The following is a 72,089-nucleotide window of genomic DNA, read 5'->3' on the forward strand; positions in this document are numbered from 1 at the left end:
ATAACAGTCATCACAACACAAGTCAAGAAATTCGATTTTCTAACTCATATAGGCAATTTACCAAACACTTGACATGCAACAAGCACATGCCCACATTCACACGTCAAAGCCATTCAAATGCAAAGGAAACACTTTGGAATCAACTCATGCAACAACAAAGCCCATATAGTTGCTCTAGGAAACCAAACCTCAAATACCCATTAGTAAAATAGACAACCAAAATATCCCATCAAAGCAAACAGCCCCAAATAGTTTGAAATTTTCGGATTTAATAAAACTCTTGCTGCCCAAATCCTCATAACTCTTTAATCTTCCAGTACTCACCAAACCCATCAAGTATATACCATAAACATCATAAAATAACAAAACCCAAAGTATTTCTTGGAAGAAATAGAGAGAAGATTCATATTTTTACCTGGGGTTTGATCCACTTCAAAATCTCATGGAGTTTGGTTACTAGGAGGACTAATGGAGAGAACTCCTCACTTTCTTGGAGGTCTTGATTTGAGAAAGGAAAAACGATGGAGACATGGGGCTTGAGGATTTAGTCTTGAGGGAGGGAGAAGAAGAGGGAATAAGAGAAAGGAGGGAGAGAGGGGCCGTGAGAATGATGATGGGGGGGTTCATAGTTTTTTTTTTTCTTTTCAAAATAACATTAATTTTTAAACAAATTCATTAATTAGCACGTTTTCAAAAGTATACAGGAAACTAACAACTCGAGTGTAATATACTTGATTTTGGAATGCCAAACTTGAGTCCATCAGACTCATTTTCCATCAAATTGAAATCAAGCCATTCAGACTTGATTTCGGTACTCACAACAAAAACGAAAACAACGAAAGAGAAACGCTGCCAAATAGAAAAGAGAAACAATGAAACAATCTTCTTCTCAAACAATCAAACACAACCCATTTCCAAAAACTCTTCTTCTCCAACAATCAAACACAACAACCAAAGAGAAACAACGACATCAACAAACCCAAGACCCACCTGGGGTTTTGCTCATATCGGATCGCACAGGTTTTGCTGGAGTTGCTGGGATCGGATCAGAGTTGCTGGAGTTGTCTTGTTCCATATCTTTCATTCCTCGCTGAAGCTCACTTAGGTTTTGCTTGGAACTAGACCTAGGTTTTGCTGGAGTGGTTTTGCTGGAGTGGTTTTGCTGGAGTTGAGTTTTGCTTGAGTTTTGTTGAAAGGGAGAATTGAACAATGAAATCGAGTCCAATAGGCTCGAGTTTTATGTTGAAATCGACTCCATCTTGCTCGATTAAGAACACTAAAATCGAGTCCTTTGGTCTCGAGTTGTTAGATACCAAATTTGTTTCAAAATTGTGCTAACTAACAAAATAGTTTGTCTTTTAGTGTTATTTTCAAGAAAAAAAAAAACCGGGGTTCACATGTGTAGATAGATGGGGAACTTATCTACACAACAAATATCTTGTTGGCTAATTTTACAAAAATGCCCTCAGTAAAAAAAATACACACATATAATTAAAGAAAAACTTGGGATGTTACAATGAGAAAGTCAATGTACAAATTATAATAGATAACAACTAATTTGAATGCAAAAAATCCCGCAATTATTTGGCATAAACTCAAATTGAGTTCTATAAAAGTAGTTCAATTTGTTTCCACATAAATATGTCACCAAATTTCCTATTCAAGCATCACTTGCGATTCTCCTACATATCATGGCTGTTAAAGCTCGAAAACCATTCCAAGCAGCTCTTTGGCTTCTATGTTTGTTAATTGTCTTCCTCTTCATTACATTCACTTGTGCTTCACTACCAAGGAGATCGAGGCCCGAGCACTACTATAGAATGAATATTGCTAAAAGGTGACAAAGTCAATGTGCTAATTATAACATATAAGATCATTAGTATTGGTGGTGCTAAAAAGCCATATTGCTATTTTTAGCACCACCAATTACAAAATTGACGCTGCATTGGTGGAGCCAAAGCCAAAAAATTTGGCTTCTTAGCTACAATGCACAACCAAAGATGGTTGTGCAATGTAGCTCAAAGGTAAAATATATATAAATATTATTTTATGTTGCATTCACACTAGTCCAAATATTTTAATATTTTCTTCCTCTCTTTTTCTCCTTTCTACCCGTAGCTCCTCTCTCCTCACTCTTCACTTCTTCACTCTTCATGTCCAGCACTTAGATTTTTTCTCTTCCTCCACCTTGTCTCACTCGTCGATCTTGCCTGCCCAACGCTAACCTCGCCGACCTCGCCAATCTCTCTTCTCTCTTTCATTTTTTTTCTTTCTTCCTCCACTCATCCATTCCAGATCTTTTCTCACCCAAACATCTCTACCTAAACTCAATCACAATCAAAATACAAACTCAAATCACAATCTTAAAACTAATCAAATCAGAAGGATATAAAAAAAAAAAAAAGGAAAAAAAAAGGACCAAATCTAAGAGAAAGGAAGAAAGAAAAAAAGAAAAAAAATCCATGTATGTGAGAAAAAACCTAGCAAATCTGACTCGCCGATCTCTATGTGTGTGTGTGTGAGAGTGAGAGAGAGAGAGAGAGAGAGAGAGAGAGAGAGAGAGAGAGCTAAAGTAGAAAACAAAAATGCAAATGAAGATAGAGTGAAGATAAGGAAGTATATGTGTGTGGAGGAGAGTTAAGAGGAGTATACAGGTGTGGAGGAGAAAAAAAGAGGAAAAAAAAAAAAAAACGTGTATGGATGAAACCAAATAAAGAGATAAAGGGAAAAATAAAATAAAGAATAATAAGAAATTAAAATTAAGAAATCCTACTAAAATATTTTCACAATAAATTTTAAGTGGTAGGTTATTACTAGCTAATATTGGTGAGAATTTTTTTTTTCCTGATGGTGGCGGTTGCGATGTTGGTGGCAATTGCAGTGGCAGTGGTGGCAGTAACATTGGTGGTGGCGGTAGCTATGATTGTTGTTTATTGTAAAGAATATATTATTTTATTGTATTTTTTATATTATTTTATTGTGTTGAAAGCGAAAATAAAACCACTGATGTTGGATAATTTGTAAAGTGTGAAGGCAAAATAGATAAAGTAGTTTTTTATGGTGCCAAATTGTTAAATTTATAGCTCCACCAATGTGGATGCTCTAACAATGAATTTGAATGCAAAAATCCTACAATCATTTTGGGATCAACCCAAATTTAGTTGTATAAAGATAGTTCTTTGTCCACGTAAATATGATACCAAAGGTTTCCCATTCAATTTGTTTCTCACTTATATCATGGCCATTAGAGCTCCTAGATTATTCCAGGAAACTTTATGGCTTTCATGTTTACTTATTCTCATGTTCTTCATTACATTTACTTGTGCTTTACAACCAAGGAAACTGAGACTCAGTGTGCTAGGACACAATAAGGACAGAAATGGTGTGCACAGACCATCTCTAATTGCATCTGACTCAAACAATGATTATCAAACATTCCATTATGACCAAACGCTCAATCACTTCAATTATCAGCTCGTAAGCTACACCACTTTCCGGCAAAGATATGTTGTGAATTTTAAGCATTGGCATGGTGCCCTGGCAGGTGCTCCCATATTTGCATATATGGGAGAGGAGGCTTCCATTGATGATGATGTTGGTCATACAGGATTCATGCTGAAGAATTCTCGCAAGTTTGGTGCTTTGGAGTTGTACATTGAGGTGAGTATAAACGTATTTTTAATTGTAAAAAGTTAACAGATGCCCTAAGGGCAATAATTTAGAAAATATTTTTAGAAACTTTTATGATTACGGTTGCAGAAACTAGAGAAAGTTGGTTACCTTTACTATTGGAAAGGACAAAAATAGAGTCGACGGATCCATTCTCCTAAGGCCAATCGAGATCAACGGATGTGATAGGGTATGACAAACGGATCCTCTGTGGTGGACGGATTCCACCTTAGAAAGCAAGAGGGGATGGATATAGAAGCCACGTGTCGCCTACATGGCTTAGAAAGTCCCCGAGCAACCCTAAATGAAAATATCTTGCGCCCTACGATTAACCCTAGTCAACGAAATCTCTATATGGGAAGAATCTCACAAAATATGTATATTTATGAGGATCTTCACCACAAGGAAAAATCTTCTTGGCCAAGAAACAAATGTTGGTTTTAAACTACTATAAAAACCAAAAGCCCTCAGAAAGCAAAGGTACGCATAATTTACCCAGCTCTGGCACTCTAGAGTTGTGAGAAGTTTTTCTAACTTAACCTTCGGAGGGTCTTTGGTTGGTACCACACCAGTACTCCCCTAAGGTCTTCTTGTTCTATGTTGTGTAGGTATTGTCTCAAGCACATGAGGATTATGTGACTTACTAACGATTTTCAGCATCATCAGTTGGCGCCGTCTGTAGGGAAGAAATTTGCAAGCCATACTATCGCTTCCTGGACAAAGAGTTGTACGGTACTTACTCGATGGCAACCACCAACAATGCTCAAGGAGATGAATCGCGTACCACCGCCCTCGAGAGGCAGGTCTAGACTCTCACAGCGGCAATAGAATGCTTCACCAAACAAAATCATGACCTAAAGGAACAGTTGCGCCAAAAGAACGCAGCACTAAACACTTAGTAGGAAGACCAGGAAGGAACCAGTGTTGAGAGAAGGAATCAAGAAGGGACGGAAGGCAGCAACGCCCCAAGCAGACAAGAGTGACTGGATACAAACCGTCCATCCGCTGCAGATACTGGAGATGCAAATGATGAAAGAGAGGATGGACGTCATGATGAACGCCCTCAGAGGACGGGTGTTAAGCGACCTCGACGAGCTAGTCCATCGGACGGACTCGCCCTTAACGGTACCAGTTACCTCATTCACCCTTCCACCAAAGTTTCGCATACCACAGGTAGAAACTTACGACAGGTCCAAGGATCCCTTAAATCACCTGGAGTCTTTCAAGACCTTAATGCACTTGCAAGGAGTGGCGGACGAGATCATGTGCAGGGCCTTCTCCACTACATTGAAGGGCCCCACAAGGATTTGGTTTAACAGGTTGACACCCAATTCCATTGGTACCTTTAAGGAGTTAAGTGCCCAGTTTACCTCACACTTCATTGGGGGACACAGGTATAAGAAGTCAACTGCATGCTTGATGAGCATTAAGAAACGAGAAGATGAGATGCTGATGTCTAACATAGCCCGCTTTAACAAGGAGGCCTTCTCCATCAATGAAGCTGACAACAAGATACTCATGGCCGCATTCATGAATGGGTTATGGAAGTGTAAGTTTTTGTTCTCTTTATACAAGAATGACCCAAAAACTATGTCAAATGTACTCTACAGGGCTACTAAATACATGAACGCGGAAGACGCACTGCTAACTCGCGAAGAGAAGCCTAGGAAAAGGGAAAAACAGGAGGAATCCCGATAGGACAAGGGGTGAAAGATAGCAAGGACAGGAGATAGAAGGGAGGATAGGAGCTCTAAGCCTCCCATTGGAAGGTTCGCAAGCTTCACTTCTTTGAACACCCCAATTGATTAAGTCTTGATGCAGATCAAGGATGAAAGAGCACTGACATTCCCTGGCAAGCTGAAGGGAGACCCTAGCAAGAGGTCCAGAGACAAATACTGTCATTTCCACCGCAACCACGGTCATGACACATCTGACTGCTATGACTTAAAACAGCAAATAAAAGCTCTTATTAGGCAAGGGAAGTTGCAAAGGTTCATCGGTAAGGGAAGGATGGACCAGCCTAGAAACACCTACATGAAGAGAAAATGAGCATCCCAGGCCACCATTAGGAGACATAAGGAATCGTGGGAGGAACCATGACATTTGGCTCATCCAAGAAGGCACGAAAAACCTACCTACGGATGGTCTACAATGTCCAGTTAACGAGATTTATCCCGAAGATGGCACAGTTTGACAACCCTGTCATTGGTTTTACAGAGGAAGATGCCAGGCGCCTCCACCACCCTCACGATGTTGTGCTTGTGATTAGCGTTCGGGTCGGGGACTACAACACCCATCGAGACCTAGTGGACAATGGGAGCTCTGCCAACATCCTCTACTACTCAGCATTCTAGCAGATGAGGATTGATAGGGAACGGCTGATTCTAGTCAACACCCCGCTTGTCAGATTCGGAGGAACAAGGATGCACCCACTAGGAGTAGTCACTTTGTCCGTGATAGTCGGAGATTATCCGCAGCAGATCACTAGGAATGTCACATTCCTAGTTGTCAACTGTTCATCCACTTACAATGCTATATTGGGTCGTCCAACCCTTAACTCATGGAAGGCGATAACCTCGACTTACCACCTAATGATAAAATTCCCAACCGAATACGGAGTGGGAGAACTACGGGGAGATCAAGTGGCAGCGCGCGAGTGCTACATCACCATGTTGGAGATAGACAACCACTTGCAAACTATGTCTGTAGAGGAACAACAAATAGTGGCGGAACCAATAGAAGTATTGGAAGAGGTAATCTTAGACGATGCTAGGCCCAAACGAACAACCAGGGTCGAAACTCTAGTTAGCCCGCAGATCCGTCAGGCCTTTACAACGTTTCTCAGGGAGAATCAGGACATATTCGCCTAGAGCCATGAGGACATGCTCGGAATTGATCCTTCAATTATAGTCCATAAGTTGAATGTATTGCCTTCTTTCTCTCCAGTCTGTTAGAAGAAGTGGGTGTTCACGCAGGAACAGGACAAAGCCATAGCCGAAGAAGTTCGTAAGTTACGGGAAGCAGACTTCATTCGAGAAGTATACTACCTCGACTGGTTGGCCAACATAGTGATGGTTAAAAAGGCCAATGGAAAGTGGAAGATGTGCGTAGACTTCACGAACCTGAACAGGGCATGCCCCAAGGATAGCTACCCACTTCCGCGGATTGACGTCTTAGTGGATTTGACTGCAAGGCACCGATTACTAAACTTCATGGATGCATTCTTTAGGTACAACTAGATCAAGCTGGATAAGGCCGGCCAAGAGAATACTTCATTCGTCACCAGTTAGGGTCTCTTCTGCTATAATGTGATGCCATTCAGACTCAAGAACGCGGGTGCCACATGTCAAAGACTGATGAACAAAATGTTTCCACATCAGAGTGGGAGGAATGTGCAAGTTTACGTGGACGAAATGCTGGTAAAAAGCTTGCAAGAGAACAATCATTTGAATGACCTCCAAGAGACCTTCGACATCCTTCGGTCTTATAACATGAAGCTGAATCTAAGCAAGTGTGCATTTATGGTAATGGCAAGGAAATTCCTAGCGTTCATGGTGTCCCAAAAAGGCATCGAGGTCAACCTAGACAAGATACAGGCAATGATGGAGATGATGCCGCCAACAAGCATCAAGGAATTACAGAGCCTGAATGGCAGGATTGCTGCACTAAACAGGTTTGTCTCAATAGCAACATATAAGTGCCTACCTTTCTTCCATACGTTGAAGAAATCGTTTGAGTGGACGGTTGAGTGTCAGCAAGCATTTGAAGACCTGAAAGCATACCTCTCCTCCCCTCCATTGCTAAGTCCCTCCAAACCTGAGGAAGAATTATTCCTCTATCTGGTCGTCTCCCCAGCAGCTGTCAATGCAGCCTTAGTCAAGGAAGAAAATAGGGTACAAAAGCCTATGTATTACACTAGCAAGGCACTCAGAGGCTCACAAGAAAGGTACCCACCAACGGAAAAACTCGCCTTTGCATTAGTGACTGTCGCTCATAAACTTAAGCCATACTTCCAAGCACATACTGTGACCGTCCTAGTAGATAAGCCTTTTCGAAGAGCAATGAGTAGCCCTGAAGCCGCTGGACGGATGGCGCTATGGGCAATTAAGTTGAGCGAATTCGACATACAATACTGACCACGTAAGGCCATAAAGGGACAAGTCATTGCTGACTTCATCACAGAATTCACTCTCACGGAAGACCAGGGAGCAGAAGAGAGCCCCCAATAAAGCATCCACATGGACGGATCTTCCAACAGACAAGCAGGTGGAGCAAGTATGGTAATCTACAGACCGAAAGGGGATAAGGTTGAATGCATGATCCATTTGAACTTCCCCACAACCAATAATTACGAAGTTTTGATAGCAGGGCTGGATCTCGCCAAGGCAGTAAGAGCCGAAAGTATGGTCGTATACTGTGATTCCCAAGTAGTAATCAACTAGGTTAACGGCAACTATGAGTGCAAGAACGAACAAATGAAGTAGTACCTTGAGCAAGTAAAGGATCGAGTTAATGACCACCAAGTAAAGCTTGTTCAAATACCAAGGAAGGAGAATAAGCACACCAACCATCTTGCTAAAGCCGCCTCAACAGAACACATGGTCATCCCTAATTAGGTACTATCCTTCGTTCAAATCTCACCATTAATAGATAGTGTCAGCGTGCATGAAATAGGCCTTGGAAACTACTGGACAACTCCAATATCTCATACCTAAAGGATGCCGTGTTGCTTGATGGTAAGGAAGCTACAAGGAAGTTGAAGGTTCAAGCAGCACGCTTCATTCTGATTAAAGGCATTCTATACAAAATGGGCTTCTCTCGACCGTATTTGAGGTGTCTCATCCCAGAGGAGGCAGATTATGTAATGCGAGAAGTCTACGAAGGAGTTTGCGGGAACCATTCTGGGTCACGATCATTAGTACATAAACTCATCCGAGTAGGATACTATTGGCCTACCATGTAGAAGGATGCCACTGCTTACGTTAAAACGTGTGACAAGTGTCAAAGGTTTGTCAACCTCATTCGATAGCCATCAGAAGAACTCACTCCAATGACAGCTCTATGGCCTTTTGCGTAATGGGGGTCAGACATTTTGGGTCCATTCCCAACAGCAATTCGATAGCTAAAATTCCTGGTGGTTGGCATAGACTACTTCACCAAGTGGGTGAAAGCAGAAGCACTGGCCACCATCACGAAGAAGAATGTGCGAAACTTCGTATGGAGGAACATCGTTTGCATGTATGGTATACCCAGAGTGCTGGTCTCAGACAATGAGAAGCCATTCGACAACGACGCATTCAGAGACTTTTGCTTGCAACTTGGGATCAAGAATCACTACTCATCTCTCGCTCACCCTCAGGCCAATGGAAAAGTTGAGGTCATGAACCGGTCCTTACTCAAAATCATCAAGACTCGGCTCGAGGGGGCAAAGGGCATATGGTTGGAGGAATTGCCAAGCATCTTGTATGCATACCGAATGACAGCAAGAACACCTACAGGAGAAACACCATTTCGACTGGCATATGGAAGCGATGCGGTCATTCCAACTAAAGTAGGACCCACAAGCTACCAAGTAGGAAACCATGACGGGGGAAGAAATGACGAAGCGCTACGCCTGCAGCTTAATCTGGTGGACGAGGTAAGAGCAACGACTGAGTAAAGATTAGCACGATACCAAGACCTCATGGCCAAGTATTACAACTTTAGGGTCAGATATAAGGACTTCCAAGTTGTAAATCTTGCCTTAAGAAAGGTGATGGGCGCCACAAAAGACACCTCCCTAGGGAAGCTAGGACCTAACTGGGAAGGACCATACAGAATTGCATCATGGCATAGGAAAGGAACCTACCACCTAGAGACACTGGACGGAGAAAAGTTGCATCACCCATGGAACTCAAACCACCTTAAGAAGTACTACCAGTAGACAGTGGCAAAAGCGACGACACTCCTTATTTCCAGTTTATTTCATTTTAATTTATTATTTATTATCTACAGTTTCTTTTAAGCCCAAAAGGCAGTTTTTTTTCGTTTTTCAAAAGACAATTTTAATTCACAAATTTTTCACAATAAGAGGAGTTATTTAGAAATTCTGTATGTATGCTTATCTACATTATTATTATTATCAAAAGTGGACGGGTTCATCCTAAAGAGATTATTTTTATTTACTCACTCCACAGAGTGGACGAGTTCATCCTAAATGGATGACTTATCTACATTAAAAGTCTAGAATGGTGGACGAGTTCATCTTAGAGGGATGATTTGTATTCACCAAGTCCACAAAGTGGACAAGTTCATCCTAAAGAGATGATTTGTACTTATAAAGTTCAGAATAGTGGACGGGTTCATCCTAAAGAGATATTTGTATTTACCAAGTCTACAAAGTGGACGGGTTCATCTTAAAGGGATGATTTGTATTCACTAAGTCCACATAGTGGACGGGTTCATCCTAAAGGGATGATTTGTATTTACCAAGTCCACATAGTGGACGGGTTCATCCTAAAGGGATGATTTGTATTTACCAAGTCCACAGGAGTGGACGGGTTCATCCTAAAGGGGTGATTTGTATTTACTAAGTCCATAGAGTGGATGGGTTCATCTTGGAGGGATTTTTTGTATTTACAAAGTCCACAAAACAGACAGGCTCATCTTGAAAGGATGACTTATCTCCATTAAAAGTCCAGGATAATGGACGGGTTCATCCTAGAGCAATGACTAAGACTGACGCAGGCTCATCATAAAGAAAACTTACATGTGTGGGTCCAAAATGGACGGATATATATATTGCAAGTATACACTGTCAAGCATATAACCAAAATATTATAAAAGCCCATAGAGGGAAATGTCTACATGTTAAGGTGATAAGCAACAGATAAATTAAACATAAATACTGTTCTTACAAGATATCTTTGTGGGAAAAAAAAAAACTATTGCTAGATGGAAGGGGTCTCTTCATTCTTGTCTTCAACCTACACATCTTCAAGCTGATAGTTACCATCCTCAACGAATTTTTCATGGTCAGCAGGAATGGCTTCCCCATCAATTTGGGGGGTTAGGATTGACATCATCAGTAAAAAGATCTTCAGTTCCTTCTGATTCAACCGGACGAGCTGGAGTTTGGCCTTCGGTGTTAATGCTGATATGAGATAGGTCCAGATCCGGGAAGGAAGCCTTAACTTGACGGAGGCAATCGTCAAAACCATCAGCAAAAGAACCTCCCAGCTTGAATAGAAGGGTGTCGGAATCGCAGTACTCCTTGATTGCATCATCCTTAGCTCGACATAGCAGCTTCTTGGACTTGGTGATTTCATCCTCCTTGTCCTGAAGAAATTTTTTTGGCACCTCCGCCTTTTCTAGGAGCCTCTTTGTTAGGTCAAATTTCTTCTCCTAGACGGCCTTCCAGGCCTTCAACTCCCCGAGCTCGGCCTCTGACGCCTCTACCCTAGCCTTTACATGGTCCACCATTGTCGCTTGGGACATGCAGCGGTCCATCAAGCCCTTTATCATGAGGGCCCCTACCAGCATCCAAAAACAGGATTAGTTTCAACATCATAAATTAATGAACAAACAGCATGATGGAAAGAAAAGGTAAACGAAAACAAACCTAAGCCAAGCTAAAGAGATCTAGGAAAAGGCTCTCAGAGACCTTTTTTCCTTTTGGAAGATACAGGAGTGAAACAATCAACCTATTCATATTGGAAGAGCCAAAAGAGTCTTCCAATGTATCATTTTTGGGTCCAATGAAATTCATAGGTATAGGAAGAAGTGCTGTCAAATAGATATTTTTTCTTTCGACCATCATGGCCTCAATAGAATGGTTTCCCAAGTCCTTATACTCTTCACTTGTGAGGATGGACGAGAGCTGCTTTAGAGCATATTGGGGATCTTCACGAAGAAGGACGGGGCATTTTTCATCACCAGGAACTTGACCCGTCATCAAGCCTTTGCCTTTCCCATGGACGGGCAGGGGAGGAAGCTTCCCTTTAGTAGGAATAGCCACGACGGGCTCTTTCACCATCTTGGGTTTTTTAGGTGGACGATCATTTTTATCAGACGGCTTCCTCTTAGTAGATGGGTTAGATGTACCCATTCCTCCCCTCTTCCTTGCAGCTGCTTGCTGCTTAATGTAGGCTTTCCTCTTCCCATCCTCTATTTCTAAATAAGACGAACCAAAGAAGAGTTAGGTGAAGTTACTACAAACAAAATAAAAGATGTGGCGGACTTACGTTGGCGAGCTAAACGATCGTAGCAACGGGCAGCTTCGATGGGCTTAGGTCCCTCGTAGTACCAATAGAGAGTGTCCAAGGTAATGAGCTTCACCCAAGTTCTCTCCTTCAATTCGATCCTAAAAATCCATTCCAGAAAACTCCACTGCTCAAGGGTAACCTCTGGACGGTCTCGAGCTGCGAAAGGAGACAATCAAAACATTATGTAAAACTAGCAATGATAAAGAAAAATTGAAGGACCGACAGACACATACCAGACGGGGGCATTATTCCCCAAGTCTTATCAACTGGCATAAACTCCTGGTCATCAGGATGGCACATCCAGTTGTCCCCATCAAGGAAAAAGTATCGACTCTTCCAGTTCCTATTGGAGTCAGGGGTCTCACAAACTAGCCTAAGAGACGGCTTCCTTGGTAGGAAGAATTCATCCACCGTCATCCTGCATGCCCCGTTTGAAAGGACTTCGTACAGGACCTCTGTGCCAATGAAAATCCTCTAGGCGTTAGGAGAGATCTGGGTGACGACTAACCCCAGATATTGGAAAAGGCGAAGGTGAAGAGCGCTTAATGGGAACCTTAGTCCCGCTTTAAGCATTTGCTCATACACTCCGACGTTATCCATACCTTTGTAGTAGCATTTTTTGGACTTGTAAGGTAGATGAATTGGTATGTTGATAGGAATCTGGAATTTTTCTCTAAGTGTATCAAATTGTTTTTGCCTAATTGTAGACCTAAAGTCATTTATCGTCCACAATGGAAGGATAATGAATTCCCTAAGGCCATCAAGACCTATGACGGATTGGGTTGGGGGTTCAGCACTAGCCATCTGGTCATTTGAGTCATCCTTTGACTCGTTTACATCTACATCCCCATCCATTTCCGAGGAAAGTGAATTGGATGACGGACTTCGTTCATCAGAAGAGGTGCCAGGGTTGTTTTAACCTGACGGGTACACTCATCGTAGCTTGCCTCATCGCGGACACACGACTGGTCACTCGACACCTCACTAGACATCTGTCACCTACACGTGATGGATAAACCCTAGGACTCTACAAGATTTACATAATGGATGAACAAGCAAAGGGAAACAAAATATAAGTATAAGAGTAGGGCACTTATAAGTTAACGATGAAAGAAAGTCAATGGAGAAAGCCTTGAAGACAGTCACATAAAGTGGATGGCATACGTGCTAGCAATAAGGTGATGGTAGTGCTTTGGTTAGAAATTCACAATGAAAAGTGAAAAATGAGAAGGTAAGATGGCATATATATATAGAGAAAATGGCATGGAAGACGAAGGGGCGCATTGATCTGAGTAGTCAACCATTAATCAATATGACATATGTCCCTAGTGCATTAAATACACTAGGCTAGGCTGTCAATCAAGATGCATTCCCTGAGGGTTGAATCATTCCATCACTCTAAGAGCCTGCTCGCCAAATAAAGCGACAAACTCTTAGAGTGAGGGGACAGCTAGAGAGGATAAAAATAGAGTCGAAGGATCTGTTCTCCTAAGGCCAACTGGGATCGACGGATGTGATAGGGTATGATGGATGGATCCTCTGTGGTGGATGGATTCCACCTTAGCAAGCAAGAGGGGACAGATACAGAAGCCACGTGTTGTTTACATGGCTTAGGAAGTCCCCAAGCAACCCTAAATGGAAATATCTTGCACCCTACAATTAACCCTAGTCAACAAAATCTCTATATGGGAAGAATCTCACAAAATATGTATATTTATAAGGATCTTCCCCACAAGGAAAAATCTTCTTGGCCAAGAAACAAAGGTTGGTTTAGACTACTATAAAAACCAGAAGCCCTCAGAAAGCAAATGTACGCACGATTCACTCAGCTCTAGCACTCTAGAATTGTGAAAAGTTTTTCTAACTTAACCTTCGGAGGGTCTTTGGCTGGTACGACACTGGTACTCCCCTAAGGTCTTCTTGTTTTGTGTTGTATAGGTATTGTCTTGAGCATATGAGGATTGTGTGATTTATTGACGATTTTCGGCATCATCAACTACTAACGCATATCTCAGTTCTCATTTCTTAGTTCTTCTAATCGAAAACTTCAATTCATATCTTATATCCAATTCTCTATTTTCTATTAACTCACTCCCCAAGTGTGTTTGGCATCAGTTATTGGCTTATTTTTCAATTTAAAGGAGAAACTTTAACTCGAAAGTGTAGAGCCCACTAGTCAGTCACACTCATAACTGCTATTACATCTGTTTTTAAGCACCTACATGGAACTCTTCCATTTCTCTCCATTCCATAGAAGAAGAAAAAAATACAAATGCATTTGTATTCCAACCCATATCTCATCTATCTTTTCCAAACCTCAACTATCAAAATACTACTTTTCTTCCACTTTAAACACCTAATCAGTTATCACAGTAGCAAAGATTATAATCACCAATAGCTCCATAAACACACAAAAATGTTAACCAAAGAAAGCCATATAAATATCAGATCAACCCAAAAAACACCCGTAGATATTTAAACAAAGAAACCCATAACAAATTCCATACCAACCCATAAAAAAAACCCACAAATCCAAACCAAAGAGGTTTGGAAACAAACAAATCACCAAATCTTGAACTAAACTACCAATAGATCTTGAACCGAACTACCCAAACCAAAGATGAGAGGCCGAGAAAGCTTTGAGGCTAAGAGAGCTATTGAGAGAACTTGAATGCAAGAGAGCTATGAGAGTTGAGTTAGGCTGAGAGTTCCAATTTGAGGTTCAAGTGGTGTATCCAGGTTGGAGAAGAAAGAAGGAAACATTGGGTGAGAGAAAAAGATGAAAAGAAGAAAGAAAGAATGAAGCATCTAGAACTTGAGAGAGAAAAAGTGAAGAAGAAAGAGATGAAAAGAACAAAGTGACCATTGGACCACTTTTGGTCTGACTTGATGAGAGAAGCCATGTGTCACAAAATTACAAATATGCCACAAAAACTTAGTTTCCATAACTTGAAAACAATAAAAAGTTAATCTCATTTTTCACAACTCTAACTTAATTTTTTGAGTTATGAGTTATGGAAATTGATAATGAAAACTTAAGGCCTTGTTTGGATTTTGCAAAACTGAGTTTTATTAACTCATAACCCAAAATCTATGGGGCCCACCTATAGAATGTTTGTTTGGATGGTTTTCACGGGTGTTCACTCAGTTAACAAAACTGAGTTTTTTGAGGCATGAGTTAACAAATTCAGAAACAGCCTTGGGCTGTTTTCAAGTGATGAGTTATGTTAACTTAGTGGTAATAGGTGTAATTTTGGAGCACAATTGGGTCCTACAGCAGTGTGTAGTTACATCATTGCAGACCCACAGAAGCTCCAACGGATATTTTGTAATAACTTTCCCAACTACCCATGCTAGCTCACTTCGTCTCACTTTCCCTTTTCCTTCTCCCAAACCCACAACACACTTCAACAATTGAAGCAGAGATCCAGTTCCGCTGATCAGCACCTTCAGCCCGAGATATACACACAGCTCTGTTCACCAATTTCTGTTTCCAGTGAGACCCAAATTCAGCCCCTCCATCTGTTGGGTTTTATTTTGATATATTTTTTTTTTTGTTTTTTCCATGTTCCTCCATTTTTAGTGTTATGTTTACTGAGACCTTGGCTCACTTGGCTATTAATGCTTGTTTATTTATGCCTCTTTTTTTACTCTCTACTCAAGTATAGCATTTATGCTTCTTCTTTTTTGTTTTTATTTTTTATTTTAAAAGTTTCTCTGTCTTGTTCCTTTGTTACAGCCATGGTATTATGAACAATGTCTGCTTTGCTCTGTTGTTGGCTTGGGAAAAAAAAATTATCTGCACCGAAACTCTACCAAAACACTGTCACAGATTCCTTGAGGTTTAAATTTAGTTTTTTTAATCATCTTTTTTTAAGAAAACTAATCACCCTCTCATGTTGTGGGTTCCCTTGCTTTGCTCATTTTTGAACAATGTAAACAATGTCTGCTTTGCTCATTTTTTAAGAAAACTAATCATCATTTTGTTTTCTTTGGTTAATCCATGTTGTGGGTTCCCCTGTTTATTTGCTCACTGATTATACTATTTTTCGACATGGTTCATGTGATATTCTTATAATGGAAGATGGATGTACCTTTTTCAAAAAAAAAAAAAAAAAAAAAATTAGAATCAAAGATGGATGTGCCTTAGTTGCTCTATCTTGTTTTTTTTTTTTTTTTTTTTTTTTTTTTTATTTTATGATTGTTACTTTAGTTACTACTTAGTTTAACTGATAAGATGTAGCTATTGACAGAATATACATCAATAGATCAATAGAGTATGTAACATAGCTAACTATATCCATATCCATAAAAAATATGGTGGGTTTTTAAGGGAGGATAAAGTTAAAACTATTGCACCTTAAGATAAGACCCCTAAACACTATTTTCTGACTTTGATTGAATACATGGAAATGTTTATTGTTTATATGTGATTGTTACATGATCAGAGATTGTTGTTAGATGGCTAGGGATTTAAGGAGGTGGGACGATGACTGTGTCGATGAACTTTGTGACATTGTCTTCGGCCAATTCCTGCTCGGTAATTTTGAGGTAGGGCTTCCTCGTGAGCCATTGTGGGATGTGATCACAAACACTCTCAACGCTTGGATTGGGAATGATTTCTGCAAGAGGCAGGTTATGCATCGGTTCATGCATGTCCAAAGGGAGTATTGTAGGGCCAACAAAGTTCGTTATGGGCCAAGATGTGGGTGGCCAGTGGCAGGTCCGGATGAGGGGGCTAGTCCGTCTCAGTAAGAGGCGATTGGTGGACTCAAAAGCATTGTAGTGCATGGCTAACCATTTTGTTTCTGCTAACTTATTTTGTTCCCACTATGGTTTGTAGACTACTATAGTGTTGTTAGCGTACACTTTCACATGCACTATCCTATGGTTATTAATGACCACTTTTGTAGTAAAACAATGCTTCGGTCTTTTGACTTTTTGTATGTTACATGGTCACAATGTACATATTTAGCTATGAACTGGAGTATATGTTAGTATGGTGTTATCTTTATTTACATGTATTGCATGTTTATGTAGAGTTACTTGTGCAGTTTCTCAGTACGCAACATACTTGGTCGCAATAACACATTAATATCCCTTGTTCATTTATTTACCTGTCAATACAAAGTGTGTTCATCTTACCATGTGAGATATTTGAATTAGATGGCACATGAATCCCAAGATGCAGATGACAAAATGTGGCCTCCCCATGTAGAACACATATTTATAGAGATTATGGTGGAGGAACAAATAAAGGGTAACATGGAGAATGATGTTTTTAAGGGCCCTATATGGGAAACAATGACACAAGAACTTAATAAAAGGACTGGTAAACTTTTCACTGCTAAGAAAGTCTTCTAAAAGCACAATATGCTTCGGGGTAAACAACGTAAGTGGAGTCAATTGCTGAATCGTACGGGGTTAGGGTAGGATGAGGCCACCCAAACTATTACATGCACTGACGAGGTTTGGGCGCATGTGGTGGCGGCATGTTACTTTATACATTTCAAGTTTCATGTTAGTATTGTATGCCTTTGCATTGTTGTGATTACTTTACTGTTCATGTTAGTATTGTATGCCTTTGCATTGTTGTGATTACTTTGCTGCCTAACAATTGTTCCTATGCTTGTGTTGTTGTAGGCTGATCGGAATGCAAATAACCTGTGAAAGAAGGGATGCCCCAACTACGATAAGCTGAAGCAGTTGTTTGCCCCCAATACTACAAATGGGCACCTTCAAATTTCATCAAACACACCTGCACTGAACAGTGATGAAGAGCGTACACTAGAGGATGAGCTTGCCACTGATGCTTCTCCTATCCATCTTGATGATGACTGTTACACCCTTAACTTAGATAGTATTCCTCGGACTACGAAGTAGACTGATAGTGTTGACCAAACCCAAGCTACAGGCAAGTGTCCTATGCAAGAAGCAAGTGCCAAGGGTAAGAGAGTGGCGAAGAAAGTCGACAAAGTAAGTAAGATGATTGTGGCCCTAAAGGAGTACACTGCAATGACGAGGGAGAGGTTTAACGATAACAGGGGCAAGTTAAGTGGCACTTTTGAGCAATTTGCCCAATCAGCAACTAGAGTGATCCATGTTCTCTAGGGAAAGCCATTGACATGCTTAATCAGTATGAGGATCTTGGAAACAAGGCATATTTGAAGATCTCAAAGGCTCTCCATGTGAAGGAGAATAGGGTGGTGTTCATGGGCATGCTGGAGCATAAGAGGTGAGCATGGATGGATGATATTGTTAACTCGGAGGATTGAGACATGGATCTTATTTTATTATGTTATAGTTATTGTAGTATTGTAGTATTATGTGATGGTTATTGTAGTACTTGAACCTTCTGTCACAAAAACCGATGTTTTGTTAATTATTATTTTCTCTATTATGGATGTTGTCAGGTTACCTTCTTTATTTCTAGACTTGATGCAGTCCTGTATGTTGAATAATCTTAACTTATTATTCGGAATTTTTATGATAATTTCCCATATTCGCCTTGGTTTATTATTGAGTGCTTGTTATTAGCATTGGTATATTTTATAAAATAAAAGGGGTTATTAGTATGTCGTCGTGGTGTTTAGGTGACAATGGCATCAAGGAGTGAATGGTTAGATGCATTCTTGGCTTATGATTTTGATGTATCATACTTCGAAAACATTGATTATGATGATGCTGGTCATGATACTGATGATGATGACTGGTGGGGTTCAAAATGTGATAGCGAAGATGAAGTAGAGTTTGACTTTGTGAATCCTTTGGTAGGTGAGATGTTCGCCTATATGCAGTGACATTATGATAAACAGCCCATGAGTGATAGTATCCTCACGGGCCATGGATACATGGATGAACTTGACAATAATCCTAATAAGTGCTTCGAGATGTTTCGCATGACATGCCCGTATCTGTTACATTTAGTGGATGAGTTTGTCAGTCATGGATACTTGATGGAAGGGCAAGGTGATGTGAATGCCACGTAGGCGGTCTCCATGTTGTTATACATACTTGGCCACAATATTCGAATGAGGTGTATTGCAGACAGATTCCAACACTCAATTGAGACAGTGTCCCGCCACTTCCACAAGGTGTTAGGGCTCTTCACTTGTATGCAAGACATCTGATTAAGCCAGATCCAGATATAGTTTGCCTCCTCAAACATCTTCAGGTGAACAAGTACTGGCTATGGTTCGAGGTAATATATATCACTTAATTATATTGTAAACATATTCTATTTAACTAGGTACATACATCATCAGTACTTATGTCATGTGCAAAAATGTGTTAGGGCAATGGATGGTACCCATGTGAGTGTTCGGCCTCCTAAACAAGCGACTCAAGCATATAAGAGCCGAAAGGCTATCGTAACCACAAATGTGTTGTGTGTGTGCAACATGGATATGCAATTTATTTATGTTCATGCAGGGTGGGAAGGTAGTGCTAATGACTCACGGGTGTTGGAGGCAGCGATTGGTGACCCGAAGCATGGATTCCAATGGCCACTTACGGGTACTACAATTAATCTCAAAGGCTATCAATTTTTACATGTTTTTGTTATAGTTATTGTAGCCAATTTTGAATAGCTTCATAAACATGTAGGATCATACTACATGGTGGTCTCAGGCTTGCCTATTGGCACAAGTTTCCTTCCACCTCACAAATCAACTAGGTACCATGCCCAGGAATTCTATTCTAGTAACAGGAATCCAACAACCAAGAAAGAGTTGTTCAACTATCAACACTCTTCCTTGCGAATGGTTATTGAACGATCATTTGGGGTGCTAAAGGCTCGTTTTCCCATCCTCAATTTAATGCCAAATTTCAAGCTCAATAGGCAGTGCTATGTGATTACTGCATGTTGTTATCTACACAATTTTATACATATTAATAACAGGAGTGATGAATTGTATAAGACATGGGACAACGTTGAATATGAAGGAAATCCTATTGTTCCGCCCGGTGGTGGCAACAATGGAGCTTCCACCAGCACCGCAAACCAAAGGCATGTTGTGGAGATGTCGGAAGCATCAAAGAGATGTATGACCCACTTTAGGGATGACATCATTGATGCTATGTGGGCTGATTATGTTGCCCGTCGGCATTGATTTTGCTCAGGAATTATATTGTAAATGCTTACATTTTGATATTTATAGACTTGGTAGCATAGGCCAGGCGATTAGCATTTACTAGGTGCATGTTCAGCAAATGTTATGTATTTTTTTATAACAGTATTGCGCTATGTACACTGGAATGTGTTGTTTTGAAGTTGGTGCTATAAATCATCCTTGTGTACACTAGAATGTAGTATCTTATGCATTGCCTTATGTATTATCACTTGAAACATTTGTATGAACTTATGTCGGGCCATGTCCCTTACTATTCAGACTTATGTATTCTTGATTGCAAATTTCCGTTCAGACTTGCTTTTACCTTGGTGATGACTATTATATAAATTATATGAATCATGCATGGATATGTAACCGTTGGTGACAAAGTCAAGATGCATCAACAATACTTGTGAATATTCTTTGGAGTGTGTATATAGTGTTAACGAATACAATATATTTGAAATTGTCATACCAAATGGACAAATAATATGATATTTTACAAAATAATGATAGTATATATAAGTTGTTGACAAAACATTCCCACTGAGAGTTCAACACATACAACCGTTTCGTCAAAATGAAAGTACCTACAATACATTGTTGGGACCAGCACCTACAATACATTTGTTGGTCCAACACGTACAATACATTTCCATGTCTAAAACATTAATGATATTACATTATGCGGCCCATGTACACATTCAGATTCATGGCAGACACATTTGCCGTAATCCAAACTCACTAGACATACGTAAAAATACCAACAATATGGCAAAGATCAGCCATGAGATAACTAAAGCAGTCTTGTACTTATGGGCTCGATCATTGACCATACGCTGTGCAACCCTTGCTTTTTCAACAATACGTTTCGCTGCTCTTTCCCTCTGAAGTGCTTCTGTTAACATTGCATGGGCATCGGTCTCATTATTTTTTGCTATAGCTGCCTCGGCCTCTAGCCTAGTAAATTTTGCTATTACAATTGGTGTTGTTTCAGCACCACGCCTACATGTGTTGCCATCCAACCACTTAAAGGACTTACAATGTTGGTCACTATCCTACAAATTTAACAAATTAAGCTGGTAAGTACATGAGTTAAGGAGCATGATGGTTTTAACCATGAAGGGAAAACAATAGTAAGCACATTTGATACTCACAGGCTTCCAATGTCTACAGCCATAGAACCTCCTACCAAAATTATGGAGCTTCAAAGACATCCGCACCATGCACTGGTCCATGTCACACAAATGCCAACTAGAATTGGTGTTATAACTACTTGCCTTTGACATTGTTTGAAACCTCCACCCCTACATGTATATTCAACCCAATTCAAAAGGCACAAAGAGTGGATTGCTCTTGAATAAAATAAATGTAGGAGAGCCTAATAATTGAGCAACCTTATAGAACAACCTCCACACATAGCACTTGCACACAAACACAAACACAAAGAAAATTTCTGATTTTTTGTTGTAAAAATCAGAAAAATATATATTAGGACTCAAACTTGGCATGAGACTTGAACCAATGGCCTCAAACACATATCCATACAAAGCCGAGAAAATGCTAGAATATAATTTTAAGCAACAGCACTGAAATATAAAAGTATCCTTTACCCATTGTGTTGAGTTTCTTGGTTTGGAAACTTATTCTAGCAAATAGGTGTACTTTCTACTTACTACTTATAATCTTATAACCCCCCACCCCCCACTCCAAAAAAAGAAGAAGAAGAAAACAAAAAAGCTACAGCTAATAGGTGCAACTGTGCAAGCTGATTATAAATGTGATTGCAGCTTCACTACTATACGTCTATACGGTCAATCTGCCGTACATACAATCACATAATAGTGCTAGCCTCATACAAAATATTCACCAGGTAGCTCAAAGCATGAAACTTCTACTCCAAATTATTTCCAAAGTTTCTTAAGCACCATCATGAACTTATTACATAAAACCGTGGGTTATAGAAGCCAACAAAAACTTTTCATTAATCATTTTGAGGAAACAAAAGAACATTTCCATAAACAGCCGTGGAAAAGCTAGAAAATAAGCCAAAGAAACAATTCCAAACAAACTTTGCTCATAGAGCTATTAAAGGAGAAGGGAAGCAGTACCAGATCTACTGCTACTTCTCTTCTCCTTCAATAGCTCTTTCTGTCTTTGTCTACCTATATAGAGAGAGTGAGAGGGAGACCCAACATCATGAAAACGTTAAGTACTAAGCAAAAGATAGAGGTCTCACAACTCTCTGACCTCAGTAGACCCACAGAATTGAAAGCAGAACAAAAAGGATGTCCATTAACACTCCATAAACAAGATACTTTTCCCCTTCAATTCTCATCACCGTGATTGAGTCAATTGAGCAATTGAACAACACCTTACAATCTTCATATTTAAAAAAACCTGACATAAAAATGTTTAAATCCAACCTCATATTCACAGCATTCGATTGTTCGAGATAGATTTACGAGATTTGTAGTAAAAAAAATTTATGAAATATATAGACAAAATCATGAAAACGATGAGAAATAAGACCGTACCAACAGAGGGCTCACAAATTTCTCTTCAGCAGACCCACAGTGCCGCGATGGGTTTACAAGTTGAAGGTGAGAAAGATAAGCAACGTGGGATACCTAGTTTGTGTTCAGAGTTGGGAGTCTGGGGTTCCTTCGTGTGGGTTTCTGGAGTTCGAGATGAGAGAGGAGAAGGGAACCTCTGAAAGCACCTTCAGCCCTCTTGGTAACGGAGGGATCTAACGCAGTGGAGGAGGGGAAATGAGTGGTAGAAAATGAGAGGCAAATTGAGGGTTTGGAGAGCTGAAGATCGGTGGTGAAAGAGTAGAGACGCTGCTGTGGTGTATGGGTTTTTGAAGTTGGGGAAAAAGAGTGTTTTGTTGTGGAAAGGGAGGTAATGTGCAAAACAACAATGCAAAAGAATTGTATATAGTTAGTTAGGCAACGTTTGAAACAATAAAGGAAAATAGCATCTCGAATTTTAGAAACTCGAGATCCATATTACAAAAAGGTCACATAGATCTCGAGTCTTTAAGACTCGAGTTTCATGCGAAAAAAAATTCACCTACAGTGGTGTTTTTAAGCCTTTCAGTGACGTTTTAAAGCCCTATAGTGGCGTTTTCCTGGAAATTTTTTTTTCATAAGTACAGATTTATGGAGTCCTATAGTAGCGTTTTTAAGCCCTATAGTGACGTTTTATAGACCTATAGCGGCGTTTTTATTCAATTTATGGAAATCGAGTCTTTAAAACTCGATTTTCAGCTTAATTTTTTTCCACTTTAGACTAATCCACTTACAAATCAAGACTTAAAAACTTGATTTTTATCTTGGAACTCGAGTTTTAGACACTCGAGATGCTAGTTTTCAACATTGTTTTGAAACGTGACAATTAACTAAATTTTTTAATATTTATTGTTATTTAGAAAAAAAATTCGTGGAAAGGGCGTGAAGAGGAGAGAGAGAGAGAGAGAGAGACAACGCGAGTAGGCTTGGTGACTATTCTGTACACCTGATTTGCAATTGATTTTTGTGGGACCCAGTGAGTGACATAAAGGTGAGTGTTTGAATTGAAAAACCCACTAAGATATTCCACCCAAACAACCCACCAAGCAGAGTTATAAGAAATTGGGGTATTTTTGAGTGATGAGTGGTAAGTGATGAAAATTGAGTGAGGAGTGATGAGTGATAAAAAATAAAAAAAAAATAATAAAAAACCAAATAGGGCCTAACCAATCAACAGCACTTGGTGTGAGACTCACAAAAAATGAGTGATGAATTATGAAAAATGAGTGATGAGTAATGAAAACACCCTAAACCAAACGTAGCCTGAATTTCTTTTTTTCTTTTTCATTTTTCAATCACTAGATTCACCGCATTAAATATATGATTCCACAACTGATGATAATTATTTAATTATATAGAAATAGTAACATTGTATCTTCTATGACCTTGAAACTTTTTTTTCTTTATTGGAACAAATTCACCTATGGCAATCCTATCATGGAACAATATTCTAAAGTTGTGCTTCATAACTATTTTTTCTTGCAGAATCGCTACTACGGAAAATCAATGCCACATGGATTTGCAGGAGATGAATCATTGGAAAATGCTACCATTCGCGGGTACTTTAACTCAGCAGAGTATGCTGAAGTAATAATAGACTTGAAGAAAAATTTATCAGCCGATTCCTCTCCAGTTATAGTCGTTGGAGGATCTTATGGTGGAAGTAAGTCTTATGAATATTAGAAATTAAATTTCAGTCAAACTAGACTTTATATATTAATCTCACTTTCTAATGTTTTCCACTTTTTTATAACATCGCTTGCAGCATGGTTCCGCCTAAAGTATCCTCATATTGCAATGGGGGCATTAGCCTCTTCATCACCCCTTCTTTACTTCGATGGCCTTGTGCCACCTGATTCATATGATGTCGTTGTTACCAAGGACTTTCAGGTAAAAATCAATAGTTTATACTTTGAACTGGTCCTTATATTTTGTGCTAAGAAACTTGTTGCTCAGCGGCATTGTCTGGTTCCTTTATGTATATTATAGGAGGTTAGTTGGAACTGCTATGATACCATAAAGCGTTCACGGCCTGAGATCGATAGAATTGCTGCTAAACCCAATGGTCTTTTCAGAACTCAGCAAGAAATTCAAAACTTGCAAGTAATAATACTAAGTTCTTCATTTGTCTTCGTATATCCCATTTCTCTGCTAACCATAATTATAATTTATGGTTATTAATTGCACTATATTTTTGTTTTTCCGAGGAAAATGTCATTACATTCATCTTATATAACTGTATAAATGATTAACTTACACATAGTCAGGGACGGAGTGAGGGAATTTTTTTTTGGAGGCCAAGTTGCGGCACTAATATATTTATCAAGACAACTCCCACATATATATATACACAATTTTTTATTTGATAAGTTATATATATACACACACCCAACAAAAAAAAAAAAAAAATTAGTATTTTCAATCAAAATTATGTTTGATAGAAATCTTTCATAAAATAAAATTCATTTTTTCCATTTTCATAGTGAAATTCTTAGAAAATTTCATTTTAAATACAAACTATCAAATTTTATACTAAAGTAAGTAAAAAATCTTTCAATTGAACTAATGAAATTTCCAAAAACATGAATGATCCAAAACTAAGAGGAATAAATTAATCTCCAAACATATTTGAAGTTATCTTACTCTAACCTATTATGTGGCAACTAAAGACACATTTCATGTATAGTTTTAGTGACAAGATTTTTTTAATGAGTCAATGACTTGTTAATCATCACATAATAGGTTAAAAAAGATAGATTCAAACATGATTAATGCCAAACTTTATCAAATATTTGACAGATATAAAAGTACATTTTACAATAAAAAATAGAATTATGAAAAATAAAGTTATATCTTTATAACTATTAAAACAATTATTTTTTTTAAGAGCATCATTGGACTAATTCAAATATTTGGGGGAGGAGAATTCTTATTTTTATAGACTAAATTTTGAAGAAATTAAAATAATTATATATATATAAATATATATTTTAAAAAAATTCCAAATTTTGGGGGGGCCACAGCTCCGCCCCTGTCACATAGTTCTCAACTATATTTCTATTTTCTTTGTCCTATAACATTTTTTTTAACCATTAGGCCAATGAAGGCGGCATCCGAATTGGAAGATTACTTGGAATATATATATTTAGTCGTGGCTTAATATGATACTCCTCCAGACGTGACTACTGTCTGCAAAGGTACTGACGGAGGAGCTAATGGAACCGACATTATTGGCCGAATTTTCTCCGGAGTTGTTGCTTATCATGGGGAAAGTAGAAATTGCTATGATTTAAATGCTATCTCTTCAACAGATAAACTGACTTCTTGGGACTGGCAGGCAATGCACATGCATTTAACAATTTTCTTTTTCTAGTTTAATCAATTTCATTTGCAAAATTATGGAATTCACAGCTTCAACAATTACCAAACTTTATCGTAATTAAAACCTCTTCTTGGCCTTTGCAGACATGTAGTGATTTGGTCACGCAAATCGGGAGAGGCAATGAAACCATATTTCCCGCATCACCATTTGTTTACAAAGAATATGAGGACTACTGCGTGAAGAAATTTGGAGTCGAACCTAAGCCCCACTGGGCCACAACTAATTTTGGTGGTCAAGATGGCTATTCGATCTCTCTTTCTATGCGTGTGTCTGTGTAACTGTGTAAGTGATTTAAAAATGATGTACATGAATTTTTTTTTTTTTTGGTTTCTCAATGTAAAATTGCAGCATATAAAAAGGGTTCTCCACAAGTTTGGTAGCAACATCATCTTCTCCAATGGCCTCCGTGACCCTTGTAGTAGTGGAGCGTAACTTTTCAAAAATATGTAATCTAGATTTCTTTTTTGGCAAAATTTTTTATCCTTTTATTTCGTCATATTTGGTATTTAGTAATCTAATACGTGGTTATTTCAGGATGTTGGAAAACATATCAGACAGCATGGAGAAAATGGGCAAATGCCACTTTCAAAAAAATATCTAGCATTTTGTCCCATTTTCCAAACTAATTAGGAAAATGCCCCTCTTTTGAAATTCGATTTTCTCAAAATCGAGTTATAAAAATAAAAAATAAAAAATAAAAAAATTTCTGGAGCCCTATAGTGGAATTTTAAGGAGTCTATAGTAACATTTTAAGGACATATAGTGGCGTTTTGTAATCCGATCTCCATGAAGTCGAGTTACATGCAACTTTTTTTCTTTTTTTTACCGATAACTCAACTTCATGGAAATCGGATTACAAAATGCCACTATAAGTCCGTAAAACGTCACTATAGGATACTTAAAAACGTCACTATATGGCTTAACTCAATTTTGAGAAAATCGAGTTTCAAAAGAGGGGCATTTTCCTAATTAATTTGGAAAAAATGGCAAAATGCCAGATTGTTTTTTTGAAAGGGGCAAAAGCCAATTTTTTCCCAAACAGCATACTTGCCGTGTCTACAAAAATGGGTAATATATAATAAATTATGTAGTAAATTTTCTCATCCACTCATTAATGTACATTCCAAAAGCATTGCATTCCTAATTTTACAGGCGATGTCCACGTTTAATGAAAATTCTTAGGTACTCTTAGAGAAGGATAAATTGTGCTCTCTCCTCTCATATTTATGGTGGATCCTACTATGAATTTAATGATTAGACCCTATCAATATCATGAATGTGAGATGAGGAAGTACCACCATTCATGCTCCGGAAGTATCCAAGAATTACTCCACCTTTAAAATGTGATAAAGATAATATGTACAAAAATGAATGTGATAATTATTAGCCTAATTTATGATCATAACAGTTCCACTGAACTTTTGGACCCCAAACAAATAAAAATAATTATCTTTTGCCGGGCTTTATTCGAGTACAAGTTTACTAATTTAAAGATGATTTTTGCAGGGTCTAATTGCCTTGACATATTGGGTACAATGGCAGACGACCCTGAGTGGTTGACTGCACAACGAAAAGAAGTCAAGATAATCTAACGGTGGCTTCACAAGTACAACAATGATTTGCATAGGTTTGCATAGAAGGGAAACTGAAATTGAAACTGAAAATATTTTGCTGAAAATACTGTAGATAAAAGTAAAAGTTAACTAAAATAGTACAGTAACACACATAAATAGTATCAAAAAGTGCAGTGAGACCCATAAATAGTAGTAAAAATAAGTTGAATAGTAAAATAAGTTGGTAAAAATAATTTTTGCCAAATTGACACATAATGTTTTACATGGATTATAAAGTTTACACCAAAAATCAGATTCTGCTTTTAATGTGGACAAAAAATCATGTGAGACCTTATTAGCAATAGCAAGCATGCATGATATTGAAAAAGCTTATAATTATAACTATGTCAAATGAGAAACCTTTGTTAATTTATTTATTTGGGGCAATAGGATTTGGGGATGGATGGAATCAATGAATTTACTCTTGTATTTCTACGATTCAATTCTTACGGTTGGTGAATATTTCATCAACTAGATTTTTAAACAGGTAGAGGATATTCAAATAAGGCAATCCTTTGTTACCATTCTGGCTATAAATATAGTGAGACGAATGTTGAGGAATATTAAAATTGAAGCTATCATTTTGTTGCAGTGGGAATAACTTTGATTTGTTGTAAAAAAGGCCGGCTCACCACACGGAGAAATGTTGTTGTCATACTATTATTATTTTCTACTTTAAAAAATGGGTAAATTACAAAATTTTCTCTTGAGTTATGCCTTATGAGGGAATGAATTTCTGCCCCAAAACTGAAGTGTCGGTTTAGTTGGGAGGATGAAAAAAAGAAAAAGAAAAGACATTTTCCACCAACATAGACTATATGAGAAATGATACTTTCTTACCTTAAGGTTTGAGGGAAATCAGTGCATTAGTCTTTCCACTAACAACAGTTACATTATATTCCAAATTTTGAGAAGTTGGTGAAATGTGTATGTAGTTCTATAAGAAATGTAGAGCGAAAGAAAAAGCTATCAAAGATAGTTGGATCAACGAACCACAACTCAGAATAATACTAAGTTGAATATTATATGGTGGAACTTAGATTTCTTACCAGAATGTTAATTGAAATTTCAACAACATATGTAATGAAGTTTTGTGATGTCTACCTTCCAAATATGTCCACTTTATGAATCCAATTTTCATATTAAGCAAGCTTGATGCTTTGGAAATTAGGGTGACACACAACTTGTTTAGAAAAATCTCTCTTTGATATTATGATAATTTTTTTTTCTTTTATTTTAAGGAATGTTAACAATTAGAACTTACTAAATTGAAATTAGCAATGACACCTTCAAAAAAATACTTCATGACATTTTGTTTGAAAAATAGAAAAGTTAAAAGAGAAAAATATTGCAAGAAGGTGACAAAGTCAATGTGCAAATTATAATAGATAACAAATACTTTGAATACAAAAAAGAATAAAGTTTAACTACAAAATTAGTTGTAGTTTAAGGTTACAATATTACTCCATAAAATCTACCCATTGAATTGCATGTTCTTTACGCTCTTAATATTCACATAAAATTTTGTGTCAATCGAATATTATTTACCATATGATTTATAAGCTTATATTTAATGCATAATTTTAAACTATAAAAACTTGTAATTTAAACAATTTAGGACAAAATTTAGCTACAAAATTAGGTCTAGCCTAAAGCTACAATCTTACTTAATATTTTTTTATTGGAGGTGAATTTTGACAAATCAACCATTAAATTACATCTTCTTCTTATATCCTATATGCTTGCAAAATTTCTAAAAAAATTAAAGATCAATAGCTATGTTATTAATAAATTATTTAAATTTCAAGTTTTTGTAGTTTAAAATTATGCATAAAATATAAACTTATAAATCACATAGTAAATAATATCCGATTGATACAAAATTTGACATGTATATTAAGAGCATAAAGAAAATGCAGTTCAACGATTAGATTTTCAAAATATGTAATAATATTTATTTTATTAAGTAAGGTTGTAACCTTAGGCTATAACCAATTTTGTAATTAAACTTTATCCAACAATTCATTAATGCCATAGTTTTTAACCTTTAATTATCTAGAAATTTTGCAAGCATGGAGGATATAAGAAAAAGATGTTATCCAATAGTAGATTTGTCAAAATTCACTTTCAATAAAAAGATATTGAATAAGATTGTAGCCTAAAGATACAATCGATTTTGTAACTAAATTTTGTCCTTAAAAAGATTCTGCAATAATTTTGGGATCAACATAAATTTAGTTGTATAAAAGTAGTTCTTTTCCACAAAAATATATATGACACCGAGTTGTTTTCCATTCAAGAAATGCGTGCAGTTCTCCTAGATATCATGGCCGTTAGAGCTCCAAGATCATTCCAGGCAGCTCTTTGGCTTCCATGTTTGTTTATTCTCTTGCTCTTCATTATGTTCACTTGTGTTTCATCACGAAGGAGACCGAAGCTCGGTGCACTACAAGGATACAATAAGGCAGAAAATAGTGTATACAGACCATCTCTAATTGTATCCAACTCAAACAATGATTATCGAACGTTCTATTATGACAAAACGCTTGATCACTTTAATGGTAGCCACAAAAATAAAAATAAAAATAACATGGGTACTATAGAATGAATATTTCTAGAAGGTGATCGACAAAGTCAATGTGCTATTATAACAAATAACAATGATTTTGAACACAAAAATCTTGCAATCATTTTAGGATCAACCCAAATTTAGTTGTAAAAACTAGTTCTTTTCAAAGATGCATAGGAATGTGAATGCATGACTTACCTCACTTACCTTGAGGCAACTCAGTACCTATGGCATTCATACATGAACATGTGAATGTTGTTCATGGAATCAAAACAAGAAAACATAAGACAAACCCTAATTTAAAAATGTGAAAAAGCAAATGAATAACAAGCATGTGAAACAGAATATTAAAATCACAAATATATGAAAAATGATCAAAGATAGAAGTATTACATGTGAAATCAGAAATGAAATCATAAAAATTAGGGTTTCTGGGCAGGATCATGCGTACACATGAAAAAGCTTGCGTGCGCATAACCAAGCCTACATACATAGCCAAGATGATGCGCACATGGGTTTCAACCCAGAAACCCTAGCAACACAAAAACTAAAGCAGAGCTTCAAAACAATAAATCTAATATCCTAACATGCTTCTAATATAAATCTAAACAACCTAAACTAAGAATAAATATATCAAAGATAAACAAAATAAAATCTACTCCTAAACATGCATTGGATCTAACAACAAAAAAGAACCACATCAAAACATATTTATCAATATATCAAATCATTCAACTTTCCAATCAAAATATGATGAGATAAAACAAAATAAAATCAAACAAAAGAACACATACTTCTAAACATGAATAACATATAAATTAACTAAGAACAATAAAAACGCAACTTATAAAAGAACCAAATCAAGGAAAAGCGATGAAGAGAGACTCACCTTGCTATGGAACACAAACTTGATTGATATTTAACCAGCCCCTCAAAGCCTACACAACAAGATTGAACGATAATCAAAGGAATCAAATATATCAATAGTTCATTGGTAATCACAACTCAAAATAAAAAGATGTTCTTGAAGAAATTGTTTGAAAAAGGTTTTTGAAAGAGATTAGAAAATAGTTTGCTATCTTAGAACTACTAAAGAGAGGCTTTTCCTTTAGTAAAAGATGTGCTAAGGGACTGTCTTAGGGTTTTCAAAAGAGAAAATAGGGTTTTGGAGAAGATGGAGGATAAAAAATCACTCTCTCTAGCCAGGGTTTTGATTGGAGGCATAAGGTGAGAATTTATAAGTAAAAATTAGGGTTTTGGGGGCTGTTTAATGATCTCTGGACGTGCTCAAGGGTCTATGAGCCAGGCCACATCAAATAATGATGTTTTGGACCCTTAAAATGGAGTTTTAAAAACCCAGAAAATCAAACTGCCTAGTTGGGCCAAATTCAAATAGTCATAACTCACTCAATTTAAGTCCAAATTAGTCAAAATTTGTGTTCAAATTGAATCCCAGGATGTCTAATTTCCAATGAAAAAAACCTCACTCAAAAATACTTTGTGGATCAAAAGTAATGGTCAAAACAATGAGCAATGGTCATTTTTCAATATCGATTTCAAAGCGATTTGAGCACTTTTGAGTTATGATGTCTTCCAAACTATCAAAATAACTTCAATTACCTTTTGTAGACATTTCAAGCTTATCATTGGGACCGGGGACTAAATTTTATTAACCAAGTACAAAATGAGATGTCTACACCAACCGCCCGTCAAAATTGGAAATCAACGCAATGCGCATGGCCTAAGACATGTAGATGATGAAAGAGAAGATGGACATGATGATGAACACCATGAGGGGGTGGGTGTCCGCCAACTTGGACGAGTTAATTCAGGGGACAGACTCAACTTCTCCCACCCTGCCAAGTTCTAGATGCCATAGGTGGAAACATACAACAGATCACGGGACCCGCTTGACCATCTAGAGTTATTGAAAACCCTCATACACCTACAAGGGGTTTTGAATGAGATTATGTGTAGGGCATTCATCACTACACTCAAGGGGCCAACAAGGGTATGGTTCGACAAACTAGCCCCCAACACCGTCTCCACTTTCAAAGAATTATGCAGACACTTCGTCACCCACTTTATTGGAGGTCAGAGGTACAAAAGGTCCTTAATAAGCCTGTTGAACATTAAGCAATGAGAAGATGAGAGTCTGAGGTCATACGTGACACACTTTAACAAAGGGGCCCTTATGATGAATGAAGCTGATGACAAGGTTCTAGTCACTGCGTTCACCAATGGGCTACAATCCGAGGAGTTCCTCTTCTCCATCTACAAGAACGATCCGAAGACAATAGGCAATATACTGTACAAGGCCATGAAGTACATGAATGCTAAAGACGCCATGATTGCCCGAGGAGGCAGGCTAATGAAGAAAGAAAGACAAGATGATCCCCATCCTGACAAAAGAAGAAAGTATGCCTGAACAAGTGATCGAAGGGGTGATAGGAGATCAAGACCTCTGCCTAGGAGGACTGTTAACTTCACACCCCCTGAATACCCTGTTGGATCAAGTCCTCATGCAGATAAGGGACGACATGACGCTAACCTGGCTAGATAAGTTGAAAGGCGACCCGAACAAAAGGCCTAAAAATAAGTACTGCCATTTCCATTGAGACCATGGGCATGACACCTCCAAGTGTTATGAACTAAAGCAGCAGATTAAAGCCCTCATCAAGTAAGGAAAGTTACAACAATTCGTCAGGGGCGGAGAGAACCCGCCAAGGGACCTCGAACCTAACCGACAAGTCGAAGAAAGACCAAGGGCCCCACTTAGAGGGATAAGGGTGATCATAGGAGGAAGTACAATGGCTGGCTCCTCCAAAAAGGCAAGGAAAATATACTTGCGGATGGTGCAAATTGTCCAAATTTCTAGCCGATCACCCAAAGTGACTAGAGTCGACAACACAGCCATCAGCTTCACAGAAGAGGACACCCAACAACTTCACCACCCTCATAACAATGCCTTGGTCATTAACTTGTCGATAGTAGACTTCAACATTCAACGGGTACTAGTGGACAATGGGAGTTTAACAAACATCCTCTACTATCCTGCATTCCAACAAATAAGAATTGACAAGGAGCATCTCCTGCACTCGGACACACCGCTAGTTGGATTTGGTGGTATCAAGGTCTTTCCTATCAAGACTATCACCCTACTAGTAACCATTGGAACATACTATCAACAGCTTACTAAGGAGGTCAGTTTCCTAGTGGTTGATTGCTCCTCTACCTACAACGCGATCATTGGGTGACCTACACTCAACGTATGAAAAGCAGCCATGTCTACATACCACTTACTGGTGAAGTTCTTAATGAAGTACAAAATAGGAGAAGCAAGTGGAGACTAGATCGCCGCTTATGAATGCTACATAGCCATGTTAGAAATGGACAATCATTTGCAGGAATTAAGCATCGAGGAGCGATGAGTTGTAGTAGAACCAATGGAACACCTAGAAGAGATCTCCCTGGATGAAAACATCCCAAGTCGGATCACCCGTGTCGTCACGTAGACCAATCCTTCATTCTGCAAAGAGCTCACCCTCTCCCTAAAGAATAATCAAGACATCTTCGCATGGAAGCATGAAGACATGCTAGGGATTAATCCAAGTGTCATGATCCACAAGCTCAATGTGTGCCCATCCTTCCCTCCCATCCGACAGAAGAAGAGAGTCTTCGCCCAAGAAAAGGACAAAGCCATAGCAGAAGAAGTCTGCAAGCTACTTGAAGAAGACTTCATTAGGGAGATATATTATCCTGAATGGTTGGCCAACATGGTGATGGTCAAGAAGCTGAATGGCAAGTGGAAGATGTGCATGGACTTTATCGACCTAAACAAAGCTTGCTCGAAGGACAGCTACCTACTCCCTTGTATCGACCTTCTCGTGGACTCGATGGCTGGACACCAGCTATTGAGTTTCATGGATGCTTTCTCTAGGTATAACCAGATCAAGTTCAACAAAGCTGACCAGGAGAAGACCTCCTTTGTCACGAGCTATGGGCTCTTTTGTTACAAGGTCATGCCATTCAAATTAAAGAAAGTAAGGGCGACATACCAAAGGCTTGTGAATAAGTTGTTTGTCTAGCAGATTAGGTGGAACGTTGAGGTGTACATAGAAAATATGCTTGTGAAAAGCATGAAAGAGGATCGTCACCTAAATGACCTTCAGGAGACATTCGAAACCCTACACCTCTACAACATGAAACTCAATCCTAGCAAATGTGTGTTTAGGGTATCATCAAAGACTTTATGGTGTCATAGCGAGGTGTGGAGGCTAACCCCGAAAAAATTTAGGCCATATTGGGGATGACACCTCCAAAGAATGTCAAGGAGGTGCAAAGCTTAAAAGGTAGGGTGGCAACTCTCAACAGGTTCGTCTCCAAAGTGACAAACAAGTGCTTACCATTCTATAAAACACTAAAGAGGGCCTTCGAACGGACCGATGAATGCCGAAAGGCCTTCGAGAAACTAAAGGCATACCTTGCATCCTCACCACTACTCAATCCGTCTAAACCCGGTGAAGAGCTCTCCCTCTACTTGGCTGTATCCCCAATGGCCATCAACTCAGCTCTCATCCGAGAAGAGGAACGCATACAGTTGCCCATCTACTACACCAGCCAAGTGCTCCAAGGGGTGAAAGGAAGGTATCCCCTTATGGAAAAGCTAGCCTTTCCCCTGGTCATAACTACCCGAAAACTCAGGCCATACTTCCAAGCACACACCATTACAAAGGGCAATGAACAATCCAGAGATTGCTAGACAATTGGTCTTATGGGTGTGGTGGGCCTTTTTGTGATTTTGGGCTGGACTGCCTCCTGCTGTTGTGAGAGACCGTGCCCCCGGCCCATTTTTATAGGATGTGTTGGGCCAAACCCACGTGAATGGGTGGAGTCGTGTTATTGCCTCTCAAAATGGAGGTTCGACTAGTTATATTTTCCCTTTAGATTAAGGGTTTTACAATGGAGCCGCCACTTATTTAATTATTGGAAAAATAAGAAAACCATGAATGAAAAATTCCTCATTTTATTAATTTGAAATTGAATTTACATTGATCATAGGAAAATTACATGGCTTTGGTCTTAGATACAATCTAAGATAAAGTATATGGCTTTATTTCCTAGTTACAATCTAAAAATAAAAAATTATATGGATAAGTATTTGATCTACTAACCCTTGATCTAAGCTCGGAGGCTATGTTACAAGATGGGAAGGTGTTAGGCACCCATCTTGCCCGGTGAAACCGGTCTTCTAGACTATGGTGGCCAACATTCATATCACATCATCCAATATGTCAATCAATTTGTATGTTGAATTTAATGTGTGTGCATGTGATAAACCCTAATTCAATTTATTAAGCATGGCATTTGGATTGAAAAAATGAACTCTAGTGAATGTGTATGAATAGTGATAAACCTAGATTCAAGGATTGGAAAGAATTACTAAACAAACATGTTTTTCATATTTTTGATGTGGATTTAAGATTAAATCTAGTGATATGCATGAACATGTGATGAACAATTAAGAACATGTGAAGAACACATAAGAACAATTAAGAACATTCAAACATATTCAAGAGAATTATCATGCTTTAATCTTAAATTCTCATCATGACAATATAAGCAAACAGTTAGGGAAGAGGATTATACCTTCATGCAAGATCCATGTAATGGAGGAGGAGATTCTTGATGGAGGTCTTGAGGGTGGAGGAAAAGAAGAACTAGGAGAGGGAGAGTAAGTCTCACTCAATACCTTGAGTCTCAGGAAGACCAAGATATGACAAGACTACTCAACTTCACTAGAACTCAAGAGAAGAGAAGAGAGGGGGATTTTTTGTGTCCTTTGGAATGAAGGAGAGAGGGGTTTATATAGTAGTGGTGGAGGAAATATGAATGGAAAGCCATTTAATGAGAGTTGACAAAGAATCATGAACCTAGACCTCATTTTAGCCTTTGGGAAAATCTGGTGCATTAAATGGAAAGATTGGTGGGAGTGAGGAGCAAGCCAAAATTCGGTTTTCTCGTAGCTGCTGTCATAGCCTATATAGCCAACTTTGAAAAATCATATCTGCCTCAATTCTGATCGGAATTGTCTCATTCTTATGCTCAAATTGAAGCCCCGGATGTCTAGTTTCTGGGAAAAATAACCTCATTCATAGATTCAAAATATTCTGAGAATATCAATGAAATGGTAAGCAGAGGTCATTTGTTAGAAAATAGTTTCAGCACAATTAACATTAATAGGTCCCCAAATTAGCTCCCAATTAACATTAAATGGCTTCAATCACTCCCATTTCAGACTTAATTGGCTCTAAATTTACTCTAATTAAAAGATAATTGCACAAATTACTCATTGAATAATTAATGTTTAACTATCTAGTTAATTAGGTGTATGCAACTCTACCATAAAATGTAGTCCTAATCAATCAAATTATGACACATCATCGATTTCAAATTGATTATATTTATAACCAATTGAAATCAATTGTTCATAATCACATATAGTCAGACTCAATTTGTAATAGTGCATCTCAGCCATTAAAACTTGATTTGATGATAACTTTCAATCTAATGGTCCGATTAGGGCTCATGAACAGTCGATTTGATCATTACAACATCAAGATCATTTTGGTGAAATGAGATTAAAGATCTAATGACCAGAATCAAGATGCATATTTCCAATGTGAAATTACCCTTTTACCCTTCATGTGAGGTTAAATACGGGTTGCAAAATAGGGTGTCAACAGTTGTACTAAGGCCCAAGTGTTCTAGATAAGAAAGTTGGGTCCAGTCCAATTGTAATTCACCTTGGTCTGGCCTGTGCACAAGCTATGCCCTATTTGTCGAAACTTTGGTCACATACCTATGGCAGGTGAAGATGTTACAAGACGGTTACGATAGACACATATAATATGACAATATAGGCAATATGCTTCCCTTTAAATAGAATAAATGAGGAATCCTTAAGTAAAGTAGGAAAAAGAACGGTATAAGAGACACGTTATAAGTGAGATTACAAAGACGAGAAAGGAAATAATCTTGATAAACGGTAAAATCAAAAGGAAAAGGTTAGTCTTCCGTGTTCAATTATATTATAGGACTAAGGCGAAGGAGGGGACCACTCTCTCAACGTGGATAACCTCGTCTGCTATAGAAATAATCCATTTTGAGGGAACAGGCCTGAATGGCTTTTTCCCCAATAAATTCTTTGTCATTAACAGATTGTAGGCTTTTAGAGGGAGAGAATGGATTAGCTTATTGGTGCATGTCTGTCATTCTACACTCTCTGTTTTTTCTTACTGATTCTCTCTTTCTTCTCTGTTTTTGTTATTTTTTATTCTTTCTCTCTTCTTTTCTTTCATTCTCAACGCTTACCCATGTAGTCATGTTGTGATTCTCTCCTAGTGGTTACTATTGCCATAATGATGATACTATACACAATAAGGGTCATTTATATACTACCTACCGTGACTAGCTTTTACCATTTTAACCTTTAACTACTTTTGTCTGGTTTAGGTGTCCTTGTCGACCACCACTGGTTTGTCAGCTGTCCAGCCACCACTACTTACCTATGCTAGTTGTGCCACTCCCTATCACCAGATAAAGAAGATTATTTTGTTTGCTTGCTCACCGTGGCATTCTTATCCACCATAGCGTGGGCGTTATCTTTCTATCCCTTATGGCATGCACCTAGTGGTTCCAACTCATCCTTACTTTTTTTGGGTGGTAAGTCATCCCAGCAAGACATTACCTTCAAAAGAATCTGAATCAGAACCCTAGAATAGGCTTTCCCTTCTTTCCACCACCAGACCATACCCCCTCTTATCTTTAACCCATGACCCACCACTCCTGTATTGGCTAGGTATAGGCTAGTGATGTATAGGCCTTGCTTATGCTCCAGTTTTGTGTTCGTCTAAAACTTGTCCACTGCTCATGCATTTGCCATGGTTTGGAGGCTCGTCTGTGCATTATGCCGCTCATCCTTGACCTCTTATGGCATGGACTACTTTCTGATTTCTCATTTCTTACGGCTTACTTCTCTCAAAGGCTGGGCCTTGTTTGATTGTTGGCTTTTCTTTCTTCAGCCTACTCTTTTGCTCCTTCCATAGTATTGCTACCATTCCTATCATGTACTCTGCTATTCTTGTTGTGGTGTTATTTGACCCTAGCTTGCTGTGGCCCTTTAGGCTTGCTGCATATTCCTCTCTCAATTGGCTATAATGACCCAGTATGGTCATTGGATTTATGCTCATGCTACTTTGGGCTTTCTTGACCCATTACATTGCTTGTGGGCTCCTTTGTCCCATTTCTTTCCTTTTTGGGCATCCTTGGCCCATTTGCTTTCCTTGAGCATTCTTGACCCATTCTCTAATTCTGCATTCCCATGGGTTTTTACTAACTCTTTTGGGTTTTCCCGGCCCAATTACCTTATCCTTCATCCTTGGGGCTTATAGGCTTTCCATTAACTTTCTACTTTCTTACTTCATTATTTCAGGCTTGCTGTGGTTCATTTTTACTTTTTTACATCACATAATGCCTATGGGTTTACTACTTCTCTCTTTGGGCTCTTTTAGGCCCATTTTCTTTTCTCAAGGCCCATTTATTTACCTTATGGGCCTATGATTTATTATTCCCGCCATTTGGGTTTAATGGTTTTTCTATTAATCCATTAACTCTTCTCTACCCATATTGTTGGGCTTCTTCCTACTACTGGGCTTCCAAAATGAGCATCAACAGTGGGCAATAGAGCTTGCCGAGTTCGACATACTGTACTGACCAAAAACTACGATCAAGGCCTAAGCCTTGGTTGACTTCATTGCTGAATTCACAACAATGGAAGATGAAGACAATAGACTAGCGACATGGATGATATGAATCGACAGTTCATCCAATCAATGCGCTGGAGGAGTCAGGGTCGTCTTGCAATCGCCAGAGGGAGATTTTGTAGAATGTATGATCCTTCTCCAATTTCCAACAACCAACAATAAGGCCGAGTATGAAGCATTCCTCTCGGGTCTCGACCTGGCTAAAGCAACAGAGGCCTCGTCAGTAGTCATACACTATGATTCACAAGTTTTTGTCGAACATATCAACGGGGACTACGAGGCTAAAGGGGAACAGATGAAGGAATATCTAAGCATGGTTAAAGGAAGGGTGAACCAAAAGCTCTTGGCCAAATTTGTGCAAATCCTTAAAGAAGAGAATGAGTAAGCTGACCGTCTAGCCATGTCTGCATCCACGGAATACATGGTCATCACCAATCAGGTACTATCTTTTGTCCAATACTCCCTTGCCATTGACAAAAAAGATGTATAGGTGATTCCTATAGGAGTCAACTGGACAAGACCAATCATATCCTACCTCAAGAACAAGACACTCTCGGAGGATCACAATGCTTCCTACAGGCTGAAGGTGCAATTGTCACATTTCGTACTAATTAGGGATGTCCTTTATAAAGGGGCTTCTCTCATCCATACCTAAGATGCCTGGTCTCTAATGGAATAGACTACGTCATGAGGGAAGTCCACGAGAGAGTGTGCAGAAACCATTTAGAAGCATGCTCATTAATTCATAAGCTCATATGAGCGGGGTACTATTAGCCCACGATGCAGAAGGATACCTAGTCCTACGTAAAAACATGCAACAAATGCCAATGATTTAGCAATATCATAAGGCAATCGTCAGAATAGCTAACCCCAATGAGCGCTCCCTGGCCATTCACTCAGTAGGGGCTTGACATAATGGAACCTTTCCCCACAACAATGCGACAACTCAAGTTCCTCGTCGTGGAGATCAACTACTTCACTAAGTGGGTCAAGCCAGAACCCTAAGCCACCATTACAGAGAAGAATGTCTGAGGCTTCATTTGGAAAAGCATCATCTGGTGCTTCAGTATCCCCACAGTCTTTGTCTCGAACAATGGCAAACAATTTGACAACAATGCATTTAGAGACTTCTACCAACAGCTGGGGATCAAAAACCACTATTCATCACCCACCCACCCATAAGCCAACAGTCAGGCCAAATATATAAACCAATCCTTGCTTAAGATGATCAAGACTAGGCTCAAGGGGTAAAGGAGAAATAGCCAAACAAACTACCAAGTGTATTATAGGCATACCGAACAACGGCTCGCACACATATAGGCGAAACACCTTTCCACCTTGCATTCAAAGGTGAAGCCGTCATCCCGATAGAAATTAGGCTAACCAACTATAGGGTGGGCCACCATGAAGAGCATAGGAATGAAGAGGGAATGTGACTATAGTTGGACCTCTTGGATAAAGTTAGGACAACGGCTAAACAACAAACCGCACGTTATCAGGACCTAATGGCAAATCACTACAACACCAAGGTCAAGCCTTGACACTTTCAAGTTGGAGACCTAGTCTTAAGGAAGATGACGACAGCTACCAAAGGCCCCACACAGGGCAAGTTACGCCCCAACTGGGAAGGACCCTACAGAATCATCGATTTCCATAGAAAAGGAACCTACCACCTAGAAACCCTCGACAAACAGAGACTTTACCTCCCGTGGAACACCAAGCACCTACGAAGATACTACCACTAGTGGATGACTACAAACTATGTTATTGCTTTTCTTTTCTTTATGCTATTAAAGTTGGATATTAAGTTTTTTATTATTGAAATAAGACTCTTAAGGATTATCAGACACATTATCTACATTTTTCTACAATTATTTGTGCTTTTTAAAGATCTACCCTTTAAGAGATTGTCCGCAAAAATTCTAAGTCCTACCTACGGGGTGGACGAATAGTATAGGATACCAATGGGTACCTAGTCACCAAAAAAAAACAAAAACCAAAGTCCTACCTACGGGGTGGACGGATGACCAAGGATATCAACGCATACCTAGTCACAAAAAAAAAAAAAAACAAAAACAAAACAAAACAAAAACAACAACGTAAGTCTTATCTACGGGATAGACAAACGACCAAGGATACTAATAGGTACCTAGTCACAAAAATCCCAAGTCCTATCTAAAGGATGGACAGGCCACCAAGGACACCAACGGGTACCTTGATCTTGAAATTTATCAAGTCCTACCTTCGAATGGGCAAAACACCAAGAACCCCGACGGTTGCCTTGATCCGAAAAATTAATTAAGCCCTACCTATAGGGATAAAGAATCCCCAAGAACACTAACGGGTGCCGGGGTCCAAAAACTACTAAGTCCTACCCACAGGCCTAAATTATTCTAAGTCCTAAGGAATAGACAAACGATCAGAACTACTGATGGTTACTTGGTAACGGACAAACAATGTTACCTACAAGACGGACGTGAAAAATAATGCCAACGAGTATGCAAGCGCGTAGACATAGTCAAATCCTTACAACAGATAGGGGGCATATCCGCAATTACAATAGGCATAAACAAAGGCAACAAGCAATAAATAAAGGCGACGGATGAAAAAGTAACAAATTAATAGAAACCCGATGGGGATAAACGTTTATACAAAAAGCCCAAAATAGGGCCCACCATTGTCTCAAAATTATTTTTACAAAACATCAAATCAAAAATAAAATAAAAAGGTAAAACTAAGACGGGGGAACATTAGAAGGAGGCTGATCAGAACTACCTTTCACAGTTAACACTGAAATTTGCTCACACTAAATCTAACAATTTTCATCTCTAATGAATTGATTACTACCTTTGATAGTTTACACTGTAATTTGCTGACACTAAATCTAACAATTTCCATCATGTTACTTTTTTTTTTTTTTTTAAATAAAATTGTTCCTTCTCTTTTGATGGATCAGTTCCCATGGATGGCTTATTGACCTCATAGGTCTTAACCTATAACTTATTGTGTTATGTAGCTTGTTCCTTTGGTGATGGCGATGATGAAATTAGGTGAAAGGGTATTTTGAAAATTCTTATATATGTAAACAATATATATATATATATATATATATAGAAAAGTAAAACTTAGAAATACTTCTTTAAATGTTATATTTTACATTTCCCAATTGAATTCAACCATGTTATTGCATTGATCAGTAAAACATAAGATTGAATTTAACAGTCATTAAAAAAGAAGATACTATTTTTGTTGCATTGATCAATACAACTATTTGGATGAATTCATTTGCAAAATGCATGTGAGACACAACACTTAATTTAGTAGTGGAGGGCAACTTTTCAAAAATATATAATTATGGTGGGCCTTTTTGTATTTTGGGTTAGACTGCTCCTGCTGTATTATGGCCCAATGATTCTAGGGTAGAAGAGTCGGGACTGGCTCAATTGAAACTCACCTTAAGCTAGCTTATGTGCTAGGACCCCTAGCAAAGATCTTGATCATGTGCTCATGGCAGGGAATGCTGTCATAAAATGTTATGATAGGAGAAATATAATACAGCAGGATAGTTAAAACATTGTAACTAAAGTACTTTCTACTTGCCAAAGATAATGTTGAAACGATCTTGCAACAGGAAAATACATTAATATGAGTATGCAAAAATAAATCAATAACAAGAAAAAATAAAGTTAGTACTTAAACAATCATGATAAAAGAAGGAAAGAGGCTAATCTACTAAACTTGGTTCTTTAGCAGGTTTAAGTCCAAGAAGGGAACCAATCTCCAATGTGGGTAATCTCATAGGGAAATCCTGCCATAAAAATTACCTACTTTGGAAAATGGACCTAGATGGCTTAATTTTCAGATTCTTAACTTGCTAGAGAGTAGGCTATTGAGAGGGAGAGAAGTGAGTAGCCTATTAGTGCATGCTTTCCATTCCTCTCACTCCTATTTGCTTCCTCTCTATATTCTTTGTTTATCTTCTTTATTTTTCTATGTTTCCTGCAGTTCCTCCTTTATGTTGTTTACTATTTACAGCTAAGGCCTTTTTATACTACCTGCCGTGATAAGATTTATCATTTTACCCCTCAACCACTTTTGGCTTGTTGTGGGTGTCCTTCTTGGACTACCCACTAATTTGCTAGCTACCCAGCCACCACCACTATCCTGTGCTGGTTATGCCATGCTTCATTCCCAGATAAAAGTAGTTTTGTTTTGTTTTCTTGCTTCTCATGGCATTCCCATCCAGACAAGTGTTGGGCTTCTCTCTTACTAACTTCTATAGTATGCACCTAGTGATTTTAGCTCATCTTTGTCTCTTTTGGGTGGCATGTCATCCCAGTAGGATATTTCCCCAAAAGATCTTAAGCGGGAACCCCAGAATAGGCTTCCCACTTCTCCCCACCGCCAAACCATACCCTCTCTTACCTCTGACCCATGGCTCACCGCTCCTGTATTGGCTAGGTACAAGTGGGTGGTGCTTAAACCTTGTACGTGCTCCATTCCCATATGAGTCCATGGCTTGTCTAGTGCTCACATGTTGCCATTGCTTACAGGCTTGTTTGGTCCTGCTGCGCATTATGTTGCTCGTTTAACTCTTTGTGGCGTGGACGAGTCATTTGGTCTTCATTCTTTGCATCTCGTTTCTTCTTTGGGCTGGGTATTACTTGGGTATAGGCCTTTTCTTCTTTAATTCAACCCTTATCTCATTTTACTTCTGGTTTGTGGGCTAACTGGTACTCCTACCACGCTATTGTATTGTTTTTACCATGATATCGTTTAACTTGTGTTTGCTGGGCTCCCTCTGGACCTGCCATGCCGACTTCATTTATTATTCCTTCCCTTGGTTCACGTTGCCCAGTATTCTTACTGGGTTAGTTCTCATAGCATCTTGGGCTTCCCCTGCCCATTTAATTCCTAGGGCATCCTTATCCCATTTCATTCTTTCATACTTCTTACATTCTCATAGGTTTTTGCTAAATCTTTTGGGTTTCCCCGGCCCAATTACTATATCATTTACTTTTGGGTTTATTGGCTTTTGAACCAATCCCATTTTCTAATCCCTTTCTTTGGGCTCCTCCAGCCCGTCTTTGCTTGCTTTTTAATTCTTATAATTCACATAGACTTACTACTTCCTTCTTTGGGGCTCCCTTGGGCTCACTTGCTTTCTTTGGGACCCTTTTACTATTTTGTAGGCCTGTGTATCATTATTCCTATCATTCAAGCTTAATAGTTTTTCTTACTTTGCTAATTCTTCTTTCTTCACCCCTTTTATATTGTTGGGCTTCTTCTGTCATTGGGCCCTTTTGCCAAAAATGAGCATCAATAATAATCTAGATTTTTTTTTTTTGGCAAAAATATTTATCCTTTTATTTCGTCATATTTGGTATTTAGTAATCTAATATGTGATTATTTCAGGGTGTTGGAAAATATATCAGACAGCAAACTTGCCGTGTCTACAAAAAAAGGTAATCAATATATATATATATAAAACCGAAGCTTTTGAAGCTTCCACAATTTTCCACGTCAGCATAATATTAAAATAAAAAAAACATAAGAGCAAAATAAAAACTTTTTCACGCAACATAAAACTTTTTTAAACCCCGATAAACGCAAAACTAGCTCTCTACCTTCTCCTTCCTCAAAACTCAAAAGATAGCTCTCTGCCTTCTCCTTCCTCGATCAAAACCCACCATACCCACAAACCAGCTCTCTACCTTCTCCTTCCTCAAAACTCAAAAGATAGCTCTCTGCCTTCTCCTTCCTCAATCAAAACCCACCATACCCACAAACCAACAGAGATCTCCTTCCTCAGACCCTATTTCTCCCGTTCCCCTTCTCCTTTCCTGTTCCACCCACAACCACCACAACTCAGCAGACAGTAGCAGCACCACCGCCTACAACAATGGCAACCCACAAACCACCATAGTCAAACCATATCAAACCCACAACCGAAAAGCAAAAAAGCATTTTGAAGATCTGCGATTGCAAAATCTGGGGGAGTCCGATTCTTGATGAATGCTGCGGAAGAGAGACAAGAGAAGAGTAACATCGATTGCGAAATTTGGGGGAGTCCGATTCTAGAGGAATGCTGCGAAAGAGAGACAGGAGAAGAGTAACATCGAGATGGTAACTTCTAGATGAACGTTGTTCTCTTCTCCTTTAAATTAATAAAAAATTTACTGACTCCAATTGTTCTTGCTAATTTCCTTTAGCTTGGGCATGTATACTAATCTGAAATAACAACTCATATGGTGTTCAATGCACAGGGGAAAATTTCATATATTTTCCTACAAACTTTTCTAAAACCCGATAAACTCTTCTCCATAATCCCATGCTTACAAAGCTTTTCCTACTTCATTTGTTCTTGACTTTCTATCTTTTGGGTATTAAATTTTCAAGATTGACCTAAAGAATTGGGATCCTTTTCTGATGTTGGACTATTTTTCATGTATGAAAAATTCAATCTAATCTTTTTCAAATTTCAAATTTCTTTTATTGATATTGCTGACTCGCTGTTGATCAATATGGGGTTTGATGGAACTGATGTAACAGAGGGTTCTGAGAGGCTAGCAGAAGCTATAGGTGATGATTCTGAAGCTGTGAATCCTGTGATATGTGCTATTGGGTTTAAGCCTGGATGGGATTTGTTTGCTTCATGGAAGGTCAGTAAATTTTGTGCCTGTGTGATTGATATCTATGCTCATTTGGCCTTTTGTAGCCTATTTCATATTTGTATTTTTACATTGTTCATATTCATGCCCTATCTGTAGTCATTTTTATGTTGTTGTCTTTGTTAATTGTCATTTTTGTAGCCTTTGATGTCATTCATAATGCCTCAAGAAAATAGAAAGAACTATTGACTCACTACACTATAGGTTGTTAAACAACATCAAAGTATATTGATAACCTTTATCTGTTTTGAGAATGATAAATTCTGTTTTGGACGAAAAACACTAAGAGGGCATTGATACCAATGAAAAACGTACAAAGTCAAACAGTAATTTTTCTGTACTAGACATGCTTCCTACCTTTAAGCAGTTAGGGCCTTTTTGATGGGAATATTGCTTTTCTTGCAATTGCTGTGTATTTATCTTGATCTTGAAGAAGCATGAAGTTAGCATTGCTCTTTTGTTACTGTCTTTAACTTTCTTCCATTCTTAGGAATAAGTATTTCTAACTTTCAAGCAGAGGAGCACACTATTTGTGATAACTGATGACTATAGTCCTTTAGTTGAGTAATACAGTAGTCTTCTTGTATTTGAACATAATCTTTGGACACATTAAGAAGACAATAGGATTACATGATCTTCAATTAATGGTTGTAATATTTTCTCAAATAAGGGCATCTATGTGTGACATGTATACAGGTTACAGTCTAATAAAAAGAATTGTTATGGGTGTGTTGATTATTCTAACTGAAAAATACAATGTTTTTGCAGGTTGATAATTTTGTAGGTTGATTTTCAAACCACATGCTCATATCTTTTGATTTTCATGATGGAAATGATGGACTGTATGTAATTTAAAGTCTTTGGTTTTATCTTTAATGTGAGTTACTAAATTCAATTGTGGATTAGTGAAACTAAATAATATGATTCCTATTCTGTTAAGTGGACATTTTCATGTGGTGGGTCTTTGTTATTGTCAAGGAAGTTAATAAGTTATTTTCTTTTTCAAGGCATATAAGCTACACTTTTGGGAGATCTAGAGTATCATGGAAAAGAAAGAACACTGCCAGGGGCCTAAAAACAACTTTCTATTGCCCTTTGGGACCATGATTTAACTTTGTCTTGTGGTTGAAAATGAGATTACATCATACAAAGATACAATTGTGTACAGCAATGAAGATTTTCAACCAGGAGAAGTGGAAGCATATAAGCATAAACAAATTATTTTTGTATATATTTGTATGTAAGTTTTTGGTGTTATATTATTGCAATTTTAATATGGAAATTGTTACTATAAACTTTGATTTATTTGTTCAAATATACAAAATTTATTTATTAGTGCTTAATAAAGAAGAAAAAAAACATATAATATTTTAAAATAAATTTCCTGAACTTTCCCGTGCATAGCACGGGTTAGCGACTAGTATATAATAAATTATGCAATAAATTTTCTCATACACTCATTAATGTACATACCAAAAGCATTGGATTCCCAATTTTACAGGTGATGTCCACATTTAAAAAGTGATAGAGATAATATGTGCAAAAATGAATGTGATAATTATTAGCCTAATTTATGATCAAAAGTTCCACTGAACTTTTGGACCCCAAAAAAATAAAAAATAAAAATAAAAATAATTATCTTTTGCTGGACTTTATTCGAGTACAAGTTTACTAATTTAAAGTTGATTTTCGCAGGGTCTCATTGCCTTGACATGTTGGGTACAAGGGCAGACGACCCAGAGTGGTTGACTGCACAACGAAAAAAATAAGTGAAGATAATCAAACGTTAGCTTCGCAAGTACTACAAATGATTTGCATGGAAGTTCACACATAATGTTTTTCACGGATTATAAAGTTTACACCAAAAATCAGATTCTGCTTTTAGTGTGGACAAAAAATCATGTGAGACCTTATTAGCAATAGCAAGCATGCATGATATTGAAAAAGCTTATAACTATGTCAAATGAGAAACCTTTGTTAATTTATTTATTTGGGGCAATAGGATTTGGGGATGGAATCAATGAAATTACTCTTGTATTTCTACGATTCAATTCTTACGGTTGGTGAATATTTCATCAACTAGATTTTTAAACAGGCAGAGCATATTCAAATAAGGCAATCATTTGTTACCATTCTGGTTATAGATATAGTGAGAAAAATGTTGAGGAATATTAAAATTGAAGCTATCATTTTGTTGCAGTGGAAATAACTTTGATTTGTTGTAGAAAAGGCCGGCCCACCACACAGAGAAATGTTGTTGTCATATTATTATTATTTTCTACTTTAAAAATGGGTAAATTACAAAATTTTCTCTTGAGTTATGCCTCATGAGGGAATGAATTTCTGCCCTAAAACTGAAGTGTCAGTTTAGTTGGGAGGATGAAAAAGAAAAAAAAAATGAAAAGACATTTTCCACCAACATAGACTATATGATCAGAAATGACACTATCCTAACTTAAGGTTTGAGGGAAAACAGCGCATTAGTCTTTTCACTAACAACAGTTACATTATATTCCAAATTTTGAAAAGTTGGTGAAATGTGTACGTAGTTCTTTAAGAATTGTAGAGCGAAAGAATGAGCTATCAAAGATAGTTGGATCTACGAACCACAACTCAGAATAATAATAAGTTGAATATTATATGGTGGAACTTAAATTTCTTACCAGAATGTTAAGTGAAATTTCAACAACATATGTAATGAAGTTTTGTGATGTCTACTTTCCAAATATGTCAACTTTATGAATCCAATTTTCATATTAAGCAAGCTTGATGCTTTGGAAATGAGGGTGACACACAACTTGTTTAGAAAAATCCCTCTTTGATGTTATGATAATTTTTTTTTCTTTTATTTTAAGGAATGATAACCCTTAGAACTTACTAAATTGAAATTAACAATGACACCTTCAAAGAAATACTTCATGACATTTTGTTTGAAAAATAGAAAAGATAAAAGAGAAAATATTGCAAGAAGGTGACAAAGTCAATGTGCAAATTATAATAGATAACAAATACTTTGAATACAAAAAAATAACAAAGTTTAGCTACAAAATTAGTTATAACTTAATGTTATAACATTACTCAATAAAATCTAACCGTTAAATTGTATGTTCTTTACGCTCTTAGTACACACGTAAAATTTTGTGTCAATCGAATATTATTTACTATATGGTCTATAAAATTATATTTAATGTATAATTTTAAACTACAAAAACTTGTAATTTAAACAATTTAGAACAAAATTTAGTTACAAAATTAGTTCTAACCTAAGAATACAACCTTACTCAATATCTATTTATTAGAGGTGAATTTTGACAAATCCATCATTAAATTACATATTCTTCTTATATCCTTCATGCTTGCAAAATTTCTAAAAAATTAAAAATCAATAGTTATATTATCAATAAATTATTTAAATTGCAAGTTTTTGTAGTTTAAAATTGTGTAAAAAATATAAACTTATGGATCATGTAGTAAATAATATCCGATTGACACAAAATTTGACATGTATATTAATAGCATAAGGAATATGCAATTCAATGATTAAATTTTCAAAATATGTAATAATATTTATTTTATTGAATAAGATTATAGCCTTAGACTACAACCAATTTTATAGCTAAACTTTATCCAACAATTTATTGATGACATAGTTTTTAAATTTTAATTTTATAGAAATTTTGCAAACATGAAAAATATAAGAAAAATATGTTATCCAATAGTAGATTTATCAAAATTCACCTTCAATAAAAAGATATTAAATAAGATTGTAGCCTAAGGATACAATCGATTTTGTAATTAAATTTGTCCCAAAAAAATCCTGCTATAATTTTGGGATCAACATAAATTTAGTTGTATAAAAATAGTTCTTTTCCACATAAATATATATGACACCGAGTTTTCCATTCAAGAAAAATATGTTTAGATGCCCTGTCCAAATATGAAGAACCATCCGATTGGTCCATTTCCTCCATCACTTGGGATACTACTGTTTTGAGTGTATTTTTTGATAATTGTAAGTTTTGCTGGGTTAAGAGATAGATCTCTGAACTCAGCAGCTCATTCAGCTGCTAAATATGCTGTTGCTCTTAAGGCAGGCTTCTTGTGTAATAACTATGATTTGCCTCCCCCTATCTTGAAAGCTTGTAGGCAAGATTGGGATACCTTTGTATTTCTTCTTAGTTTAATGAATTGGCTGGTTATCAAAAAAAAAAAAGAAATGCGTGCGGTTCTCCTAGATATCATGGCCGTTAGAGCTCCAAGATCATTCCAGGCAGCTCTTTGGCTTCCATGTTTGTTTATTCTCTTGCTCTTCATTATGTTCACGTGTGCTTCATCACGAAGGAGACCGAAGCTCGATGCACTACTGGATACAATAAGGCAAAAAATAGTGTATACAGCCCCTCTCTAATTGCATCTAACTCAAACAATGATTATCAAACATTATATTATGACAAAACGCTTTATCACTTTAATGATAGCCACACACACATAAATAAAAAATAAAAAAACGAAACATGGGTACTATAGAATGAATATTGCTAGAAGGTGACAAAGTCAATGTGCTAATTATAACAAATAGCAACGATTTTGAACACAAAAATCTTGCAATCATTTTAGGATCAACTCAAATTTAGAAGTATAAAAGTAGTTCTTTTTAACGTAAAATATAATATCAACAATTTCCCACTACGTGCGGTTCTCCCACATATCATGACCATTAGAGCTCCTAGATTATTCCAGGCAGCTCTATGGCTTCCATGTTTGCTTATTCTCTCGCTCTTCATTACATTCACTTGTGCTTTATCACCAAGGAAACCGAGGCTCAGTGTGCTAGGACACAATAAAGAAAGAAATAGAATATATAGCCCATCTCTAATTGCATCAGATTCAAACAATAATGATTATCAAACGTTCTATTATGACCAAACGCTCGATCACTTCAACTATCAGCCCGTAAGCTACACCACTTTCCAGCAAAGATATGTTGTGAATTTTAAGCATTGGCGTGGTGCCCGGACGGGTGCTCCCATATTTGCATATATGGGAGAGGAGTCTTCCCTGGATGATGATGTTGGTACTATAGGATTCATGCCTGAGAATTCTCGCAGGTTTGGTGCTTTGGAGCTGTACATAGAGGTGAGTATAAACATATTCTCAATTGGAAAAAATTAATAGATGCTCTAAGTGCATCGGTTTAGGAAATATATGATTCCACTTCTGTTGATAATTATTTAATTATATAGAAATCATAACATTGTGCCTTCAAACATTTATTTTCTTTATTTGAACAAATTCACTTATGGCAATCCCATCATGGAACTGTATTAATCTAAAGTTGTGATTCATAACCATTTTTCTTGCAGCATCGCTACTATGGTAAATCTATCCCACATGGATTTACAGGAGAGGAATCATTGGAAAATGCTACCATTCGTGGGTACTTGAACTCAGCTCAAGCTATCGCAGATTATGCAGAAATAATTATTTACTTGAAGAAAAATTTATCAGCCGATTCCTCTCCAGTTATAGTCGTTGGAGGATCTTATGGTGGAAGTGAGTCTTATGAATATTAGAAATTAAATTTCACTTAAACTAAACTTCATATATTAATGTTTTCCCAGAGCTGCTCATGTGTTAGCCAGAGAAGCAAAACTCTCGGGCCAAACTCAGATATGGAAGGGTGTTACCCCCCTTTCATTTCAGCAGATTCTTAGGGATGATTTGATGTAATTTCTCTTGTTGTTTTTCTGCCTTGTGTCCTAGCTCTGTTCTAATTCAATTTCAGGTTGGAATGATATTTTTCCAAGTTTCAGCATCAAAAAAAAAATATATATATATATATATATAAATTAATGTTTTCTACTTTTTTATTTGCCCAACAGTGCTTGCAGCATGGTTCCGCCTAAAGTATCCTCATATTGCAATGGGGGCATTAGCCTCTTCAGCACCCATTCTTTACTTTGATGACATTGTGCCACAAAATTCATATGATGTCGTTGTTACCAAGGACTTTCAGGTTAAAATCAATAGTTTATACTTTGAACCAGACCTTATATTTTGTGCTAAGAAACTTGTAGCTCAGTGTTATAGTCCGGTCTCCTTTATGGATATGGCAGGATGTTAGTCGGAGCTGCTATGATACCGTGAAGCGTTCCTGGCCTGAGATCGATAGAGTAGCTGCTAAACCCAATGGTCTTTCCGAACTCAGCAAGAAATTCAAAACTTGCAAGTAATAATACTATAAGTTCTTCATTTGTCTTCATATATCCCATTTCTTTGTTAACCTTAAATTACAATTTATGGTGATTACTTGGACTATATTTTTGTTTTTCCAAGGAAAATGTTAGTACATTCATGATTAATTTACACGTAGTTCTCAACTATATTTCTCTTTCTTTGTCCTCTTAACATTTTTTTTTTACCATTAGGCCAATCAAGAAGGCATCTGAATTAAAGGATTACTTAGAATATTTGTATTCAGTCGTGGCTCAATATGATAGTCCTCCAGACCATCCAGTGACTACTGTCTGCAAAGGTATCGACGGAGGAGCTAATGGAACCGACATTCTTGGCCGAATTTTCTCCGGAGTTATTGCTTATTACGGGGAAAGTAGAAAGTGTTATGATTTAAATGATTTCTTTTCAACAGATAAACTGAGTGCGTGGGATTGGCAGGTAATGCAAATGCATTTATTAATTTTCTTTTTCTAATTTAATCAATTTCATTTACAAAATTATGGAATTCAGAGCTACAAAAATTTCCAAACTTTATTCTAATTAAACCTCTTCATGGCCTTTGTAGACATGTAGCGAATTGGTCTCGCCGTTTGGGAGAGGCAATGAAACCATGTTTCAAGCATCACCATTTGATTACAATGAATATAAGGACTCCTGCATGAAGAAATTTGGAGTCGAACCTAGGCCCCATTGGGCCACTGCTTATTATGGTGGTCAAGTATGGCTACTCTCTCTCTCTCTGTCTCTCTCTCTGTTTGTTTATGTGTAAGTGATGTAAAAATAATGGACATGATTTCTTTTGTTTCTCAATGTAAAATTGCAGCATATAAAAATGATTCTCAAGAGGTTTGGTAGCAACATCATCTTCACCAATGGCCTCCGTGACCCTTATAGTAATTCAGGGTAACTTTTCAAAAATATATAATCTAGATTTTTTTATTGCAAATATATTTATCCTTTTATGATATTTTGTCATATTTGGTATTTAGTTTTCTAATAATGATTTAATATGTGCTTATTTCAGGGTGTTGGAAAACATATCAGACACCATACTTGCCGTGTATACAAAAGAAGGTAATTCATAATCATGGGCGGAGCCATGTTGAAGGGTGGCCCCCCAAAATTTTGAAATTTTTTTAAATATATAAATAATTATTTTAATGTTTTCAAAATTTAGTCTACAAAAATAAGAGTTGGCCCCCCTAAGTATTTGAATTAGTCCAATGATGCTTTAAAAAAAAAATTTGGTCTAATAGTTATAGAGACATAACTTTATTTTTCGCAATTCTATTTTTTTTTTTTTTTGTAAAATGTGCTTTTATATCTGTTAAATATTTGAAAAAGTTTGGCACCAAACATGTTTGAATTTATTTTTTTCAACCTGTTATGTGACGATTAACAAGTCATTGACTCATTAAAAAATTATCGTCACTAAAACTATACATGAAATGTCTCTTTAGTTGCCACATAATGGGTCAAAGCAAAATAACTTCAAATATGTTTGGAGCCTAATTTGTTCTTTCAAGTTTTGGATCATTCTTGTTTTTGAAAATTACATTAGTTCAATTGAATAATTTTACTTACATTAGTATAAAATTTGATAATTTTTATAGAAAATGAAACTTTTTAAGAATTTCACTATGAAAATTGTGAAAATGTATTTTAGTAATTTTATGAAAGATAGCCATCAAACATAATTTTGATTGAAAATATTAAGCTCTTTTTTTTGTTGGGTGTGTGTATATATATAACTTATCAAATAAAAAAAGTGTGTGTATATAATAAAAAAAGCATATGTATTTATGTGTGTGTATATAGTTGTCTTGATAAATATATTAGTGTTGTAACTTGGCCCCCCAAACAAAAATTCCTGGCTCCGGCCCTGAATCATAATAATTTATGCAATAAATATTTCCACACTTATTAACGTACTATCTAAACGCATTGAGTCCACAATTTCACATTCGATATCCACATTTAAAATGTGAAAGGGATAATATGTACAAAAATGAATGTGATATTAACAGTTCCATTGAACTTTTGGACCCCAAAAAAATATCAATGGCCTTTATTGAGGAACAAGTTTACTAGTTTAAAGTTGATTTCTGCAGGGTCTCATTGCCTTGACATAGTGCCTGCAACGGCAGACGACCCAAAGTGGCTTACCGCACAACGAAATAAAACAGTCAAGGTAATCAAATGGTGGTTTCACAAGTACTACAATGATTTGCGTGGGTTTGCATAGAAGTTCACACATAATGGTATTCATATGAATTATGAAGTTGACACAAAAAATCAGATTCTGCTTTTAGTGTGGACCAAAGATTAACCGCAGCATTACAGACTTGTGTAATGAAGAAAAGATTTTTTTTTTTTTTTAGAAACCAATGAAGACAAGATTTAAATGCGTATTTAGAGTAAAAATAAAAGGGTGTATTATGTCTCTCTCTCTCTCTCTCAAAATAAAGAACTGACTAGTAGTAGGATTTAGTTAGATTAATTAGAAAAGTCTTTTATCATACCCCAAGAAATTTAGGGTCCGTTTGTTACTGTTGTTTAAACAACAGTTTTAAGTGCTTAAATAATATTATACATATTTTTACACACTTTTTTACTCACACATATTTTTAAAAAATACAAACAACATTACTAGAAATCTCTTACCAAACGAACCCTTAAGTTTCAAATCCCATTTACATAAAAAAATCAATTGGTGTCTCAACTTAATGATAAGAGCAATCATCGTATAGTAGATGCTAACTATAAGTTGGAATTCTATCCTATCTTAAAATTTTCAACCAAAAAAAAAAAAAAATGAGAGAGAGAGTAGTAAATAGGTTTTTTTTTTTTTTTCTTTTTGGTAATACCAGATAAACATTCAATAACCAAAAGGAAAGAGTACAGCAGGCCAAACGTCTCACAAAGAAAAAACAAAAATACAACCAAAAGCAAAGAGTCCAAAAGTCCACTTGACTCACAAAGAGATAGTAATGTACAGGAAAACAGCTGGTAATGTAGGCTAAAACTATTGCACGAGAGAGAACTAGTCTAGGGACACAAATAGGTTAATAATCTATGGTTGAAGCCATTGCCTAAGAAAGCGCCTGTGGTCCTTTGACTCGTTTTGTTCATTTCTTCAAATATTTTGGTCTCTCTACCCCTTTTTTAGATTTCAATGAACTCAACTGGTAAGGTTTATTAACATCAAATAAGAGATACTTGATTTGATCATCATCTTCACCAAAAACCAATTAACATTTTGGTCTTATGATAAAAAGCAATCATCATTAAAAACTATCTCTCAAAAAAAAGTTAAAAAAAAAAATAAATTCAAAGTAGTATTGGTTTCAAAAAATATATATATTAGCATTGAATTTTCCATTGGATGAAAGCCTCTTAGGTTGTGTTTGCCATTGGCTTAAAAAGCCAACATTTTTTTACTATTTAGCTTATTTTTGCCATTATTTAACTTATTTTTGGTACTATTCATGAGTTTTATTGCACTTTTTGATATTATTCATAGACCTCACTGTACAATTTCAACTACCTTTTAGCTTTATCTTCAGTACTTTTAGTAAAAAGATTTAGTTTCAATTAAACTAGTCGGTAACCCGTGCGATGCATGGGATATTTAAACAAAATTTATACACATTCACTTTTATTGGTACAATCATTGGAAAATAATTCTAACAAATACCTAAATGTAAAAGACACATTGACTTACTATTTAAAGTAGCCTTCTGAAGAATTTACACATATTGTGCAACTGAGCCTTCAACGATTAGAAATATAAACTGCAAATCTATATATTACTAAAAGCTGAAGCATAGCATTTAATGCTGCTACTCTCACGTTGCGCCACATCAGCTGTCACGTCATTTTTTTTTCTTTTTTAAAATATAATTTGTCCTACAATTTTAAAATGATTTTTACAATTTTCAGCCCTATAAATGCAGTTCACTACTTATTTATTTACTTCTACTATCACCCTATAATAAATCCAGCCCACTACTTATTTATTTACTTCCACTATCATCCTATAATAAATCTATATAATTAATCCAGCTCACCTCTTATTTATTTAATTCCACTATCAAGCCAACCCAAAGTCTATTCAGTTCAGTTTTAGGATTTTGTGTGAGCATTTTCAGCTTAAAGGAAAAAAAATTAAATAAATAAATAAATAAAAAACGTTGAAGCCTTTCAAGCTTTAGGGTGTATTTTTTTTTTTCCCAATTTTCTTATGATTGTTTTTAACATTTATTTTTTTTAATATTTACACTTCTCCAACCTTTCTCTCTCCCTTACCATTTCATCTCCCAACTATTTCTTCAATCTTTTTCCCTCCCTTACCTTTTCATCTCCCCACTACCCTTTACATTAAATATCATTCCTCATCTTTCCCTTCATCTTCCTTTATTTTTACCTCTTCTTATTCACACTCTCTTATTATAAATTTGTCACTATCTCTTCTATTCTATGCATAGTTTTCCCTCACAAAAAAAAAGGTTCCCTCTCTCTCTCTAATTTTTTTGGTGGATTTTTTTTTTTCTTGCATCTCTACTTTAGGTTGATAATTTTTTATATTATTTAAAACTCTATTTTGGGTTAATGCAATTTAGTTTTGTTTTTTAAGTTGTGATTTGGTTTTGTTTTTTAAATTGTTGTTGTTGTTGTTGTTTTCTTTTTCTTTTTCTTTTTTTATTCTCTTTGATTGTTAAATGTTATGCTATTGCGTTCTAAAGAATTAAATATAGCATACAAAAATATAATATTATTCTATTACATAGCATGATTTGGATAATTTGGTTACATAGCATGTTTTTTTTTTATAGTGCTCAATTTAGATGTTAAACTATGAGACTTTACTAATTTTTGTTTATTTTCTAATCCTTTGTGGTGGACAAAGTACTCTTAATAGTTGTATTAGAAGTACTCTATAATGCCATTTATTTAAAGGCCCAAACAATAAACTTGTAGAGCGTGGATGTCAAAGAACTAGATGAACTCCAAAAGAAAAACGATTAAACTCAACGTTTATAGATAGATTAGCACTAATACGACGATCAATTTCTCCTTTAAACCAGTTAAGCTCTTTATTTCATAATGTTTTCTTCTAAGTACTACTTGATTAGAAGTCCCGATCCTCTCTCTCAATGCATTCTTCCATGTTATATACTGCCCTCTTGATGTCATCTTCACCACACACATGTAAGTTGGGTTCGGGGAATCCCTTTCTGTCCCATCTAACACCTTTTGGAACCTCCAACCAGCAGCTGTAAGGCTGCTTCATCACTGTCAGGCATCATCTCCACATTAATGCGGCCAGAGAGTTGGTTGAGAGGCAATTAATGCGGAGGCAGCTGTTGTTAAAGATATTTTTTTACCTTTTCTTTTTTACCCTTAGTCCTATGTCCCACCTTTAGTGGTAATGTAGCTCTGAAGTGTGTTTGTAACAATATGGCATTTAGGTCGTCCTCAGACACATATTATCGAGAAGGATTTTGTCCTCAAACGAATACTGAACTCATCTCACGTGATATCTACTCTTCTTTTCATTTGGTTACCCTTATAACCTGATATGGGCCTCCTCGGACAGTTTTACTTCCTCGGATGGGCCACAGGCCCAATTAACACGGTTTTAATAATTATTGATTAACCGGCCCCCACATCTACAAAGAAAATAACCTTAATAGATTATCAAAAACAAAGTTTTATTCTAATATTGGTTCAATTAATCATAGTTAAGTTTTACTATTCTTTTTTTAGTTTACGTTTTTTTGGTGTTTTGGATTGTTCCTATATTACATTTATGATTGTTCCTATAAAAAATAAAAATATAATTACGAAATACATTACTCATTATTAGATTAGTTTAATTTGTAAATTTTTTTTTAATAAAACCACCATAAAAATAATTATCACGCGCAACTCACGGGTTCGTGTCTAGTATATAAATAAAGATCATGACTTGAGAAGGACGCATTAAACTTCAAATTAGAGTAGTAATGTTACTTTCTCAATCTTTGCTCAGTTGTAATAATAATATAGAGGAAATTCAAAACATGGAAAGAAAATAAAAATTACAACAATTAATTCCATTATCTTTCATGCTATACTTTAAAAGGGTTAATAACAGATTATACGCTTAAAAGGGTTAGTAATTAATAGCACTTACCCCCACTATTAGTATACAGACACCAAGTGTGGTCGTCTTAACCCTTTGAATGAACCTTCCCCAATTGGACCCTATCAAAAAAAAAAAAAAAAAAAAACCCAATTAACAAAATTGATCCAAAAGGGTCTAAAAAGCACACAAAATCAATTCAAAAAACAAAAATATGAGACAAAATAATTACTTTCCGCTGCCAATGAAATCATCTTCTGTATTGTTGTTCCAAACTGCAACACTTATCTCTCTAAAACCTTCAATTAACGAAAACACAAACTTCTCTTGGAATACCGGAGTATTATGACTCAAAAATATAAAGAGAAACTAAAGGGGTGGAATTTGATATTTACGTTTGGAGAGAGAGAGTTTGCAGAAACTGTGGCTTTATATTTCTTAACTTGAGAGAGGGGTAAGGTTGCTAGGATTTTAAGGAGTTATAATGTTTTTGTTTTTATTTTTATTTTTTATTTTTTAAATATTGTGCTGGCGTGGAAAATTGTGGTGCCAGCAGAGGCTTCGGTTTTATATATATATATATAGATAAGTTGTTTCCAAATAGCCACTTAGATTACTTTAAGTTAGAGGTTCACTTTTTAGATAAATAATAACATTCAAAAGATGATGCAATATCTTCACTTTTTAGATGAATAATAACATTCAAAAGATGATGCATTATCAAATTACCAATATAATAAATGTTTCTATATAAATAAAAAAATATGTAAAAAATGTTTGGGAATAATGTTTTGACTAGCACCAATGGTAAACCTAGTTTAAAACAACTAACAACTTGTTGCCTAGGTATTAGCAGACTCAGGAATTTATTCTAAGGGGACCAAGCTAAATATAACAAATTCTTAAATAAATAAAAAAATATTATTGTATAAATTAACTTTAACTCAACAAAGTTATGGTTTATGTTCTTTCATGGTACTAAATTATTATGCATCATTTGTGGATGGTTTCTCCCATTAAATTACTCACTTTAAAACTAATCACACATACTACTAATATAAATATATAATAAACAAACATATATCAATAATATAATTTTCTTCTAAAAAAAATAACATAATTTAATTACAAAAATCATTATCAAGAAAACAAAAATTCAACCAACTGGTAAACGGTTGTGGTGGGCCTTTTGTGATTTTGGGCTGGACTGCCTCTTGCTGCATTGGGCCCGAGTGTTTTGGATAAGATAGTTGGGACCGGTCCAATTGCAACTCACCTTGGTCCGGCTTGTGCACAAACTATGTCCCGTTTGCCGAAACTTTAGTCACATGCCCATGGCAAGCGAAGTTGCTACAGAAGAGTTATGGCAAATAGATGCAATAAAACAATGGTAAAAGAAATACGTTAATGTTAGGCGAAACAAGCAAGGGATCCTTAATTAAAACAGAGAAAAAGAACACATTATGGGTGAAGTTGCAAAGATGAAATAAGAAACAATAGCAATAAGTGGTAAAATCAAAGAATGAAAGATCAGTTTGCTGCGTTCAGTTGTATTACGAGGCTAAGGCCAAGGAGGAAACCACTTCCTCAACATGGGTAACCTCACAGGATGATCCTGCTATAGAAATTATCCACTTTGAGTGAACGGACCCGAATGGCTTGTGCCCAAACGAGTTCTTCCCTTAACAAAGGATAGGCCTTTAAAGGGAGAGAAGGGATTAGCCTATTGGTGCATGCCTGCCATTTTATACTCCCTATTTCTTTTCTTTCTCTTTTCTCTGCGTTTTGTTACCTTGATTCTTTCCCACTCTTTTCTTTCTTTCTTAATGCTTACTCGTGTGGTGTAATGGTGACAGTGGTACTATGATTCTCTTCTAGAGGTTACTATGGTTGTGATGATGTTACTATGCATAGTAAGGACCCTTTATATACTGCCTGTCGTGACTAATTTTACCATTTTAGTTTTTAACCACTTTTGTCTAGTTTAAGGTGTTCCTCCCAACCACCCATTGGTTTGTCAGCTATCCAGCCACCACCACTTACCTGTGCTGGCTGTGCCACTCCCCATTACCAGACAAAAAAGACTATTTTGTTTGCTTGCTCACTGTGACATTCTTATCCCTCATAGTGTGGGTATTCTCTCTTGCTATTCCTTATAACATGCACCTAGTGGTTCCAACTCATTCTTATTTTGGGTGGTATGTCATCCCAGCAAGACATCACCCCCAAAAGAATATGAGTAGGAACCCCAAAATAGGCTTTCCCTTCTCCCCACCTCCAGACCATACCCTCTCTTACCTCTGGCCCATAACCCACCACTCCTGTATTGGCAGAGTACATGTTGGTAGTGCCTAGGCCTTGTGTGTGCTCCACTTCCTATGTACGTTGAAAGCTTGTCTGCTACTCACGTGTTTGCCACGGTTTGAAGGCTCATTTGTGCATTCTGCCACTTATCTTTAACCTCTTATGGCGTAAACTATTTTCTGATTTTCCCTCATTTATTGGCTTGCTCCTTTCAAGGGTCAGGCCTTGTTTGATTATAGATTTTCCTCTATTCAATCCATTCTTTGCTCCTTCCATGGTCTTCTTGCCATTCCTGTCATACCACTCTATTATTTCTGCCGTGGTGGTATTTGAATCGTGCTTGCTAGGCCTCTTTGGGCTTGCTGCCTATTCTTCTCTCAATGACTCAATATGGTCATTGGACTTATACTCATGCCACTTTGGGCTTTCTTGACCCATTACATTGCTTGTGGGCTCCTTTATCTCATTTCTTTCTTCTTGGGCATCCTTGGCCCATTTGCTTTCCTTGGACATCCTTAACCCCCTTTTCTAATTCTGCACTCACATGGACTTTTACTAACTCTTTTGGACTTCCCTGGTCTAATTACCTTGTCCTTCATCCTTGAGGCTCATGGGTTTTCCATCAACCCCTTACTTCCTTACTTCATTACCTCGGGCTTACTGTGGCCCATCTTTACTTTTCTACATCACATAATACCCATGGATTTACTACTTCTCTCTCTGGGCTCCTTTAGGCCCATTTGCTTTCCTCAAGGCCCATTTATTTACTTTATGGTCCTATAATCCATTGTTCCTACCATTCGGACTTAATGGTTTTTCTATTAATCCACTAACTCTATTCTACTCATATTGTTGGGCTTCTTCCTAATATTGGGCTTCCAAAACAAGCATCAACAATTAATGGTAGACCATTTAAATATAATATAAAATTACAACATAAATAGTAGAATAGAAAAGTGTAAGCTATAAAAAGTCGCTAATTTAGATATAAAACAAATAATAAGCATAATGGATATAAATTATAATGATTGCCGGTCATTGATTGAAAGCTAAATTGGAGTAGAGAGAATCCGACGAAAGTGAGACAACGACAGCGTAAGGGGATTTATTGGAGTAGAAGATATAATGGGTCAAACTGTCCAAAGATGGGTTAATTGATGCTTTTTTTTTTTTTTTGCTGCTTTGTATCAATTGATTTTTGGCGAAAATGTACTTTTGGTCCCTACATTTTGGGCCTATTCACAATTTGGTCCCTAAATTGATTTAGCTCCTAGGTCAGTCCCTGATTTTTAAAAATCATTTTTAAAATAGTCCCTGCCATCAACCCAGTGACAAAAAATTCTGAGGTGGCAAACGGAATGTACTGTTTGCTGACGTGGTTAATAAAATAATAATTAAAAAATATAATTAAAATTTTTTAAATGCCATGTCAGCATTTTCTAAATTAAAAAAAATACACATCAGTTTAATTAAAAAAATAAAAATAATTTATATTTTTCAATTTCAATTTAATTCAAACTAAATTAAAAAACAAAAAACAAAAACAAAAACAAACTTTTAAATTTGATTATTATTATTATTATTATTATTGCTTTCATTATTTTTTAGCTAAGAACACAATAACTTGTTCTTCAAAATCCAAAAACCCAGAACAAGCGCTCAAACCCAAAACAATGCAATATTTCATACAAAATCCCTATCCTCCACCAAAACCTCCAGAACATGAAAAATTTATCAAACCCAAACCAAAACCAACATGAGAAAACCAACCCAGAAAAATCATCAAACCTCCAACCTAGAACTTCATCAAACAATACCCCGCCTATCAACAACACCAAATCTGCCATCAACAACACCAAATCCGCCATCAACAAACCCAAATCCACCATCAACTCGCCATCAACAGCACCAAATCCACCTAGTCGAAGCCCAATCCGAGTCACAGTCCACTAAACAGTACAAAAACGACCACCGATCGCCACCCTGATCAAACCCATAAAAACCCAACCCTCTCCAACAAAAACGACCACCCCGACCAAACCCAGAAAAACCCAAACCTCTCCAACAAAAACGACCACCCGACCACCGATCTCCACCCCGACCAAACCCAGAAAAACCCAGCCCTCTCCAACAAAAACGACCACCCCGACCACCAATGTCCACCCCGACCAAACCTAGAAAAACCCAGCCCTCTCCAACCAAACTCAGCCATCTCCATCTCCAACCAATCCCATAATCCAAGACCCATGGATTACCGATCTCCACCTCCATTACCGGCCACCCCACAGAAAACTAGAAAAACCCAAAGATTAGAGAGTCAGGTTTAGAGAGAGAGAGAGGGATTGAAAGCTTGAACAAAGAAAGATACAAACAAATATACGCACCATGAGATAGAGCAATAGAGGATCTGAAAAAAAAAAAATAAGGAAAAGAAAAGAAGAAAGATACAGACACAGTCACACAAACACTCACCATATTTATTTATTAAGTTATTTTTATTTTGATTTTTCTTTTTCTTTTTTTAGTTTATCTTAAAAGAAAGAAGAAAATGAAATAGATACAAACACAAACACAGACATGCCAGCCTAGAATGAGAAGAGGTGTTAACTTAATGTTTGTTTGTTAAGAAAGTTCAAGAAAAATTGAAACTATAAATTGTTTTCTCAATATTTAAAATTGAAAAAAGGTTTTTTTGTTTTTGATTTTGAATTTTTTCAATGTAATTATTTTTATTTTTTTATTAATTAAAATGCTGACTTGTCATTTTTAAAAGCAAAATAAATTTTTTTAATATTATTTTATTTGCCACGTCAGCGATTAACATGTCACCTATGCACTCCATTTGCCACATCAGCTTATTCCATAACCGGGTTGACGGCAGGGACTATTTTAAAAATGATTTTTAAAAATCAGGGACTAACCTAGGAGCTAAATCAATTTAGGGACCAAATTGAGAATAGGCCCAAAATGTAAGGACTAAAAGTGCATTTTCGTCTTGATTTTTTAAACTCAAATTTTACTCGGAGACTAAACCAATAATACATTTTTCCTAAAAATTCTAGGGGGGCCAGTTATTCAATTTACATATAATATATCATTTTTGTTAGTCTATATTTTATAACTGAAATTTTTCAAAAAGCCAGGGGCCATGGCCCCCCAACTTCGCTTATGCATCTAAAATTTGTTGTGAAAATGTAACAAACATAGTATTATTCTAAAGTATTTGTACATTCAATGTGTTTGCCATAATACTAGACACGTGGCATCTATAATTAAAATTTTGAATGAAATAAATGCATTTATTTAGTATGGTATTTAAGATCATTTTTTATTATTATTTATGACCACTAATTCTTAATTTGTTATTTATCTACTTATTTTCCTAATCATTCCCCTTCTGAAGATTATTCTCCTAATTTGTTATTTAATTTTCAAAAGCTAAAAGTATTTTTTTCTAAAAAAAGTAATTTGTTGAAATATGTTTAATCTAATTATCTATTAGATATTATTGGGTTTATTAAAAAACTTATTTTGGAACCATAATTAAATACATCACAATTAGAAAGAAGCCTAGAAGTCATTTTTTTCTCCCTTTCTCGACATATAAAATTAAAATTGTACACATATAGTACTAAAATGTATACAATATTCTCCTAACTTTTAGCTTTTGATTTTTTTTTTTTTTTTTTTTACACAAACGTGTGTGTGTATATATATTTTTTCCTTTTGCTTTTATATCAGATCATTATTTTAGCAATTACAATAACATTTACTTCAATTATCTACATGTATAATATTTCATCATCTTCTCCAACCTTTCATCTTCCTCATCCCCCTTTTTTTTAGATATAAATATGTTCTTTCTTTATCCCTCTTATAACCAACAAACTTAGGAATTTTGATGACAAATTTGTCTTTATCCCTCTTATAACCAACAAACTTAGGAATTTTGATGACAAATTTGTTTTACAGTCTCTCTCTCTCTCTCTCTCTCTCTCTCTCTCTCTCTCTCTCTCTCTCTCTCTCTCTCTCTCTCTCTCCTCTCTCTCTCTCTCTCTCTCTCTCTCTCTCTCTCTCTCTCTCTCTCTCTCTCTCTCTCTCTCGTGTGTGTGTGTGTGTGTGTGTAAAGGGAGAGTGGTTTAGAGAGGTGTGTAGAGGTGTAGAGGTAGAGGTACCTTTCATAGTAGATATAAAAAACAAACATGTAGTGAAAAAATAAAAATAAAAATTCCCACTGCAAATACTAAGCATGTAAATTTTAAGAGAGATAAAAAGCATATATATATATATAATTATTGGAATATATATACATTTTAAGCCATGAAAGCAAATTTAAACCCTTGAACATTTATGTTGGAAACATTAAAAAAAAATTATTTTGAGTAAAATGTTATTGGTTTTTCTTTTATTTTCAAGGTGGTGATAATACAATTCATACTACAATACTCCTTTAGGTTGTGTTTTCTTTTTCTTTTTTATTCTTTTTTGCCAAAGCTTTAGATTTATAAAGTAAAGTCCTATTGCATATATATATCAAAAGCGATTGCTATTATATATAGAAATTCTAAAATTGTCACAAATTTTACTATAAATAATTTACAAATTGACATGACAACTAATATAATGAAAGCCATATTAACAAAAGAAAAAAATAATTTTCTAAATTACTATTTTTTATTAGTACACCAAAGCAAAATGCCTGCACTTCTTTTAGAACCAAATATAGAAATCCTTCGTTACATTTTGTTTATAAATGTAAAAGAGATAAATTAATACTGCAAGAACATGACAAAGTCAAGAATCATTACAGATAACATACTTCGAATACAAAAAAAAAAAAAAAAAAAAAAAAAAAAAAAAAAAAAAAAACCTGCATTTTTTTTGGGACCAACTCAAATTTAGTTGTATAAAAGTAGTTCCTTTACATTTAAAAAATAATACCGAGTTTCCCATTCAAGAACTGTGTGCATTTCTCCTACATATTATAATGGCCATTAGAGCTCCAAGGTCATTCCAGGCAACTCTATGGCTTCCATGTTTGTTTATTCTTTTACTCTTCGTTACGTTCACTTGTGCTTCACAACCAGGGAGACCAAGGCTCGGTGTGCGACGAGGATACAACAATAGGGCACAAAATAGACACAGCCAATCTCTAATTGCAACTAGATCAAAAAATGATTATCAAACGTTCTATTATGACCAACCGCTCGATCACTTTAATTATCAGCCCGAAAGCTATACCACATTCCGGCAAAGATATATCGTGAATTTTACACATTGGGGTGGCGCGAAGAAGGCTGCTCCCATATTCGTATATCTCGGAGGGGAGTCTTCTTCAGACGATGATGTTGGTTCTATAGGATTCATGGTGGATAATGCTCGCAGGTTTGGTGGTTTGGAGGTGTATGCAGAGGTGAGTATAAGCATATTGTTAGTTATTAATTGGGTAAACTTTATTTTTATAGTTTTGTGTGTATAAACTTTCTTTAAAATAAATAAATAACGTCATTGATTTGCTTCTTAATGTCTCCAAAAAAAAGAAAATTATGGCCACATCACCAAAAAAAAAAAAATTGCCTTTTTATATCTACATTTTGAATTGAAAATAAATAAATAACCTCATTGTTTGCACACCGAATAAGAAAATGTTCTGATATGAATTGAATATATATATATATATATATATATATAGTAATTATACAAATTTATATAATTTATGAGAAATTTTTTTTTTTTTTTTGAGAATCAATTTATGAGAAATTAAAATCGCTTCAAGAATAATAAGATTGCTAGAATGACTCTTAGAATATCCAATTGTAATATACTGTTTTGATACATACTATAAGATATATATGAATATATTGTTGATGGAACTCGAACACAAATTTCTTATTCCAGAACAAGAGACTATACTGTTACAAGCGTTAATATAATTGCAAAAATATTCAACAAGCTCGGATAATCTTGAATTTAGAATAAATTATGTTTTAAAAGTTAATTACTGAACAATGTTTACTCGATATGGGAATAACAAGATTGCTAAAAGCCTATATAGCATAGAGATTGAATTTCTATCTTTACTTGGTTCAATCACTAGATTCACTACATTAAATATATGATTCCACTACTGTTGGTAATTAATTAATTATATAGAAATTTAACATTGTTCATTTATTGACCTCCAAATTGTTTTCCTTTTTGTTTAACCTTTATTGGAACAAATTCACTGGTGGCATCATGAAAGAAATATATTCTAAAGTTGTTCGTCCTAACTATTTTTCGTGCAGCATCGCTTCTATGGACAATCAATCCCGCATGGATTTACAAGAGAAGGAGCATTGAAAAATGCTACCATTCGCGGCTACTGTAGCTCAAATCAAGCCCTAGCAGATTATGCAGAATTAATTGTAAGCTTGAAGAAAAATTTATCAGCCGATTCCTCTCCAGTTTTAGTAGCTGGAGGATCTTATAGTGGAGGTAAGTCTTATGAATATTAGAAATTAAATCCCACTCAAACTGTAAACTTCATATATTAATCTCACTTCCTAATGTTTTCCACTTTTTTTTTTTCCCAACAGAACTTGCAGCATGGTTCCGCCTGAAGTATCCTCATATTGCAATGGGGGCATTAGCCTCTTCGGCACCCATTCTTTACTTCGATGACCTTGTGCCACCAAATTCATATTACGTTGTTGTTACCCAGGACTTTCAGGTTAAAATCAATAGTTTATACTCTATTTTTCCACAAAGTCTATAGCTCAGTGACATAGTCTGGTCGTGTTTTTTTAAACAGAACTACGGTTCAAATCCCCCCTCCTTCACTTGTAATGATTGAAAATTTGAAACTGAATTTGTATTACGGATAATGCAGGAGGCTAGTTGGAGCTGCTATGAAACCGTAAAGAGTTCATGGTCTGAGATTGATAGAGTTGCTGCAAAACCCAATGGTCTTTCCGAACTCAGCAAGAAATTCAAAACTTGCAAGTAATAATACTGAGTTCTTCATTGTCTCCATATCCCATTTCTTTGTTAACTTTAGATTACAATGTACGGTGACTCATTGGACTGTATTTTTGTTTTTCCAAGGAAAATGTTGGTACATTCATCTTATACAATTACATTAGCAGCTCCAACTAGCCTCCTGCATTATCCATAATACATTCATCACATACAATTATGTATGTTGGTACATTCATAATATGTATATTGGTACATTCATATTATACAATTATGTATGTTGGTACATTCATAATATACAATTATGTTGGTACATTCATCTTACACATAGTTTTCAACTATATAGCTCTTTCTTTGTCCTATATAACATTTTTTTTTTCCCCATTAGGCCATTGAAGAAGGCATCCGAGTTAAAGGATTACTTGAACAGTCTGTATTCAGTCGCGGCTCAATATGATAGTCCTCCAGACTATCCAGTGGACACTGTCTGCAGAGGTATTGACGGAGGAGCTAATGGAACCGACATTCTTGGCCGAATTTTCTCAGGAGTTGTTGCTTATTACGGGAAAAGTAGAAAGTGCTATGATTTAGGTGAATTCTTTTCATCAGAAACACTGGATGGTTGGGACTGGCAGGTAATGCATATGAAATTTTTATCAATTTTCTTTTTCTTAATTACATAGTCATTTTAATTTTGTAGTCATTTTAATTTACAAAATTAAATCATGGAATTCACACAGCTTCAACAATTACAGAACTTTATTTTGATTAGACCTCTCTCCTTGGCCCTTGTAGACATGTAATGAAGAGGTTACAATAATTGGATGTGGCCCAAATGAAACCATGTTTCCTGAAATATCATATGATTACAAAGATTATAAGGACTACTGCGTGCACAAATTTGGAGTCGAACCTGCGCCCCATTGGGTCACAACTTATTATGGTGGTGAAGTATGGCTATTCTCTCTCTCTCTCTCTCTCTCTCTCTCTCTCTGTAAGTGATTTAAAAATGACGTACATGAATTTTTTTTTGGGTTTCTCAATGTAAAATTGCAGCATATAAAAAGGGTTCTCCACAAGTTTGGTAGCAACATCATCTTCACCAATGGCCTCCGTGACCCATATAGTAGTGCAGGGTAACTTTTCAAAAATATATAATCTAGATTTTTTTTTTTTTTTTTTGTGGGGGCAAAAATATTGATCCTTTTATTTAGTTAGAATGATTTAATATGTTCTTATTTCAGGATATTGGAAGACATATCAGACACCCTAGTTGCCTTGACTACAAAAAATGGTAAATTCATAATATACACTCCGAGCACATTACATTCACAAAATGCAATGTCCATATTTAAAATGTGAAAGGAATAATGTGTATAGACGTGAAATTGTCATTGTCATATTAGTTCCAATGAATTTTTGTGACCCCAAAAAATATCAAAATAATTATCTTTAATTTGCTGGCCTTTATTGAGGAACAACTTTACTAATATAAAGTTAATTTCTGCAGGTTCTCATACCCTTGATATATTGAATGCAAGTGAAGACGACCCAGATTGGTTGGTCGACCAGCGACTAAAAATAACCAAGATAATAGAACAGTGGTTTAACAAGTACTTCGAAGATTTGCGTAAGTTTGGATAGAAGTGTAGTCATGGATCAATTGTGAAGTTGACACCAAAAATAAGATTCTGCTTTTAGTGTAGCGCAAAGCCAAACCGCAGAATGTAGACTAGTGTGTAACGTAGACAAGTTTTTTTTTTTTTTTTTTTTTTTTTTTTTTTTATGAAATAATGAAGACAAGATTTAAATTTGTATTATTTTTATATATTAAGAGGATTCAAAAAGTTAGTTATGTCTTTTAAAAAAATGTCAAAAATACTTCTAATTTAATTAGATAATTCTTATTCTTAAAAAAAAAAAATTATGGTTAAAATTGTAATTCAAAAAAATTCAAAACTATTAGAGAAACTTTTTTCCTAAAAGGTAGTTTCTCATTTAAATATATTTCACTCTCGTTTAATACATTTTTTTCCTAAAAATTAGTACACACTAAACCCAGCAATTTATTTCATTTTAAATCCTAAATTTTAATTTCTTAAAAATTCCTTAACCATAGATAAATTCTAATTGAAAAATTACATTAAACTCAAAATAAATAAATAAATAGCCTTATTGTATATGCGGAGTGCATGTGATGAGAGTAATGAGTATTAAAAAAATTTTAATTAAATCAATGCAAATAGGACATCGATTAATTTTTCCCTTTTATATATATATATATATATATATATATATATATGCGTGTGTGTGTGTGTGTGTTAATATTTGAATTTCATAACTCTCAAGCTTCTGAAATCACCTGATTGAGGTGGTCAATTTACTTATACCGTACAAGTGCAGCTGTCATCTTTTCCCCTTTAATTCTGGGGCAAGAAATCAGCAAAAGTAGATGATATGACTCTCCCAGGAGCCACTTCCTTATCCTTAACAGCTTCCTTCTATAAGTAAAAAAAATTAAGCTCCAACTAGAGGACCTTTCAGATTTCCAACATGTTTATCTAAAAGGCACCCAGCAAAATAAAGTTCCAACAAAATGGGATTTCACCCTCTCTGTAGGTGTCTCCTGCTCTTGGAAGGTCCTTCTATTCCTCTCCCCTCAATCTGCCATATCAAAAAAGCTGGAGCTAAACTCCATACTCTACTTCGAAATTGCATACATACATATTATCATCAAAATGAGCAAAAACAAAATAGTGATTAAATAAAATCTGACCTGATCGTTGTTGGGCAAAGAAAGAAGAAATATAATTGAGCCCCCTTCTTTTATTTCCAAACACATGAAGCTTTGATGGGCAAGCAAACCTGATCCATTAATTAAAAAACAAGCCAACATGGACAATTCAAATTGCTAGAACTTGAGTGTGAGTACAAAGCTTACTCTTGAATAGGCGATTGAGAGACCGTCATCCAATGGTTCTCTTCAGCTCTGAGATGGTAGATATCTTCCTATGCAAGGATGGTCCTTTAAGCTCAAATTCATTCCATTTAATGAATATAGTGGCTCAGCAGACTTTGTTTTTGTGTTTGCAGGAATCTTCATTTTACTATTTTACCTAAACTGAATGTGGTGATCTTGTTTGGGTGGTCTATGCTAAAAATACCTTCCATCATTGTAATTCTACCAAGAAGAAAAGGTAAGCTAGAGTGATTTCTGCCTAGTCTGCTTCCTGATATAATGCGGCTTCAACAATTTTTTCTTTATTTAATGAATGCTTTAAGATAAGCATTAAATTACAAACAACAAGATGCCTAGACACATAAGCATACATTCCACCCTAAGTCAGAGGTTGAAGAAATCATGTACAATTTAACAATTTAGTCATGTGGCTGTGTGCTAAGAAGAGAAAATGCCATTTGGTCCAGAAACCATTAGCTTAAACAAGATGCAAAGTCTGTGATTGTATTATCAATGAAGCATGCTAGTTTTATAAAATTGCTCCATATACCAAAGTAGGAATAGCAAAAAACTAAACATATTCTTTTTAAATAATAGAAACAGTCAACAATTCAATCAACTCAATAATACCACTAACCATGTAAGTCCTATTATATAAAAAACAAGGCAAAAATTCAAAACTGTCTCTCTTAACTTTTATCTTTTGTCATTTCAGTCTTCTAATATTCATTCTTGTCATTTCAGTCCTCTATACCAAAGTAGGAATAGCATAAAACTAAACACATTCTTTTTAAATAATAGAAACAGTCAACAATTCAATCAACTCAATAATACCACTAACCATGTTAGTCCTATTATATAAAAAACAAGACAAAAATTCAAAATTGGCCCTCTAACTTTCATCTTTTGTCATTTCAATTTTCTGACATTCATTCTTATCATTTCGGTCCTCAAAGTTTCAATTTTTGTTAATTTAGTATTCCATTAGATATCAGTTAAGCGGTGCCGTCAAGTCTAAGTCAATCTCTCAATCCCCTGCCGTGAACAACTTTCCTTTACATTATGCAAATGTAAGCAATCCCTTAGGGACCAAATGTCTTCGTTAAATAAGGCATTGCTGAAACGTAGAAGACTTGAAGCCTATGAAGTCAGTTCTAATTGTTGACAATAATAGAAACGCTGTCGTTTCTTATCAAGCTAATGACGCACGTGGGAGAGATAAGAAGCAAGCCATGACACGAGCAGTTACTTATTTAGACGACAGCGTTTCATCAAGCAAAGAATTGAGACTAAAGCCAAGCGAAGCCGTTTCTGAAGCCAGTTAGATATTTTGGAATCAAAGATTAGTTAGATATTTTGTAATCAAAGATTAGTTAGCGCGTTGGTAATCAGTTAGTTAGCTCCGCATAATTTGGAGTCTGTTATAGTCCCTACAGAGAGGTCTATGCATGTTAGGCTGGATCTATATAAGCTTTGTATATTGCTAATTATCTTTTTATGCAAGAAGTTCTTCAATTCTCTCTCTCTCTCTCTCTCTGCTTAAGCCTTTTCTCACTACTCTTGCATCATAATTGTTCATAGATTTCTCAGTTTTCTTCACTAATCGTGAAGGGTCTAGTTGAGCACGAGTTTATCATAGGAGAATTCCTTAATTCTTGCTTTTATCTAGGTGCTCCAAATATAGTTCTCTCTATATTCCGATGAATTGAAAAGCCGAGCTTGTTCTTGCATAATTTGATGATCAGGTGTCTATGCAATAATTGTCTATATAAAGAAGTCTTATTTCTCAATTTGAGTTGTTGGTTTTCAGGTTCCCTTCTGATGATTACACTTTTCCGTTTGTCATCAA

At 36.1% G+C, this 72,089-nt stretch overlaps 3 protein-coding genes and 1 pseudogene across 3 annotated transcripts; 3 read left to right on the forward strand and 1 right to left on the reverse strand.

Annotated features, from left to right (window-relative positions):
* Positions 1–3,237: 3,237 nt before the first annotated feature.
* Positions 3,238–27,615, forward strand: LOC115985185 (annotated as a pseudogene).
* LOC115988012 lies at positions 20,541–22,919 on the reverse strand. The gene is made up of 3 exons (XM_031111638.1): positions 22,561–22,919; positions 21,181–21,330; positions 20,541–21,081 (listed from the first exon to the last, which is right to left on the reverse strand). The coding sequence occupies exons 2-3, from the start codon at positions 21,310–21,312 to the stop codon at positions 20,734–20,736; spliced, it is 480 nt and encodes a 159-aa protein (XP_030967498.1). The 5' UTR covers positions 21,313–21,330; positions 22,561–22,919; the 3' UTR covers positions 20,541–20,733.
* A 22,725-nt stretch (positions 27,616–50,340) lies between the features above and the next one.
* On the forward strand, positions 50,341–54,349 carry LOC115987490 (lysosomal Pro-X carboxypeptidase-like). The gene is made up of 9 exons (XM_031111052.1): positions 50,341–50,792; positions 51,020–51,209; positions 51,539–51,672; positions 51,773–51,885; positions 52,085–52,331; positions 52,459–52,611; positions 52,717–52,796; positions 52,918–52,967; positions 54,005–54,349. Exons 1-9 carry the CDS (start codon positions 50,367–50,369, stop codon positions 54,136–54,138), a joined length of 1,527 nt encoding a protein of 508 aa, XP_030966912.1. The 5' UTR covers positions 50,341–50,366; the 3' UTR covers positions 54,139–54,349.
* Positions 54,350–65,269: 10,920 nt separating this feature from the next.
* LOC115987980 (lysosomal Pro-X carboxypeptidase-like) lies at positions 65,270–69,023 on the forward strand. The gene is made up of 9 exons (XM_031111597.1): positions 65,270–65,737; positions 66,612–66,801; positions 66,903–67,036; positions 67,196–67,308; positions 67,670–67,916; positions 68,077–68,232; positions 68,338–68,417; positions 68,526–68,575; positions 68,792–69,023. Exons 1-9 carry the CDS (start codon positions 65,312–65,314, stop codon positions 68,923–68,925), a joined length of 1,530 nt encoding a protein of 509 aa, XP_030967457.1. The 5' UTR covers positions 65,270–65,311; the 3' UTR covers positions 68,926–69,023.
* The last annotated feature ends 3,066 nt before the right edge of the window (positions 69,024–72,089 follow it).

The sequence above is a fragment of the Quercus lobata genome, chromosome 4, assembly GCF_001633185.2.
Source record: "Quercus lobata isolate SW786 chromosome 4, ValleyOak3.0 Primary Assembly, whole genome shotgun sequence".
In the NCBI taxonomy this organism is placed as follows: domain Eukaryota; kingdom Viridiplantae; phylum Streptophyta; class Magnoliopsida; order Fagales; family Fagaceae; genus Quercus; species Quercus lobata.

Bases quoted from the DNA above. Each gene is read 5' to 3' on its own strand.
- LOC115987980 (XM_031111597.1), top strand. From the start codon at position 65,312: ATGGCCATTAGAGCTCCAAGGTCATTCCAGGCAACTCTATGGCTTCCA. The intron at 67,037-67,195 runs GTTAAAATCAAT...CGGATAATGCAG, and splicing joins TTGTTACCCAGGACTTTCAG to GAGGCTAGTTGGAGCTGCTA. The intron at 68,418-68,525 runs GTAACTTTTCAA...TTCTTATTTCAG, and splicing joins GACCCATATAGTAGTGCAGG to GATATTGGAAGACATATCAG.
- LOC115987490 (XM_031111052.1), top strand. From the start codon at position 50,367: ATGACCATTAGAGCTCCTAGATTATTCCAGGCAGCTCTATGGCTTCCA. The intron at 51,673-51,772 runs GTTAAAATCAAT...TGGATATGGCAG, and splicing joins TTGTTACCAAGGACTTTCAG to GATGTTAGTCGGAGCTGCTA. The intron at 52,612-52,716 runs GTATGGCTACTC...GTAAAATTGCAG, and splicing joins CTGCTTATTATGGTGGTCAA to CATATAAAAATGATTCTCAA.
- LOC115988012 (XM_031111638.1), bottom strand. From the start codon at position 21,312: ATGTCAAAGGCAAGTAGTTATAACACCAATTCTAGTTGGCATTTGTGT. The intron at 21,082-21,180 runs GTGAGTATCAAA...TTAAATTTGTAG, and splicing joins GCTGTAGACATTGGAAGCCT to GATAGTGACCAACATTGTAA.